This window comes from Mercenaria mercenaria, chromosome 17 (assembly GCF_021730395.1).
Source record: "Mercenaria mercenaria strain notata chromosome 17, MADL_Memer_1, whole genome shotgun sequence".
In the NCBI taxonomy this organism is placed as follows: Eukaryota; Metazoa; Mollusca; class Bivalvia; order Venerida; family Veneridae; genus Mercenaria; species Mercenaria mercenaria.
Window position 1 is genome coordinate 15,354,971 of NC_069377.1, and position 72,089 is coordinate 15,427,059.

General features: G+C 34.6%; 1 protein-coding gene across 3 annotated transcripts; it reads left to right on the forward strand.

Annotated features, from left to right (window-relative positions):
• The first annotated feature begins 29,307 nt into the window (after positions 1 to 29,307).
• LOC128550314 (E3 ubiquitin-protein ligase TRIM33-like) lies at positions 29,308 to 58,672 on the forward strand. 3 transcript variants are annotated; one of them, XM_053529133.1, is made up of 11 exons: positions 29,308 to 29,714; positions 34,564 to 36,003; positions 41,558 to 41,707; positions 43,044 to 43,149; positions 45,131 to 45,248; positions 46,097 to 46,252; positions 46,797 to 47,020; positions 48,153 to 48,215; positions 56,183 to 56,315; positions 57,082 to 57,156; positions 58,067 to 58,672. In XM_053529133.1, the coding sequence occupies exons 1-11, from the start codon at positions 29,474 to 29,476 to the stop codon at positions 58,442 to 58,444; spliced, it is 3,084 nt and encodes a 1,027-aa protein (XP_053385108.1). In that variant the 5' UTR covers positions 29,308 to 29,473; the 3' UTR covers positions 58,445 to 58,672. The 3 variants fall into 3 exon arrangements, with proteins under 3 accessions (XP_053385108.1, XP_053385109.1, XP_053385110.1); XM_053529134.1 differs by lacking the exon at positions 48,153 to 48,215 and having other exon boundaries at positions 29,309 to 29,714; XM_053529135.1 differs by lacking the exon at positions 41,558 to 41,707 and having other exon boundaries at positions 29,309 to 29,714.
• Positions 58,673 to 72,089: the final 13,417 nt, after the last annotated feature.

The following is a 72,089-nucleotide window of genomic DNA, read 5'->3' on the forward strand; positions in this document are numbered from 1 at the left end:
TGGGTGGGGGAGGAGGTTGAAGGGGAAAGTAGAACAAGGATGAAAATACAAAGGGAATGCTACGTTCCTTAATCACAGTTACACTACAACGTAAACCACAATAGCGCAGTCATTCATGTACCAAACATAAACATAAACCACACCCAACTAACTAACATAGAAAAACAGACAAGTAAGATACAACAACACCGTATGGCACCGCTTCAGACACACAACACACAAGCACACAAACGCACACCTATAAGCAGGAAAAAACAATCATGTACCGTTTTGGATTCCGGCAGCCAAAAAAGAAGGGGGCCACGTAAAAACTAACTAATAGTAAAGGGGGAGGGGATGCAAAAACACGGGGGAGCGCAAATGCAAGGGGAAAGGAATGGGTGATAGGGGGAGTGAAGAGAAGGAGGAAAAAACGCTTACAACAGACAAGACAACATACGCAACAGAAAATACAAGACAGACAGAAAACCAGTTGAAAATAGGGGCACCGCCTTGGAACGGTCAGTAACCTATATAAAGCAAACTGGGGCTTTAAACGCGTTTAGGGCATGCCAACCAAGTCTAGTTCGACAAGCTTTATTGAATCTTAAAAAAAAAAGAATAAAAATTGACTACTAAAAGTAAGCTAACATTTTCCTTTATTTATAGATAATTACCTTTTTTCTTGAATCATAACAAAACTTAGACAAAGAGAGATAACTCGTTCATGGATTTAGTCAATATTTGCTCACAATTTATCTTTCTTAAAATAGTGTGTGAAATACATTCCGTTAACAGAACCGTTTAAAAATTGGGAAATAGATTTTAGTTTTGCGTGCCAAAGGCCTGGGTGATTAATTACGACGCATTTGAACTAAAAACGTATTTTATTTGCCAACAAGGCACGCAAAAGTAAAATCTATTTCCATTCTAACACGGGAAGGAATACTAATCTGGAATCCTTTTTTAGCCAAAAGTAGGTTATTGTGTGAAACGTGTTTTAATCGACAAGACAATACACGGTAAAATCCTTCTTTGTTTGTATAAAAGAAAATTTTAAAAGTGTTAGAATGTAAGTTTAAGTTATGTCTTTAGTGGCGCACTGAATATTATTTCTATTCATAATAATTGTTGTCATTTAGCTATGCCATACAGACAAATAGAGCATATCATTTTATGAAACTGACTGAGTATATTCTAACCTCAACAGTGTTTGTGTGAAAAAAAATCAGGGTCAATATAAAAAAAAATCAGGACAAATGCCAACACAAGTTTAAGCACTTAAATTTGTTGGACTGAGGGAGATTAATAATAAAATTATCGGTCATCAAGTGATATCATTTAACCTCATATAGTCATAGATGGCCAGCAGCATTATATTATAAACAGGTTGACTGTGTAAAGTTCAGGAAAATGTAATGTGCAGAAATTTGTCAAAACAGCTGAATTTTCTTCTGGTTACTATGCTAGTATGTTTTGTTTCTTCTGAAATGTATACTAGTAATTAGTTAAACAATGTATCGTATTTAACTAAGAGTGCATTGATGTAACGTCTTACAAGACATGTTTGAATCTCTTTAACATGTCATACTATTTCTACATGTATAGCAAAGGGTATGATAAGAATGTCACCAATCCAACAGAAAATGTCAATGGGTGAGGAAATAGATTCTTGAGCTTATAATACAGGAAGGGGAATTTCAAAATTCAAACCTTACAAATTACTACATTGTACACTTGATTCAAAATTTGATACACTTTAGGCGGAGAAAGCAGTCTCATGTTGACACACACACACACATGATCGGGTTGTCCGAAAAAAGATGTGAAAGTCAATGAACACACCTGTTAAACATTTACCGTACGTGATATGGCATAAATGTTTTGTTGAAAACATTTTTTTATAAAAAATAATATTGTTGTAAATTTAGCAGTCTTATTAAAGCTGATTTATTAATTGATTGTACTGATGAGAAACTTTGGTCTCTGCTACTCGAGTTGTCATTCACCAGTTATCCTCATAAATTGCTTGGGACTGGAGTGTGAATCATTTTATCAGGGTATGTTGTCATCATGTACCATTGTAAACATGTCTGGTTTGTTAGAGTTAGAGGTGGTTCCGTATTTGGGATGGTACCATCAGTCAACGGTTATCCTCATAAATATTAGGGGTAATCTTTGTCTTTCATTACTATGATACACTCCAAATATGGGAGGGTACATACTTTTGTATATAAACCTAGGTCAGAACTTGGGAGGGGAATTCTTTACTTTTGGCTCGGACTTTGAAAATGACAGATCATAGAAACAAGAAATGAAATATTTTACAGTTATAATTATAAGTGACTTTAGACCAGAGGAATGAGAGAATTATAATTTTGATGACTTTATTTCCATCACTAGACAAAATCTCATAATAAACTAACATTGGAAATTTGAAATGAAGTGTATTTTATCAACGAAGTATAAACCCCCACACCCGAACCTACGTTTTTCAACAATATATACGCGAAATACAGTGAGGCAAAATAAGCCCTTTCATTTTGTATGATTGCCTGTGTTAACTTGATTTTTAAATGTCTACTGATAAATATAGAAAAAATAGAATATTATTCTAAGTAATCTATCAATAAAAAAGTTAAAATGACACTTATCTTATCTGCAGAGCTTTAAAAGACTTCCGCAAAAGCAGCAATTACCAAACTTTTCAGTTTTGTTTTTTAGCAAAAATGCTTCCTGCTTCATTCCATTCCTTATTCTATTTATAGTAATTTACTAGAAGTATGTTAAGAAATATCCATGACATAGAAAAAAACATATAGTATCAAGACCGCAATATGTAACTATATTTTATAACCAATAAACTTTTATATTACTTCTTGTCAGACCAAGATTTAAACCGCAAAACCCATTAGCACGTTTAAACTCAAAAAAGCAATCCGCAATAACATGTTTGTTAGTTTATTCGGTTCTGAAAAAAATAGAATATTTCTGGCCGGACTAAAACAGAGTAACTTAATATTTTCGGGAACGATAAATACCAATCGCGATGAGACTAAGAGGAGATGTTTTATTTACCAAGTTTAATAGGGCTTCCTTTAAGAAAGCAATTATGAAACTATTAAATCTTATTTGTACCAAACAAGCTTTCTTACGCAGAACGTAAATTTATTTATGGTTACTTTAGCAACAATATGCAGCGGAATGTTTATTATATGAAGTATGCAGCTCATTAAAATGTTTGCTTCTTCTTGTTTGGCTAAGGGGCTGCCAAAACTAAGTCCAATGAGAACGATCTTACCTAACGCGTATGGCAAGCCAATTGTCCAATAATTACATGAACTCTAGTTCACAGTCGAAAAACTAGGATTAACGATCGATAAACTAGGTTTTTCGAACGTAAAACTAGGTTTTTCGAATACTAACCTATATTTTCGAGCGAAAACATAGGATAACGCCGTGAACCATAGTTCACGCTCGTTAATGTAGGTTCACGATTGTAAACCCCAGTTCACGGTCGTAAACATAGGTTCACGTTCGTAAACTATGGTTTACGAGCGTGAACCGGGGTTTACGAGCGTAAACATAGGATAACGATCGTAAACATAGGATAACGACCGAAACTCATAGTTCAATCGAGAAACATAGTTTATCAAAAGTAAACCATAGTTTACGGTCGATATATTAGGATTATAGAATCAACAATGAATTTCGGGCGTGAACATGGGTTTACGGCCATGAACCTATGTTTACGACCGTGAACCTATGTTTACGGACCTGAACCTATATTTTCGAGCGTGAACCTATGTTTACGAACGTGAACTTGGGTTTACGAGCGTGAACTTAGGTTTACGTTCGATAAACCAGGTTTTTCAAACGTAAAACCAGGTTTTTCATATACTAACCTATTTTTTCGAGCGAAAACATAGGATAACGTCGTAAACCATAGTTCACGCTCGTAAACGTAGGTTCACGTTCGTAAACCCAAGTTTACGGTCGTAAACATAGGATAACGACCGAAATTCATAATTCAATCGAGAAACCTAATTTATCGAACGTAAACCATGGTTTACGATTGATATACTAGGATTATGAAATCAACTATCAATTTCGGCCGTAAACCTATGTTTACGGTCGTGAACCTATATTTACGAGCGTGAACCTAGGTTTACGGCCGTGAACTACAGTTTACCTTCGTAAAGCCGTGTTTATCGATTTGTAGCTATATGGCAAGCCAATTGTCCAATAATTACGTGAACCCTAGTTCACGGTCGAAAAACTAGGATTAACGATCGATAAACTAGGTTTTTCGAACGTAAAACTAGGTTTTTCGAATACTAACCTATATTTTCGAGCGAAAACATAGGATAACTCCGTGAACCATAGTTCACGCTCGTTAATGTAGGTTCATGATTGTAAACCCCAGTTCACGGTCGTTAACATAGGTTCACGTTCGTAAACTATGGTTTACGAGCGTAAACATAGGATAACGATCGTAAATATAGGATAATGACCGAAACTCATAGTTCAATCGAGAAACCTAGTTTATCGACCGTAAACCATGGTTTACGGTCGATATATTAGGATTATAGAATCAACAATGAATTTCGGGCGTGAACATGGGTTTACGGCCATGAACCTATGTTTACGGACGTGAACCTATGTTTACGACCGTGAACCATAGTTTACGGACCTGAACCTATATTTTCGAGCGTGAACCTATGTTTACGAACGTGAACTTGGATTTACGAGCGTGAACTTAGGTTTACGTTCGATAAACCAGGTTTTTCAAACGGGAAACCAGGTTTTTCAAATACTAACCTATTTTTTCGAGCGAAAACATAGGATAACGTCGTAAACCATAGTTCACGCTCGTAAACGTAGGTTCACGTTCGTAAACCCAGGTTACGGTCGTAAGCATAGGATAACGACCGAAATGCATAGTTCAATCGAGAAACCTAGTTTATCGAACGTAAACCTGGGTTCACGAGCGTAAACTATGGTTTACGCCCGGTATCTGATGTTTTCACTGGAAAATATAGGTTAATATTTGAAAAACCTAGTTTTACGTTCGGAAAACCTAGTTTATCGATCGTTAATCCTAGCTTTTCGACCGTGAACCGGGGTTCACGTAATTATTGGACAATTGGCTTGCCATAAACGCGAACATTTTATCACTACTCTAGCCCAAGTCTTTCGTAAACACACAATTACTACCCAGTTAAACGTTATTTATGCCTAAAACCAAATACGGATTCCCTGAACAGACCTTTATTAAATTGATGAGTAGAAATATGCAAAGGCGTGTCCTCAATTTGAAGCATGTAATTAAATGAATTTTCGCATTATATTTCTTGTTTGACCTAGTCATGTGTCTGAAAAACTAAAAACTAGTTGTTGAAGGCAAAACATCCGCTAGATATGCAACCTAACGTTTTTTTACCAAAACTATAACAATGCGAAGATGTAAATGTTATAAGCTCTTATCTACTTTCAAGAAAAGATCAAGCGGGCATATCGACACTTCCAAAAAGAAAGGGTGTTTACAACGATGCAAGATAGTTTGTTTATGGTGTTATAGCACATTTGTTATTTTCGCAACTTTTGTAAATGCTTGTTTTTTTTTTTTTTGGTTTTTTTTCAATATCTATTTCATTCTGTGCGTAATGGTTAATCATACCCATGTCTTTTTTATCTTTTTGAGAAATGGCAGCAAAGTCGTTTTGTACGCGCAATAATACAAGATGAAAACATCTAAGTTTTGAAATAATGGAACAACTTAAGCTGTAACATGGTACAGAACACTATCTTTATTACCCAGGTACTTTCATTTCACGTAAGGACCATTAGAAACTAAAATATTGCAAGAAATACCAATGACGGCAATAAGAGCAGTTGGGTACAAAGAACAAGATGAAAAACATATAAGGTACGCCGACAAGTGTAGAAAGTTAAGTTTACATTGTCAATCACAAGTGATACCAGTGATATAATACTGTCTAAAAGTATATTAAAAAAACAACAACAATTATATAACATTATTATCGTTATGAGTATATAAAGCAGCAATTTTATGTTACTATCATTACAAATATAAATTTCAAAAATATATAAATCATTAATTTGTTGATTTGCATGGTGAAGATTTTAATTCAGAAAACTAATGCCTCTGAGCACAGTTAGTACCTGTTGAAAACTTCTGCAGCAAAATAACATATGTAGATATAAATAATCTTACGCTAAAATTACAAAACTTGGATCTTGGCAGAAGGTGTAGAATGAAAATCATTTTTGAAACGGGTTCGTTATGATATTTAGACAAGGCACAAGATCTTTTTTGGTATAGATATTTGTTATTCCGTCCCGAGGTCCACTCATAAATTTCATATACTAAAACATGTCGAGAAAATAAATTGTAAAAGTCCATCAAAGTTTATCACTTTAGATCTAATTTATTAAGTTTTATTTAGAACATCACCACTCTCTGGTGACATTTTAGACTAATCATCAGCCTGTCATAAACGTCATACTTATATATAAACTGAACTCTGATAATATTTGTGAAGTTTAATTCAAGGAAATAATTAAATAATTGCTTGTCATATTTGTCATTAGCCTTGCTCATTTGGCTTATCGGGATGACTTATCTTATGATTTGATATTTTATAGTTGTCATCCCTCTAACGGGAAAGGACAGCGACAGTCAAACTTTTTGGACTAATCTTTATTGCGTAGTGCTCATGAAAGCCGCTTGATAAACAACTTGATACACTGTTGTTTATTTTCCGTCACCAACAGTTTAACTTCTAACTGACGAGCTAACAATTTCATCTCGCACAAATAAGCCTTTAAGCATTTTATACTTCTCTGCCTCCGTCTTCGTTCCTTCTCAGGCTCTGCACAGAGCAAGGCCTAAGCCCTGGCCGGCTTCCAAGCCACCACGTGGTTGCTGTATAAAGGTGCGTCCCTTTCAGCTTAGTCCGACAATACACAATTTGTCTTCATATCTATACAGATTGGTCAAATACATCGATTACGTAGGCAAAATTAATTAATTAATTAATTAATTAATTCTGGTACAAACCACAAGTAATAAACAATAAAAATATTTCTCTTAAAATATAGATAAATTGTCACTCAAGTTACACCCTATGTCAATCCGTTTACCGCAATACGACATCTATCGGACATGGCTAATTGTTTAGGAGCATTTTATGTGCACTTCGTGAAAAAAACAACTTTTTCCATAATTTCTTGCTTTAAAATATTAATTAACCTAAATTTGTCTCCGTTACTTAAAAGATTTTTTTTTAACAGAAAAAAGGTACACCATTTTTTTACTCTGGTTTCGAGTGTACTTTAATAATTAACAATAAACTAGAATTGATCTCTCGCATAGTGTACGGGCAAAAACTGGTAGTAAAAATATTATTCTCCCCTCTCTTAAATGAACAAAAAATACTCTTAAATATTTAAAATGTGTGACAAAACGTCCATGTACCCACATTTTTCCATATTCCCAATACAAGGTATTAGGACAGATTTGATGTGTATTATTAACTGATTTTATGTCGCTGCCTGACATGTCTTTATAATCAACAACAGAAGTTGTCAAACTTAAGAAATAGATCTAGTGTCTGACATCATAGTACTTTTACTGACGTGTTCTGTCTTGCGAAAAATACTGTATTATGTATTATTATGTATTATTGCATAATGCTAGTACAAGATTGCGAAATACAGTATTTTGAAATACCGCGACACATGTGTAAGATGAATGATATTGTGAAATACAACAATGTATGTTAACATGCCATGTTCTAAAGCTAGGCCATAGTAGTTTTAAATGTAAGCAAACGAACTGCGAGTTCATTGAACTTTTGTCAGCTTCATTTTACCGAAGGAGATGATTTTAGGAAATAATTCATATCTTTTTGCACATACACACAAACAGGAGCCAGCAAAATCGCTATAGTACAATTTGAAAATAACATGATTATGAAATCAAAACAAACTGTTTTGGTTATAAAGATACTGAAAACCTGATAAGCCCGATAAGACTTATGTTCCTGTGACAAACTTCACTTCCTTATCAATAGATCCAAAATTTTGATCTGTTTGACTTGACCTGACCAGGCTATAGTTGTTTATTCATCGACGGTATGACAAGCACATCGGTAGCCTAGCGGTAGAGCGTCCGCTTTGAGTGCGGGACGTCGTGGGTTCGATCCCCGGCCGCGTCATTCGAAAAACGTAAAAAAATGGTACAATTAAGTAGCTTCCTCGCTTGGCGCTCAGCATTAAGAGGATAGTGTTATGACTGGTCAGCCCGGTGTCAGTATAATGTGACTGGGTGGGGTATCATGCCACGTGTCTACGGCGTGATATTCCAGTGAGGCAGCACTATAACGTTGGGCATTGTGCTCACTGCTACAAGCAGACACCCTCGTTTATATGACTGAAAAATTATTGAAAAATACTTTAAACCCGAACACACACACACACTCATCGATGGTAAATGAATACAGTCTTAAAACTGCAGTTAGTTAACTAACAATAACTAAATTTTAGATCATAGTTCAATTTCTGATATATTTTTACGAAACTCGGAGCTCATGTCAACTTTTATCAGTGAGCCAACATGTCTGCGATTATATCAGATGTACCTACCATGTTCTTAAAATTATTTTAGAGGACTTCGTTTTTTTTCTATTTCTCAAATCCTTCAAAATATCATCGAGTTCATCATTTTCCCATTTTCTGTTTTCGGCACAGACATTATATAACTTGTCGTAAAATATCCTATTTGTTTACATTTTCATTTTAAATTGATTTGCTTAAGCGTGTACTTCCTGCTGTGTACTTTTATAAATCGTTTCATAATGAGATCACGTATGACATAAATTATGGTGGTGGTGTAACAAAGTTCGTAAGGTTTTGTATATCAAATCGTTGTTAATTGAACACTTTTTTGCATGAGAACTTCGTAGTTTACATATCTTGCGTTTTGTTACCATTGCGTGTTTGTCTATGTACTGTCAGTATTTAAAGGGAATTCCGATAATTTTTTATGCGCATCTTTCTGCGCAGCCGACACGTTCTATGGAAAACTGAACTGAAGTCAACATTTGTTGAAACATGTTACAGACAGTCTTAAATATGAGGAATCTTGAATGAAATAACATTTTTGATAAGTTTTATCAGTAATCAAATGTTGATACTGGTTAATGTTGTATTGACAAGTATCATGCCTGACAGGTATCTTGCTACTTTTGTGGTTGTGTTTTCACATCGCATTTTAGTACAAAGACAGTGTTGTTCATATAATGTAAGATATTTGACTTAGTACTGATAAGACAATATCACCTTTCAGATTATTTAGTATTCAATTATAGAAAGAATTAAGAATTTTTAAAACTTTTTTTAACTTCTAACAGACATACATGTAATCAATTTGGCCAGATTCGCGCCATTTTCTGTCCGAACAAGTGTTGTATTCTAGCGGTCTTAACATAAAAATTAGCCTGGTGACCCATACATTTTTTGCCATTTTTATGCTCACAATACAAGTATCTATACACAAGAAAAACAGGAAAAAATTCTATGAAAGAGTTTTTTCAAAATTTAAAAAAATATTCTTCACTATGGGTATTTTTCACTGAAAAAAAGTTAACAAAAGTAAATATGAAACAATTTTTTTTATTTGTACCCATTATTGTAAGGATAGAGTATTACAAATATGACTATGATATCAAATAAGTATATAATAAAATCTGTAAAAAGAAAAAACCCTTATTGTGCTGTCTTGATGTATATTTTGGTTGGTATTTATAAAAAAAAAGACAGAAAATTATGAAAATGTTGAAAAATCGCTAGCAGTTTCAGCAACAGTGGGTGTGTTCAAAACAATTTTTCACAAAAACAAGCCTGGTGACCTATTGTTTTTATCTGTTCATTGTTTTCAGCACAAATTTTCCTATCATATATGTAAATTTAAAAAATTTCTATGAAAGGAAAAAAACTATAGGAATTCTCTTTAAAGTATAAGTGAGATTTTGTGCACATTTGATAATAAAGAGACACTTAGATAATGTAATTAACATTAATTTTCAAAGTTAAATAACTAGTACTTCCTTAATAACTAGAGATGTTTTGCAGCAGATCTTCTAGCGTTATGTTAAATGGTTCCTTGATATAACCTGCTGCTTCATAATATTAGATTACGAAAATTCTACAGCTAACTCTAACTATTGTATGTTAATATTCTCATAACTTTTATTCAAAATCGCGGATATATTGATCCTTACTAGTATCACTAGTTCACTAGTACTTTTCCATGGCTATAATAATATGATATCTGTTTTCTTATAGTGTAAGCCACATGCGGTGTAAATATGGGGTTCACGAAATTTCCTTTTTTTCACGTATTTTCAATTGTTGCAAGAGCGGGCGCCCATTACGGACAATACGCATATGCCTAACATAAACAAATCCAGATATGGGTATTTCAAAAACAAGTTACTGTTTTTTAGTGTTTGTATGTGTTTAAAGAGCCACTACAACCTAGTTACCTATTTTTTTCTTTCCACACGAACAACGTGCAAATCATTCTGATAATACTGGTCTACAAGATGACATGGACAATTTAGGCTGTCCCTGAATTAATGTGTCTGCAAACTTATTCAGTCAGTCTTTTCGGTGTAGTTTTGAAAACACAGAATGATAACTATCTTACACTGTACAAACAAAATGAGGTCTAAACTCACCTAAATACATGTACATACTGCTACATAAATTTAGTAATATATTTAGACATTAAACATGTCGTTTTGACCTTATATATGTCACTTTCGAATGGTACATTCTCAAATTTTCCATGCAAATCATGTACTTTTACCGCCATGGAAATACAAAAGGATACAGTAAGTCATTTGGTTTGGGCTGTTCGGTTAAAATGTGTAGCAGATGTGTGCCGTATTTTGTGTAAAATGTTTGATAGCATATCTGGAGTATCTTGTGGTTCATTTCTTTTTTACTTCGTAGCACTAGTACTGAAAACGTCTTTGACTGTCTGGATTAATTCCGAAAATGTGACGACAGCCATAAATTCTCACAAAATTATCTCAATAATTTTAGAAAGACGGACCACTAAGTCAAAATTTGCCAAAAAGGAACAGAATATGAGTTTGGTTCAAAAGGAGCAATTGTTTTGCTTAACTGAAGTTTAATTTCAGATGCTGTTCAAGATTATTATGCGTCTGCTTCAAAACATGCAACTTACACGAGTCCTCAAATTCAAAATAATTCTTATTTCACTTTGTGGCTTACAAAATGCTCATTCAATGATTCACCGTTGAACTTACTCACATTTTGTATCCTTTTGGTAAGGGAGTAAAGCTGAGTCGTCAGCGTATTGTGTGCGGCATGTAGATCGGCCAAGTTCAGGTAAGCCTACGGCCCATGAAGAGTCTATGTTATGTCATTTGCAGCAACGGACAGTGTAACAAGCAAAGTACTGCATACCCTTCTAACAATCGAAATAAGAAAGCATAATTTAACTCAAAAGTGCATTGCTCATCATGGTTATGGCGGTGCTGGTAGTATATCTGACAGAATTTACGGGATAAAACACGATTTCCAGTAAGTATATAATCCAAATGCAAAATGTGTACACCATCGATACCATCACCTTAACCTAGGAATACGCCATTAGTGTTGAGTTTCCTTTATTTAGTCAACGGTCACCATTGAAGGAGACACCTTAATGCTCTTTACAAATTTCTTCAGGATCAGAAGTCTTCGATGGTCTGCAGGTTGACATGGACACAAAGACAATGTTCTGCGGATCTTATTCTCCTGTCACTGTGTCGTCAGCGGTCTATTAGAAATTTTATTCAATGCAAGACCCTATATGTACGATCTGGAAAAACTTTATAGGGACGTATTAGCGCTTTAATCTGTTCTACGTGAAAAGTTAGGCGGAGATGAGTATTTTGTTGAAATGTGGCAAAAAGCAGTAGATCTAACAGATCAACAGAATATGTCAGATTCCAGTCCAAGTATGGCTGCTAGATAAGGTCAAAGGAATTTGCCAGTACAGTTTAATGAGTATTGTAGGCTAATGAGAATGAAGGCCACAGTTTAAATGTAGTGAAAAGCAAGTGTGTATTGGTACTTTATAATTTTTGACCACAGTATGATGTTGCGGATACAACTTCTATTGCCATGTGAAAAATTGTGTTCAGACCTCCTGTGATAAACTTTTAACACGCGTGTAACAAAAATATGTAATTTAAGTTATAGATTTACTCAAGCCAAAATGTCAAGCCTGGGCGTCATTTCAATGGCATATATTTGTGGTCAAGATTTAATTCAAAACATCAATAATAGTGATATAACTATTGGTATCAGTAAATCAGACGTATATGTAATGTGTTGACTTAATTAAGAAAAGCTGTCAGTGTCCAGCAACACAGTACTCGTCACTAAACAAGAAAACCAAACGTCAAAAGTTGGCATAACATTCTGAAGATGTACAACAGAATCATGAATCCTGAGTTTTGCATATAATTATGATCATCCCAGCGTATAAGTTTGTCAAATTTCAATCTATTACCAGTTATGGTTTCTGAGATACCAGGTAAAATACAAAAACTTAACCAAAAATTGCCAAGTAAAAGCAGGTACATAACTTTGTAAAAAAAATGCAAAATAAAGTTTTAGAATCCGCGCATGTCACATCACCACAGTGAACAAGTATGTGAAGTTTCACTACATTCACAAAAGGTTCTGTGATATCACCTGACAATGATAACATCAACCAAACTGGGACGCGGACGAGTGCAAGCTCTACCTATTCTTCCTATATAGGTCGAGCTAAATATAGACTTTATCAACATGTGATATGACATCATCTTGCGAAATACAGCTAAATCAGAACATGTTCTGTCCTGTTGTTATTTCATAATAAATCCACTTATTGTAAAATACCTTGAGTGAATAATCTAATTGTTATTGAGAAATTTGTAGAAATTTAAATTAACTTTATTCTCATGCAATCTTTTCCTCAAATTTTGACTTAATTCTACTGGCCAGACGATTGTCCATAATTTAGCAGTTCTTAATGTGTACGGTAAACATCCGTTGGTGTATACAAATTGGCATGTGATTAAAAAGCCAAAAAGGTAATCTTCTTAAAATTAATGTATCATTACGAAAGTGGCACTAAGATCACCGCTTTTAGGTGAAACAAGCAAATGCTCATACTTATGCTGTTATTTTCAGTATCATTTATCAGTACTAAAGCACGTCATGATTAATAGCTACACATACAATTCAGTCCTGATTAATCTATGTTAATATGTATGCGGTTTATACTATGGTCTTTGCAACGAGCAATTGAATTTCACAATCTGATGAAACAACTTTAATGCAGTTGGTATACCACATGCCTCTTCTTGACATATTTTTGACGCCCTGCTCGCGAGTCCGTGTCCACCTTGCAATATACATTATACAACATGTTTAATGCGTTTTACCATATTATTCTATCATCCTATTGTATATAATAAGAGCAGTGTATATTGGATTAAAATATGTTTGAGCTACGCAATACAGCTGTAAAAATTTTAATGTCAAAATTTACCAAAGACCACGGATCCGGAGAATATGGAATATACCACGCGCAGAACAGTCGTATGATGAATATCGGTAATCAGCAACATCATTCATTTTATGTTCGAATGATCAGTCAGCATTATGTTTAAATTATATGTGTGCGTCCTATGCTCTGTCCTTGGCAACGAGCCATGTTCGTCATACGACTGTTACTGTGCATTTGTATTCCTTATTAAATTCTCCGGATCCGTGGTGTTTTAATAGTATATTTTATATTACGTTAACGCATTCAGCCATATGTGATCTTTCATTTCATAAATAATTCTAAACATCAAAGATAGAGCATAGTCACTTTAAGTATTAAATGGCAATATTTTCAAGGATTTCAAACATCTTTCGTATTCGTTTTGAAAAATGACCGTAGACGTTTTATGAATATGTACATGATTGTATAACATAACAAAACAAAATACAACACAACAAAATACACTACAATATAACTGAAATTCAATGTGACATGGTACATAATGCAATGCAATGCAATGCAATACAATACAATACAATACAATACAATACACAGCACAGCACAGCACAGCACAGCACAGCACAGCACAGCACAACACAACACAACACAATACAATTGAAATTCAATTGAATGTTACAAAATGCAATGCAATGATATGTAATGCAATGCAATGCAATGTAATGTAATGTAATACTTTACTAGAATTACAAATATTATATTGTATTTTAGTGTATATTGATATTTTACATTTCACTGTATTATGTTGCGTCGACACATCTTAAATTGTATTGTGTTGTGTTGCGTTACATTATGTTGCACTGCACTGAAAAGGTACTGCTGTGAACTCAGATATGCGTTGTTGATAACGAAAATCCTATTTCGATGCGTTCTATAGAAGCTAATCACGATTTAAACATAGTATCATCCTTAAGTAATATCTTGTAAGTGACGATTGTTCTCATCCTGGATAAAGTCTGAAGTCTGTTATGCAACTGCATTGACATGTAGTGGTATTTATTAAAATAAATTGTTAAGTATTAAGATACAATTTAAGAAAAAGCGACAGACTTCGTCTTGGAAAAGAGCATGTGCTTTTTGAAGATGTGTTCTGTTTCGGGAAATATACTGTCCTCGAGTATTATCGCAAAACGTTACAACAAGATTGCGAAATACAATATTACGTATGTTTAAGATTTCTGGTATTGTGAAATACAATAACCTATAGTAAACATGTGTGCAATGCAATGCAACATAAATAATGCAACGCAACACAATACAATACAATATAGAACGTGCTGACGCAACAAAATACGATGAAATGTAACATATCAATATATACTACAATACAATATTCTAAACTAAGGCATGGTCGGACACACTATTTTCGGCACACTATTTTCGCCTTAAATGTTCTGCATAAAAAAGAGTAAGGACTGCCAGTTCATTGATTTTCGTCAATGTGTTATTTTTATGAAACATTTTAAATTCCTTCGGCACATACAATTCTAATTCACAATAATTACGAAATATACATTAGATATTATAACAAACAGCTTTGTGTCATATTTTTGTAGACAGAAGAAAGCAAAGTCGATGTAACATAATGCGAGAATAGCATGAATATGACTGTTTTGGCTATTAAACTATCTTTGATAAATAGATTTGCAATACATTTTTGTCAATGTTCTTGAAAATACCATTGATTTTTATCCGAATTTGCATATGCTCCAATCTTTAGTGATTTAGGTTAATTGCTATTGCTTTGAGATACAATGGCTTGCTTTGTAACATCCCATTTGTTTACATTTTTTAGTTTGTAATAACAAACTTCATAGGATGCTGCACGTCTACTTCTGTCGGATACTCCTCTGCAATCCAGTATGTAGACATCATCGACATGGCGCTTTACATGAGTAATTGGTTTATTAGGTTTTCTTTGTTTAATGTATAGTTTTTACATGAGCACTTCTGTGTTTTACATATTTTGCGTTTTGTTACAATTACTTGTATTACAGGATAGTTTCCTTTACATTGTTTCTGTTTTAGAGACTTTACAAGTGGGATTTTGTGCACTTTTAACAGCTTTAATGGTATCTACCGAGATGAAATTTCATCAATAAGGAGATACATAAATAATATTATTACATAGGAAATACTTATTTTCTAAATAACTCGAGATATGTTTGAAGCAGATCATCTCAGCTACGTTAAATGGTTACTTAATACTATTTGCTGTGATGGCAATGATACCATGCTGTTTTTCACCAGAACATGAAATACCGTGGATCACTGCCAACAGACGGGTTTTAATATTGTTCGTTAAAATTCTCACAACTTTTATTCAAAATTGCTGATATACTGATGCTGACAAGAAATGAAAATATTTATTTGAACGGAATTCCCTACTAATTTTCCACTGCTATGGTGATTGGATAAAGAGGACATCTGTTTCTTATAGTGTAAGATCGAAATATATTTCATCGAGATAACATCAGCTGATGTAAAATTTACGTAGCCACCAGTTAGCTTATGAAATATGATGTTCACGAGTGAAATATATATCAGTCTTACAATGTAAAACAACCGCGTTTTCTTTTTATTTCATGTAGTTTCAGTGGTTTTCGATGACGTAGCGTTGTAACATCTCATGCCTCTCTGTAGGCTGCGTAGGTTAAGCAAGTCAGCAGTTTTTGTTTAAACAGAGAGAGGAGTTTATTTACAAGATGAACTACAGTAAGAATCGATCCTGGTATAAATACATCAGGTTCCCGCGTCAAACTTAAGAAAAAAAATACTCTTCTAAGCTGAAAGTTCTTTCTTACATTAACCTAATATCTCCAACCTCTTCCGGATATTTCATACTTCTTAACCCTCTAACAACCTCTCTCTAACTCGGTCTCGTGTTGTTCAGTTATCGTAGTCCATTTCTGCAAAACATTTTCTTTTCCTCTAATTCCATCCCCTACTTTGATTCAATCCGCTTTCTAAGCATTTTCCCATCGTATTTATACTGCAGAACTGTATCACAATAACATGTTTACAAATATTTCAAAGTATTCAAAGCAAATTGAAAAACAAGTCAATCAAAACGTCCATTATGTACACATATAACCATAAACAACAGATATAGAATCAGTCTATACATGGTAGTTTTGTGGATAAACGAAAAGTACTGAAACAAACAAAATAATTAAGGTCAAATTTAATAGACAAAACATTCGATTGTGAATCACTTTCCTTAAGTTTAAAATAACAATATGTTGATTACCATTTACACAAAGTACATTGTAATTAGCATTTCTGTGCAATTTATGAAAGTTCCATTAGAAACAATAACAAAATAATTAAGGTCAACAAAATCAACTTTTGTTGAAAATTTCGCAGTATCTGACCAGTTATAATAGAAAACAAAGTCATACAGACTAAAACTTAATGGATAAAACATTCCTCCGTTACGAAATGTGCTATGTAGTAAATATCAACAAACATCTAAACCTGGAAACCAAATGATTGGTATTTCTAAGAAATATTTGAAAACAATAACAGATAAAATAACATAGTGATAATTACTAGAGTAACTGCAAAGCTGACCTTTGCGCTGCACCTATCACAACCCATATTGGTATTTAAAGGTGGTCAGTCACATTTGAGCAACATTATCATTTTTCAGTTTTCATATATTCCGTTAGCGATTTATCTAAGGAACAAAAAGAGCCATAACATGTAGTTATGTCCCTATTGAAAATGTATATTTCATTACTTTTTATGATTTTTTTTTAATTACCTCCCCTTCTTATAAACATATTTAAAAGTGGACTATTTCTTGTGATTTCATTGTGGTTTCTAGTTTCATATTTGATAAATATTGGGATATTCAACTGCCTGAAACAAAAGGCAAGTTTTGAGTCAGAGTATAGCTTCGGAATTCTATCTTGGTTGCGCAACCGAGAAAGACAAAGGGGAGGTAATAATAATTTTATAAACTTGCATTTCTAATTAGTTTTGGCAAGATATGTACTCGTCAATGCAAATTTTGACAACTAAAGCAATAGTTTTATATTCATATTAACTAAAAAAAATAACCGATTCTGTAAGTTACTCGCATTCTACACATTTTTGATTACCAGAATAATATATTTACTAATGATGCTGTATTCAATGACATCATCCGCTGCTAAGAAGATCATTTGAATAAAGCTGGTCAGGCGTGCATGCATACTCGACGTCACTTAAAGTGATGCCATTTTTATAAATCTTTCAGTTCAACAAAATTATTAATCAGTATCAGAACATGCTGTCTGGATATATCAAATTCAGTCAAATAAAATTATATGTGTTCTTTCATTTTTAACGCATTGTCAAACACCTTTAGTGATGTGTAGAACAATCGTTTAAACATTTTTCACGTTTCTTGTTTAAAATATGTTTTAGGAGTATGTACATGTACATCACAACACAACACAACACAACATAAGACCATACAATACAATGCAGCAAAGTGCGATACAATGACATTATGTAATAGAATGCAATGCAATGCAATACAGCAAAGTATAATAAGGCTTGCTACCCTTTTTGTATTCTTCGTTTCGTTTCGGAAGGATGCATGTCGGGATGTCTCAACCATACACCTCTTGTATTCTGCAGTACAGTGCAGTGTAATGCAATACATTTATTGTATCTTAATGCATATAATTATGTTATATTGAAACATGTTGTATACCATTACATTGTATTGTACTGCATTGCATCATATCGTATATTATGTATTGCATTGTATTATTTTATTGTATTCATTGTATTTTGTATTATGCATGGTATGGTATGGTATGGTATGGTATTGGTATTGGTGAACAATACCAACAAATACATGCATCGACCAAAGAATCGATCATTTCCCATCAAACTTATTTAAGATTTTAAAGAAATGAACGCCTTGTAGTTTGGTTAGTTTTATGTCCTATTTTCGCTCTATAATCCAGCTTTCAGTAACTGTAACGTTAACAGTGTGTTGTGAAGGAAAAAAGGGTCTAGCACGCATAATGTGCATTCGATTATATTTACACATGGGTATACATTTACACTACATTGTATTTTACATCCGTTTTTTATATCTCTAGGAGTCTAACATCCTGTTCTACTGCTATCATTAGCGGACCTCGTTCTTTATTCATATAATGTAGAAAAGTGAGGTTAAGCTTAAGACAATTGGGTGCTTTATATATATTTATTAATATTGATTAACCAAATAAATTCACAATTTTTGTTCTATGAAAGCATGACTTTTGTAAAATTCAGACATATATTTGCAACAAATGAACGAATATGTCCAAAGAAATAAAGTAAAGACAGCCGAATTATACTTGTTGACAATAGTGTTTCACAAAATAAGGTCTTACAATACAATATGATCCATAGCGTTAGTCAGAACAAGCTTTCCTGTGTTAAACTCTGAAGCTTCAGAGATTTTGGTAAGATCTGTTCTTAGATATAAACAGCCGATTTACACTTGTTGAGGATATATTTTTCACACTATAAGCAATATGATCTATACCGTCGGTCATATCATTTTCTTCTGTATAAAACTCTTCCAAGACTTCATAAAAATGTTCTTAAAGAAATGCAAGAGTCCATTCAGTTATTAGTCTTCTCCTCTTCTGATCGCGTCACTCACTTCACTGGCAATTACCTGGTACACATACGTCATTCTAAGTGCTCTAGGTAACAGTGAATGGCATCGCAATAACAAATTCTTTTTTCTCCGACGGTTGACTCGACTCGCAGCTAGCGTTCTGATGAGCTGTCTTTCATTCTCGAACGTAGGAACGTCTCGCGGTAATATAGTGATAGAACGTTGTCTTAATCTTTTGAAGACTTCAGAAACAGCTTGTATTTGTCTTAAAGTTATTGACTGTATTAACTGTCGTCTTGTACCTGGCCCAGCGTTATTCAAGGCTCTCAGAAAGTTTAATTCTCGAAATACTCGCGACCGTTCCATTTCAGATGTGTAGCTTTGTGCAGTTGATAATCCGCGGTCGCCACTGAAGTGGCAGAACTTGAATGGTCCAATCAACTAGCCCTTTCGACAACTTTAAAGTCTTTAGTGCCCCAGTTTTGTTTCTAGACTGTGTTTTATATGGTTTATAAACGTCCTACGTTCATGGAACGTATGAGCAAAACATACACATGTGTTGAGGTAATAATCCGTCGTATGCCATACTCGTAAATGATGTCAAAGGTTTCTCCAGGCAAAGAAGAAATAGCGACATTTTACACATTGAAATATAACCTTGTCTTCCCCTTGCTTCATTTTTATGTTGAGTTGAAAAGAACAACCTTTGCTCATTTATGATCTATCACTAAAGTACCGACAGTCGTATGGTAACACTCTCAGTTAGTATCGTCTGTGCTTCAGTATCTTCGTCTTCGTCTCCGTCAACGCCGGGAATGTCAAACCTGGCCAGCACTTTATCAAAAAGATATCTTCGCCTCAGAATGGCGTATTTCAAAGCCTCCTCCGGTTCGTAGTGTTCTGTTGAAATGAGACGATTAACTGTTTTCTTTATCGCTTTATAGATAAGATCTTTCTTCATAGCGTCGAACCAGACCAGTTTTCTACCAAAAATATTCATCATGGCTTTTCTGTAGGTGGACTTCATATCCTCGTAGACATTTTCCCTCACTTCGCTTTCACTGATTTCTGCATCTTCCTCTATTTGTTCGTTGACTTCCGCTTCATAATGCGATTCATTTTTCTTGAATGTTTCTTCCAAAATCTCTTGCCAAGGATCAATATGTAGAGAGTCCTCAGAGGTTACAGACATACCATCATCGCTGAAATCGGATTCAGTTTTGTTTATAGGTCCAAAAATATCTTCTTGTAAATCATTGTCCGGCATTGCATCGTCATCCGAGTCGACGTCCGAATGCACTGACTTTTTATGTCGTAACATATTATCCAGTCTTCCAAAAGCTTTGAAGCAAATATCGCATTCAAACGTCGCCTTTAACGTCCAAACACTTAATGAGGAGGAGTCAGGTAGGCAATCAGTTAAATACCTGACCAACCGTAGTGATGTTTTCAGGTTCTAACACATTCTGCTTCTTTGGCTTTTTTCCTGTAGAAAACGTTTCCTGCTTTGGTTTCTTACAACTCTTGTTGATACTACCGTCTAACTTTACTCTGGAAATTTTGCGCTTTCTTTTTTCATTGGTGTCTTTTATTCGCTTGGAATCAAGATCGATGGCTGTCGGATTAGTTTTTCAGCTTTTCATTAAATAATGTTACTCCATATAGACTGAAGATGTTAAATGCGGATGTCATGCGTAACTGAATGCGAATTATAAGTAAATTATAACCGAACCTCTCTTACACGAAATGCCAAGCCGTTAACCCGAATGTAATTCGTTCGTACTCCATTTCTCTCAATTCTCCCATATCCTCTCATCTCCTCAGTGATCAGTGACAGATAGACCATAAACTTATTTAGATGGGAGAGCGTGTTAATTGCAGTTTTTATGTCGCAGCAGCTCATCAGACGCGTCTCAGGGTATGCTGGAGATGACATTTGCGGATAGGATGTATAATTGCCGTCACCCAACACAAGCTACATGTTATTTTTAACACAGAGGGCTCATTTGCAGTGTATGGCCATTAACGCAACAGTTTCTTCTCCAAAGTCCTCATCTGTAAATATATTTGTACTCCTCTATACTCATTTTCAACTCCTCCGTACTTTTTTTCCACTCCTCTTTACTCCTCTCACCTCCTGAATGATAAAATGTAGTCCATATGTCAAACAACATTAGCGCAAGTATGACCAGTAAGTGCGATTTAGTGATAGATAAATGTGATTTTTCGAGTGTTCCGCTACGATCTGACAAAGAAGATCAGAAATGTTAACTATACTATTAGTATATCTCACCGCCGATATGCAGTGTCTTTGTTATTCAATAAAGTTATAAAGCTTTCTTTCCAGCTGGCTTGAGTATCTGAAATTAAGTGTCATAGAGTGTATACGTCTCTACACAGTATAATAGATATTCCTTTGGAATGAATAAAAATCTTTGCTCTTTATGCTAGATTTCAAAATCATCATGACGCAAAATTTAGATTTCAACAGGCATCAAGACCTTGTGAATGGCATATTACAAATTACGGGCTTTGAACTTTATCACTTAATAAGAATCACTCGTATTCGTTATTTATTATTAGAGAGTTTGAGATTTCAACCTTCGCATTCCCCTTCAACGTCTCTTGCGAAGTTAACGTATGAAGTTGAAGTTCGATTAAAATTCCTTGAGATTTCAAACATTATAATGAACCTTACTTCTTTTAATCCGCCCATTCAATTTATCCGTAATTATGATCGTATTTTTCGTGCATTTTGATATTAATTGTCCGAAAGGGCAGGAATTTTACAAGAGGTTTTAAAAATGAAAAGAATGAAAATTAAATGAAAAAAAAACATTTCAATTAATATAAGCATCGCATTGATATTAGAGCGATTACCTAAAAAACAACAAAAAAACAAAAACAACAACAACAACAACAAAACACGATAAAACAATGTGAACAATGTAAAAACTCGTTAGTGTTGCTCCAAACATTTAGGTTTTATATAAAATTATGTCAGTATAGTCAGTATACAATGCACGATTGTAAATCATACACGAGAGGAAATAAAAATGATTATTACATACCTAAAATTATTTTCCATTGGGTTTCAATGGACCGCGATCGTGCAATATTTTTCCATATCATGACGTTGAACGCTTTCATATCGGACTAGTCCCAATCCGTGACTCTAGTTACCTCCCCTGACGGTCCGTCCATTGCGAATCTCGTTTCTTTAGATTTTTGTTGCTATTGTGTATTTGTTTAATTTGTAATTTATGCAACATTTTGTTTACTTTTACACTTTGATAGGGTAGGGGTAGGGTAGGGTCACACCGAGTTTCAAGACTGACTTTCTTTGTAAAATGTAAGAATCAAAGGGGGAATTAACCCACAATGTCTCTCTGCCAGGCTCTGGTTCCATGCATTTAAAAAATAGAGTTATCCCATACGGCTAACAGGAAAAGTCTCTCATCATGATATCATAAATCTGAAATTGTCTGATACTTCAAAAGAATTTTCCGTCTTACTAGTACCATTTTATGTTTATAATTAAAACGCAATTGTCGTATTAAGTGTCCGACAGAAACAGATTGATTTTATTTGGATGTGAAAATAAAATGTTCCACCAAATGATAATCGCGCGTAATTATTTATTTTTCAAGTAAAATGACTGTCATGCCATGTGCCTCCATCCAGATTTCAGTCTTTGATGCCGAGTATGTGGATAGAGTAGATGTAAAAAGAATGAAGTTTCGACTTTCGTGATATCACATCTTCGGACGTTCAAAACTTCACTTCATACGACAAAAAGGCCCATCTGGTGTAATCGATACCGCCTGGGGACACAAATATGCCGTAGAAGTTAAAGTTTGAACAAAATCTCAAAGTTTCTCAAAATCAGTTGATAACTTTATACTTCCAGGTTCAATTCAATGTGTTTAGTTAAAATCATTAGCCATACAAAACTTCATTATTCTTATACCTATTGATAGTGTTTCGCATCAAATTTAGTCTAATTATAAATATGGATAATCAAATAACTTAATAAGCAGAAATCCTGAAACTAAGCTTTTTATTTCGCATAGTAATAAAGCGAAGTCTTAGGCTTACGAGATATTACATGGAAAACTTTAGTAGCAACGTGTGATTTAAATAAAATACACGCATATCGGTGACGTTTTACCCAAAATATATATGAGAGACGTTGAAGGGGAAGGCGAAGTTTGAAATCTCAAACTCTCTATTATCTCTAACTCTACCAACGTTATATTGATAAAATTTCTTTACATATAAGGAAATACGTTTACTACGGGTTACTCTACTGGAAAAAATTTAACTTTGTTGAGAATTAAACGGGTATTTTTTTCCAAATTTGCTACGTATTTATAGTTATTTAGTTTTTAATATATGTAATGATTTTATTCACGGTATTCCGTTTTTTTACGACATTCTTTCAGTTCCAATCTGATAATTTACGCAGTCTATAAAATTCTCAAGTCTGGAAGTCTAATACAACCTGACACCCCTCCTTTTTTACTACAATTTAGACTCGCCTCTTTTTAACCTTTACTCTGCTAAATTTGTATAATGGACTGGTCTATCATTCAAATTGAGCAATACCATTTACTATTTGAAGGGGTGTTTACTGAAAATATACTAGCCGAATAGCGAACAACGCAGACCATGATCAGACTGCACGGATGCGAGCCTGATCTTAGTCTGCACTGGTTGCAAAGGCAAAATCGCTTGCCTTCAGCATGCTAAAGGCTAAGTATAAGCTAAATAGCTATAGTGACCTCGTATATAATACCACGGCCTTGTAATGAATGACGAAGATATATATAATTATGATACTTTCCACGTCACTTACAGCGCATGACTTGACTCTTTCAAGGCGGGTATTTGATACACAAGTGATGAATAATATATAGGTTAAAACTGTATTCATTCTTTTCATTAACTTCGGTTGGGAGAGATCTAAAATTATCAAATGTCTGTAGAGTATTTAATCAATTTCTTTTTTTCTAATCGTTGTTCAGGGCAAAATAGAAATTTTTCTTCAAGCTCTCTGTTTCGTGTATGAAGTTAAACTAACTCGTCCCTTAATTTCTTGTGACTTTTTGAAAGATTGAAGCTCAGCCTTTAGAGTAGACTTACAAAGTCTGTTGAGATCAAATAATCTGTAATAATATTAATTTCTTCATACTGACACTGATATTTTCTCAGAAAAAAAAACAAACAAAAAACAAACAAAAAAACATTTCCTCTCTAGGCTCATCTCGACAGAGGCAAGAGATATTGTAAATTTTTTCAGAAGGTGGTATCAGAGAGGATTGATTTTATGGCCAAGTGCTTTACATTTTATGACTCTAACGACTGATGTCAGTCTACCTTTAGATGTCTATTTTCACCTACAATGTATTCAATAAAACTTGCATTTGAGGATTGACCCCATTTTGAAGACGCTCCGTTCTCCATTCTGAGTATATAAATAGTTATAAAATATAACGTTGTTTAGTGACATCAAAACATGTGTGAATATGTTCTCAAAGACATATGCTGATAAAGGTACCTAGTTTGAATTAGTGTGGTCTCTAGTTAACCTAACAATGTAATTATTTAATTAGTTAATTGATTTTTAATTACTCCAGTGGTGAGAAAATAGCATCACAGCCAATTAAATCTTGTAATCTGCCGGACTTAGATACAATTTTCTAACCTTATCAACAAAAATTATGATATGTGAGCCAAACACTAGACAAAGTTCGGACATTACGGCAGCTTTCACAACAATAAGAGCAGAACAAAAATAGAACAGAACATAATTCTATTTTAGTAACTTATACATATAAAGTATCTCGCTACATACATACATTTTAAATTATAGTCAAAAATAAATCAGACAGCTGGTATAATTATTGACAGGAAACATATCACTTTTGAAAAGGTGTCAGTTTATGTGTGAAACTTTTGATATTTGATCCTTGCAGGTATACCGCATTACAAAATTTAAAAAAGTAAAGAAATGAAACGGTGTTTCCTTTTTTGAACTCCCGCACACTTGCATTCTTAGAGAAAACACACCTGCTTTTCATAGACCGAAATAATATCGCTGTAAAAGTTGGTATTTAAAAAATCTCAGTACAAAAGTATGCGTGGGTAAAAAGTAAAACATTATTTTTATCATACCTTTGTTTGTTCATGGATCATGAAACACAGATAATGTTAACATGATTTTTTATCAATAAGAAGCGTCCCAGTTTTTTTAAAGGTTGAAAGGATATGGTTACCGTGTCATCAACTTTGAGAGGCGAGAGCATATTTGATTTTTTTATCATACCTCGTTAAACACCTTAAATGGGTATTTTACTCACAGCGTTATAACTAAAAATATGGATTAATAGTGTGTTGTTGATGTCTGTATTTTCTTATTTGCTATTATCATTTTCAATAAAATATTTGAATGTCTAATATCATTATGTATATATTTTGTAACCACGGCAATCCTAACCCTAACGTTTTATATAGTCAGTATATTATACACTAAGTGCGTGCGGACATGCAAAAATTTGCGTGTGCTCCGATGATAATGATTTTATGACATGCGCAGTCCGACTGCACCAAATCTGTAATAAGAAACATCGGAAAATATTTGGCGGATGATGTCAAGGATTTTGATATCAATCCTTGATATCGTGTTATAGAATGGAAATAATGTAAGAATAACGCATGTTTTTTCGTGTTGTAACATCTGCAGAATCCTGAAGGATTGGTTGGGGCCCGAGTCCGGTAGGGCGAGAGTACCAACGTATCCCGATGGATTCTGAAGATGTTATAACACGAAATGAACATGCGCTAACGCCATTCTAGCATATAATATGTAAAAACGAAATAACTGAATATATTGTCTCCCAACGTCACTGGGGCCGCAATAAGTTTACGCTTTACCACGGAACGCGCATATATAAAAAAATGTTATAATAGCACGTGAGCGCAAGAACCTCCCAGCCTAGGTATAGAAGGGAGGTAATGGCTGATGGGTGGTTTCCCTTGATTTAACTCTCCTGTAAAAACACCCCCGAAAAGTGACAAGAACAACAGTTTTATTCTAGAATAATATGGAAACTTGAATGACATTACTGTTTGCCGTTCAGATAGTAATAGCAGTCTGGCTACCGACTAGATAATCATTCTTTTAGAAAAAATAATTCTATTATATATTTTGACTTCATCTGTCTTGGCTGTTTTGAGAAGAAAAGGGACATAATTATACAAAATTTGAATAGCCTCAGGAGTTATCTCCTTTGAACAAAACACAGTGTCTAGTAATATGTGTATAGGTTATACCACACTAAATAGTTGTTGTTCTTTATTCTATATGAAATTGACCCATTTCCAATGACCGCAGCACACATCAGGACCCGTTTTAAATTTCTGTAACTTACATTTTCTTGAAGAATATTGTCAGTGCTAACTAAAAATCAAAAGAAAAGTGGGGGTAATGTTTGATGCAAGAAAAATAATTTCAGTGAAACACACAAACTGCAAAATCAGCTAAAAAATGAGACCCCAAATTATACTGGTGGTGTATGATCTAAGTTTCCATGAAAAATTTTGTCATGTTGTTATTTCATTATGAAAATGCTACCTACATGTCAAGCATAGATCTGTCATGTGATTTTAGCAACAACAAAAAATGCAAAGAAAATAAGGAAAATAGCTCTACAGAGCAAAAAACTGAGGACTATTTGTGTCCGCCAAAAAACTGAGGACTATTTGTGTCCGCCATTATGCGACTACCATTTTTTTTTTCGCGCCATTTTTCTATTTAGTGTCTGTATAGCCTATACTGTCATGGCTCAACATTTTACTACTGCACTGTGCTGATTAATTGCTATTTATAAGTGTATGAGCAAATCATACCTGATTAAAGAATCAATATAGCTAAATGCATTAAACTGCTGAAACTTTTACAGTGCTGATGTTCATTATTTGATTTAAGTTGGTAGCACCATAAAATATTGACGTTTACCTGTAAATGCGATAGGAAAGAAAATGCTGTGGTAAACTTGTGAAGGTGGCATAATAACAACAGCAGCTCAGTTACCTAATCCAGATATCTTATCAGTAGACTTAGCTAATGTGACATAATAAGGCTGAAAGTTATCTTATCATTGATTATGAAATCCTATGGCTCATTGCCAAAGTATAAAGACTAATGCCGTAAATTATGAAATTCTATGGCTCGTTGCCAAACTGTCAACTAATGCAGAGTATGCCAAAATGAGATCTGTAGTACATTATAGCTTTTCCATCAAGTTGTGTTATAAAAATTTAATTAGCAAGATTATATATCATAAACATGCTGCTCACTGAGCTGGAATGTGTGATCTACATATACAGTAAAACAGGAACATAATTATATACATTATTCCTGCACAGGATCATAAATTACTTGCATTTCAACAAAACATTTGCCAGATAATCGGGCATTTTTATTTTTATAAAAATATGCCAATTTGCAGTTTCTTTTATTCATTTGAAATACGTGTACAATGAACACTGATATCTAACATAAAATAAATACCAATATCAGTATTACTATGAAACACGTATAAAGTAAACTCTGATATTTGACATAAAATGAATACCAATACCAGTATTTATATGATATGCGTATACAATCAACACTGATATTTGATGTAAAATGAATACCGATATCAGTATTTATACGATATAGGCCTACGTATAAAATGAACACTGATATTTGACATAAAATGAATACCAATACCAGTATTTATATGATATGCGTATACAATCAACACTGATATTTGATGTAAAATGAATACCGATATCAGTATTTATACAATATAGGCCTACGTATAAAATGAACACTGATACTTGACATAAAATGAATACCAATATCAATTGTAAGTAAAAATTTACAGGTTTAACTAATAACATAAAGAGGTATCACAATATAGGCACATTATACTAATCCCACACAACACATAGACATCAGCCTTGTTCCGTTCTAGAAAACAGGTGCAGAATTTAAACACAGTGTTGAACTGGTGTGCACGGGTGGCGCCCGTGTCGTTGGTCTGTTCCCGTGTCTTTTGTCCGGGTGTGTTTTTGAATCATTTTTACTGGGTTAGGTTCTTCTGTGGACCAGTTATATCTAAGTGCATGTACTTAACACGATACGACTTTCGTATTGTTTGAAAGACGGTTATGTCACTCTAGAAATTTGACCGACCAACGTTTCTTTCTTTAGAACACCCCCGAAGAAACATGTTTATGACAGAACTGTGTTGGTTTATGAATTTACAACATCACAATGTTTCTTTACGACAGTCGAAAGCAGTCCTTTTGCTTGATTTACGGAGATAGGCCTACAATGTTTTATTAGTGTAAATCGTGTTTTTCAGGACAGATCTCATTAAATCAATTAAAATTATAGACAGTCGATTCTGTCGGGCAATAAATTAATTTTGATAAAGAGATCTAGTGTGAAGTGTCCTAAAAGCACGATCTACACGACTGAAACTATGTCAGACAGAGATGCGTCGTAGCAGGGACATAAATGTATGTGTGTTGTTTGTTTGTTTGTTTTGGGTTTAACGCCGTTTTGTACTGGCAAAGAATCCAGGAACACTGGTTAGGTTAACTGCCCGCCGTTTTTCAACAGTATTTCAGTTATGTAACGGCGGGCAGTTAACCTAACCAGTGTTCCTGGATTCTTTGCCAGTACAAAACGGCGTTAAACCCAAAACAAACAAACAAACAACACACATCTATCTATGTCCCTGCTACGACGCATCTCTGTCTGACATTTATATCAGATGTGATCAATTCTCTGTCTGACATGTAGTTAGTTATTCGCCTGAAGCTAAATGCGTCATTCCCACTAGACAATTTATTGCCCTACAACACAATGTTATCAGCAAGTTTGGTTGTCGTCCAAATGATTGATAAGCCTGGCTGACAAGAAAAACCGGTTTGAGAGCGGTCGCAGCCGGTTCAATCCAGTTCTAGCCAGTTGTAAACTGGATTTATCGGAAAACTGTCAGTGGATTTTGTCAGTTTGCGACCAATCGCCAGCAAGTGTAGAACACTTTATGCGCGCTTTACTGTTACTATTTTTAGACTGCATTTCAATTGTAATGGCGAAAGGTTAACTTCCGTGTCTCGTGTTGAAGCATTTATATAAAAAAAAAAGTAAACAAAAAATGGCAGAAATACCGGACAAGGAAAGTGGTAAGGAAGTGAAACTGGATAGTACAACTTGTGCGAAGTGTCAAGAGGAATTAACAATAGAAAAGCAGGCGAAATTACTTCATTGTTTACACTCTTTCTGCCAAGCTTGTCTTGAAAATTACTCTACATCGAAGTCGAAAAATGAGCCGAAATGTGTTACAAATAGTGACAGCACAAACTCACAGAACGCAGCGAAATCTTCTGATGGAGAAGGTATGGTTTTCAAATTTTAATGACACTAGATCTATATCTAGTCGTCATTAGTGTTAAATTACGAATGCATTTAAAGCCAATTTGTTGTCATTTATAAATTCCGCGACAAATGTCCATGATATATTAGTGACTCTTATTAAACTGATTTACAGACCAGTGCCATTGATTAGGATTACATGTCCTTAATTTCCTTGCAGCCTTGCTATAGCACTTCCTTTTTTATCAAATTGCAGTTTTTATTTGATAGAAATCTAGCAGATAGGTTTACTTTTATTATAGTCATAGGTAAGATAATTTCCGATATTGAACTAATGTGCCATGAAGGAGCGGGTGTGAGACAGCATCCGCCTCTTGATAGAAATCTAGACAGGTTTTGGAGATCCACCACAACACAAGGAAACTAAATTTGTGTGACATTCTCAGTATAATTAGTAAATTACACATTTTTGTAAATTTTTAACATGTTTAATTAAATTAATGTTCCAGCACATCAGAACATTTCTTGGGTTATATATTTGGAAACGGGATGTATTATAAATAATATATAATCTAACACGACCCGATATGTTTTCCTATTAAACAAGGAATGCTGTTATTCAGCAATTCATTTTTGTGACGTCACAATTATTACTTCATAGCATTATATGGCATAGCGGCACACTGGAAAAGAAATCAACAAAAATCAGTGCCATATTTGATGGATATAGTCAAGGATGTACATAATAATCCTCGATAACATATTGAAATAATATCTCAAACAGCGGGTTGCTCATGAATAATATCATTGTTTGGGGTTTTAAAATGGATGCATATAATTATATATAATTCCTTCACATCTAAACTCCACATAATGATTTTATTCAATGACAAATCACTGTTTGGGATATATTATTTCTTAATCAAATGAGTCAGAAAGGGGTACTTTGCATCACAACAGTTGTGCATCTGGGGTTTTGTTGGAGATATCACTCAGTCAGACCAGAGTTATGGCCCTTGACCTAGTAAAAATGGACATAAAAAGGCATAAAAGTTGTGTAGCACATATCTCAAGAAGTAATGACTTAGGGTCATGAAACAACATAGGAATATTATTAAACATACGAAATTGTGCACCTGGGATTTTGTTCCAGATTTTTATCAGTCAAACCAGTTATGGCCCTTGACTGTCAAAAATATGCATACATGTGATACAAGTTTGTGTCACATTGATCTCAAAAAGTATAAATTTCACTTAGAGTCATAAAGCATTAGGGGATAATTTTTGTTTCAGCATACAAGTGAAGCACACATGGAGTTCTGTTTGGGATTTTAGTCAGCCAGATTGGAGTTATGGTCTTTCACTAAGTGAAAAATACACTTACATGTAAAGTGCTTGTGTTGCATATATCTTTAAAAAATTCACATAGAGTCCTGAAACCATGTAGGCATGTGAATTTGTACACCCGAGTTTTTTTGTTTTCACTTTGCAAGACCAAAGTTATACCTTATGGCCTTTGACCTAGTCAAAAAATAAAAGTTTGTACCGCATGTGTGTCAGAATGTACTTGACCTAGAGTCATAAAGCATAAGAGGCAGGGTTGGCAAAGTATTTGCTGGCCGGTATTTATCGATGGTATTTAGTGGTAAATAATGGCATGACAAATACCCCTAAAATCAGTCTAAGCAACAACCACTGGCATTTACTTCAAAAAGCAATCAGATATAATGGAACCTAAGTTTAGTTCTCAGAAAATCACGAGACAGTAGAACATACTTAAAATATTTATACAATACTGGACATAGTGCTTACTCGGAGTCATACAATTACATTACATAATCACATTCAGTAAATCACCACTCCAACTTCCCCTTCAGTAGCAAAACACTTGTAAGTTTTGCTGCCTTGCCTACACCAAGAACTTTGAAAATATCCTGCTTGATATTTATATTATTTGCTTTTTTATGATGAACAGTTGTCAATCACTCATTGACATAATGGAAAGGTTTCTTGTCCTACCTTTTACCAAAAAAAAAAAAAAAAAAAAAACGAAACTGTTTATTTGGGAATTTAAGTGGACTTACAGTAGTATGTAAAAACTTGAACATGTTTAAACTTCAACTGATCACTGTTTTCTGTAGACATAATTGCAGAGCTACTTTGCATATTTTAGTGTTTGCACAATAGTGAAATTGTGGTCTTAGGCAATTTCATACATTTAGACCACGATAATCCGTAAATAGCCAATCGCAAAGCAGACTTGTATCCGTCTATATTTCATATACAACAGTAGAGTTGTATATATATTGGGGAAACTTGGGCAAAAAACGCGTGAATTTCGTGTCAATTTACCATCTAACAATACAGGCTAACGCCGGAGTTAAATGACCTTGCAATATTCTCACCAATTATCAATGGGATAAAAAATAAGATTGACTTGGAGGTAAATTCAGTTGACAACGTTTAAATACTAATATCGTAAAATGACCCCATGTTATTGGATATCAATAAAAGGGTTCACTTGACTGAAAATACAAGACTGGAATAACTATACATATAAAAATCAAATTGAATTACAAAAAACTCCACATTTGTAGTGTAGAACCAACTGGGTAAATACGTAATTTACACATTCACTGAAACGTTTCCAACAGTTGTAACTTTTTATGTTCACTTATTATAAAATAGACATGTCAGCACGATCCTTACATTTGCAACAACTGGATCCAGTTGTTCGAAACTTTAACAGTCGACTGAGCTAACGGTCGATTAACTTTATTAGTATATTTCGACAGTTTAGAAAACTTAGAAAAACAAATATACTTGTTAAGTATTATAAACACTAAATCATCTTTACAGTCAAATTAAAACATCATACTAGTGTTTCCCACCCACCAAGACTAGTATCTTGAATAGAAATTTAACAGGCAGTTAGTTTAACAGCTTACTGCAGGGGTCGTGGGTTCAAGCACCATTGGGGTCACGACCATGACCTCATATGGACGAGTAGTGGTTTTCCCAGGAAACGGATTCGAGTGTGGTTACAATTAGCTTGAAGCTTTCATCACAATCGAGCTAAAACAAATTAGTATAAACTAAACTAAACTAACAGCCCGTTAAAGTTTCTAACAACTGGGCCCTGTTAGAAAGTCGAACAACTACATCATTCTTACAAGAAAGGCACGATATAGTTAAAAGTGTTCGTAGTCCTAAAAGCATCTACGCACTAACTATATCCTGATAAACAAAATAAATAAATAAATAAACACCGACACTGGTTCCTGTTTTTATAAGAACAAAAATGAATATAACCATAATTATTTTGTCACTTTATACCGATTGTTGAAAAGTGATTTCTAATAGTCTGATAATTTGTATGTGATTATGTATATTACCAGTAAGCACTAGTCCATACTTAAAATACCAGATTACTTCAAACAGTATTTTTTTTATCCAACATGTTTATCTCCGATTTGCTGTCAGCCTTTTTTGTAGTTTCGGAACCTGGCTATCTTCTTGGATCAACGTATCTGTCATCGTGTTTCGCCAACATGCAAACTCCTCACAAAAACTAATCGTTCAGTAGTTCAATTTTGAGTATTTTTGAGAAATCCATATTTAACTGTTTAGCGATTGCAAATGACTCAAAGTGTTAATGAACGTCAAATTTTAGTAAATCCGGTATTCGAGTAAAACTGAATTTATACAAAGTAACCTGCATTCTTTCACATGCCCAACTGACAAAAAGCGCTAACGGTACAAAGATAATATCACTCTTATAAAAACACGTTAATCCTAATTTCTATAGAACGCGTGGGACAGTTTTCAATAATTGCAGTTTTTATGTCACGTGGTCTAAGTCGTTGATAGACAACTCGGCACTCGTTGTCTATCCTATACGTATAGATAATCAAGTGTCACTTATTAATTACACAATAACCAAACAATTAAATACACAGTCATGTTGATATCACCTACTGCTTGACACAACTAGATATGAACTCTATTTCAAGTTACATTATAGTGCCTCTAAGGAAGGTTACTGGTTATGCTGCAATATAGTAACATTAGTTAGAAATGATTGAAAACAGTATAATTAATAAGTGTGAACAGTAGTAACATATATAAAAGCTAAATACTTCCCCGTTTTGTCTTAAAACGTCGAAAAATTCCCCTTCATGAGGGTATGGGTACCTGTCCCCAAAAGTTGTCTAGTGCCCTGAATGATATCTAATATTGATGAGGGGTAAGGGAATAGCTTAAAGGCCCTCTGTAATCTGAATATGTCAGTAAATACCAGTTAATGCCCCCGATGTGTCAAATACTCTTAAATGCCGGCATTTCGACAACCCTGATTAGAGGATTGTTTTATAGCCCATAAAGTTTGGCACTGTTGATGTCAAAATGAAATGAAAATAATATACATGTATCTCAAACAGTTTTTTTTGTCTTTCACATGCATATTTTTATATTAAGTGGTTTTAGCAGTTTTTGGGCTTGAAATTTGGCCCCGATTCCACTCTCAAAAAGTATGTTTTTCCCCATTTCTAAAAAAGTTTCCCCTAATATTTTATTACATATACCAACCAAAACTCTTTGTACATTTACATAATAATGTAAACTCAATGCCACAGTACCATAACAACATGAGACATTGTGCTTTTAAATCATTTTATTTGCTTTTAAATCATTTTATTTTTGAGTGTAACATAATTATATGAAAAGTATTGATTTTGTTACAGCGCAATTGCCCCCCTATTTAAGTCATTACGACACAGTTTTCTCCTCCTGATGGGCCCCGCCATCATTCCCCTATAACTTAATGGTATCACTTGATCTGTGTCCTCAATTTAATTTAATTTTTTTTTTCAGTAACATCAACTGATGATAGCAAAACAAGGTGCCCTGTTTGCAATTTAGAATATACAGAGAGCAATGTGCTGCCTAATCCATTTGTACATACGTCAAAGAAGACTGAAGCTCGTGCTGAAGATGGCTCTCCATCAGACGGAGAGAAATATCCAATATGTACGTCATGCGAAGATAATCAAAAAGCCACATCATTTTGTATGGAATGTCAAGAGTGGCTGTGTGACCCTTGTGTTGTTGCACACAAACGTGTTAAACTTACGAAGGATCACAGCGTTTCAAACAAAGTCAAACCCGATGAGGTAAAGGAAGGCGTAGTTGGTGAAAACAAGCAGAGACATGTTTACTGTCAGACTCATAAAACTGAAATGCTTAAGCTCTTCTGTTTAACATGTGAAACATTGACCTGCCGTGACTGTCAGCTGAACGAACACAAAGATCACAAGTACCAGTTTATTGAAGAGACAATGGAACAGCAGAAGAAATTGCTTCTGGACGGCGTTGCCGAACTGAAATCTCGATTGAAAACTAATCAAGAAATGGCAGAAAAGATCACTCAAAAGGAGAAAGACATTAAAGACCAGCAAGTTGAAGTGTTCAAAGAAGTTAGAAAAGTTGCTGATTTAATAACCAATGAATTGATCAGCTGGTGCAAGCAGCTCCTGAATTTTCTTCAAGGCGTCTGCCATGGGAGAATAAAAGATCTGACATTTAAGAAAAAAGAGGTAGATACATTTGCTAAACGGGCACAGCATACAATAGAATTTGTGGAAGCTGCTCTTCAGTCTGGTGATGATTTATCAGTTCTGCATACAAAAAGCTTTATGGCAAAAAATATAAAGAATTTAAAAGAGCAGACCATCAACTTTCAGAACACGCTGCTAGATTTAAATATCAAGTATGAAAACGATGCCAAGTTCTTGACAAAGAATGTGAGCAAAATGGGCTTTATCAATGTAAATGGTAAGTCATACCCACAACAAGCTGCTGCAGAACCACAGAAGCAGAATCCACTGACTAATTTAACCAAAGAAAACTTCTCTCAGCAAATAGCAGAATTAATGAATCAACAGCCACTGGCAACTAGAGAACAGTATAAGAATTTGCCAGTAGACAGGAAAAAACAATTCTTGGCACAGTTAATGGAAAGCCGAGGACGTCAGACTCAGAGACAGGCTGTAGCTCAACAGTTAAATGTTCAACAACAGCAGCTGCAGCAGCAGCAACAGTTACAAAACCAAAATCGTTTCGGACAGTTTAACACTGACAGTGGTGCAGTGCAGGATTTGTATAAAGTTAGACAGGGGCAACCCATGAGAGCTCAAGGGCAGTATTTTCCCCAGAACACATTTCAACAAAATATGCCGTTTACAAGACATCCACTACAACAGCAGCCTTTCAGGCCAGGACCAAGCCTTTCAGCCAACCTACAGCAGTGGCGTGGTGAGTTTTTATATATATTGTCTTTGTTGTTTTTTGTTTCATACTGGTTTGTTTATTGGCACTCATTAACTGTTTTGTTTTTTGCATGTTAATTTTACTTACATGTTGAACATTATCTTGCTTTAGTCTTCTGCTGTAAAATCAGATATTTTCGCATGGCTAGATCATGTAAATGTTTGCTTTTTTTTTTTTTTTGTAAAATTCTAGTTTTTATGTTTAAAAGGTAGATCTTATAAAGAGGCCCGGTTGATAGTGAGTGCCTGATTGAAATACATCGAAAAATGAGAAAAATTTGTGTACTATAATTTTATTATGTGCATTCAAAATTGCCTTGCTACATTAAGTACTCACAAAAAGATGTTTCTTAAATTATGATCTTATGCTATCAGCTCAGTGATGAAATTCAAAGAAATAAATGTATAACAAACATATATCATTCACATTGGATTATTTTTCCAAAAAAACATGGTGTACTTTTTTAGCCATATATGGCAGACATACAGGACTCTTTGTATCTATAAAAGCACATTTGTAATATGAGCCGTGCCTTGGGAAAACCAACATAGTGGGTGTGCGACCAGCATGGATCCAGACCAGCCTGCGCATCCGCGCAGTCTGGTCAGAATCCATGCTGTTCGCTAACAGTTTCTCCAGTTCCAGTAGGCTTTAAAAGCGAACAGCATGGATCCTGACCAGACTGCGCGGATGCGCAGGCTGGTCTGGATCCATGCTGGTCGCAAACCCACTATGTTGGTTTTCCCATGGCACGGCTCATATGTATTTTAGATTTTACAAATTCAGTAAAAACAGATCCCTCATGAAAATGTCTGATTTTGAAAAGCAGTAAAACACCACTTGCTTGAGTAAAGCAGGACCCACTTGAGCAGTTTATATGGTCCCCACACTATTATTTATGTTTTCTATGTCTTGGATCACTCAAAAGCCTTACATTTCTTGAACTTGTAAGTGATTGGTGTGTGACTGTACTCTGTAGCTTCTATTTCATGGCAGTTTTGTTGCATAATTAAACCCAGTATCTAATAAAAAGGGAAAGATTCAAGAGACAAATTTCAGAGAGATCAATATTTTATTGCAGTTTAATTGATAGTTTAATGAAAAATTTAAGAGTCCACATAATTGCCCAGTCACTTTGAAAAACTAAGTTGCAGCTTGGCACAATATATTTAAGACACTTTTGTTAGTTTGACATATTTGATGCAGTTTTACAGTTGTCAGAATGAATTCCCTTTTTGTCCAAAAAAATCGTTCAGTTCATAAGTTTATTTGGCAGAAGCATAATTATACAATGTTTATTGCAATATGTCAAACACTTAATTGAAAATGTCGACAAACTGACACAAATCAGTGTTTCAAAAATTGTGGTGCAATGATGAACAACAACTGGTCTTAAATTACTTTTGACATTAAAGGTGGTCAATCATATTTAAACAACATTTTATGACATTTTTTACTGTTTGTATATTCTGGTAGAGTTTTATTTAAGGATCAAAAGACCCATTACATAGAGATAGATTCCTGTTGGAAATGTATATTTTATTAATTTTTATAAAATTTTGTAATTACTCCCCTTTAATATGAAAGTATTTAAAAAGCTGGATATTTCTTCTTATTTCGATACAATTTCTAGTTTTACATTTGCATTTGATAGACACATTAAGTATTTAACAATCCTAACCAAAAGGCAAGCTTTAAAGCTGTGTGTATGTTCTGAATTCATTTATTTCCAATCTATCTCGGTTGCGCAACCAAGATAGACAAAGGGAGATAATAATATTTTTTCAAACTTGCGTTTCTAATGAATAACAACTAAATACATAATTGTTAATGCAAATATTTTACAAATATATTACAATATGTCTACTATTTATACCTTTCCTTAGGCAAAGTATGTTTATCAAATTTATACTTATGATAAATTAACTCCATCTTGGTTGGGCAACCAGGATAGGAAAATTAAATTTTAAAAATACCTCCAGTGAAAATCTAACTTGTATTAAGGGTTAAGAGAACATAATTGAGTGTAAATGATCAGACATTAAAGTTTCAAACAAATCCGTTACATGGCCAAAATCTGATTATCCACCTTTAATGAAATGTACCCTGTCCATGGAAAATAATGTATTAATACACAATTATTATGTTAACTGACATTAGAGATTAATATACAATACATACATGTATGTGATCATTCAGAATTATATTTATTATTGTCTGTGAATGTCCACATCGCCTGAATTGGTTGTGGCATGGAACATTGTAATCACAAAAGAACATAAATGTTAGCAACACAAACTATCATTTGAAATTTTTGCATGTATCTGTTTTTTCTGCCCCTGGCATCTACTGATGCGGGAGGCATATATAATGATTGTCCTGTCTGTTCGTATGTTCGTCTGTACATATGAGGTTAACCAAATGGGACTGTTTCGTCTAGCATCAATACCCCTTACTAGAATGACTTCAGATACTAATGCAGATGTAACCTGTGCCCATTCCTCATCTTCAGACATCACCTAACCTCAGTTTGACCTTGAACTTGACCTCGTTTTGGACTTAGGTTGCTTTGTATAGACAAGGATGCCACCAGGGGCATCAAGCGTTTATTGAATGCAGCTTCTTGTTTTTTCCATTTTTACTGTCATTCTGTTGTTACTCGTCTTGGTATGCAGTTGAATATATTGGAGTCAAGCACATATAAAATGTAACTGCGTTCATCTGGCTGTAATTCCTTCTTTAGCTGCCTAATTGTCATTAGTTAGACTGAGACAATCAGGGTAGACAACTATGGACTGATTTTATGTCAAATTACCTCCGTTTGTTTCAAACTAAAATGGGTAATGAAGATACTGTTTTGAAATGTCATTTATGCCATCAGATGGACTCGGACAATCAGGGTAGATAAATTTTGACTGAATTTATGACAAATTACCTCCCTTTATTTTATGTAAATGAATATTTATTAGAACTCAGTAGCATCTAATGAGATTAGTTTTAAATTTTATTTAAGTCTTCCAGGGTAAGGAATAGTCATGCTCATGCTAGTACAAATATGCAGTATTTGAGCCTCAAACTTGGTATGGCAATTGGCTATGACTAGTATGTGACCCATAGGTCAAAAGGGACTGTTACAAGAAAATATTTATCCTGATTCTATTTAAAGTGTATGCCTATGTGATCTGTGCCAAAACTTGATCTTATCATTAAGAGCAATGGTACTCAGATGAGCGATATAGGGCCATCATGGCCCTCCTGTTATTGTATTACTGTGTGCTCTTAAATTTTCTTTCCTGTATTATTCTAGACTTCCATTTTATTTTCTATACATTTTAAATTTAAGTAAAATGCAAAAAAAAAAAGATAAAAGTTCATATTCATGACAGTCATATAGTGTTAGTGAATACATTTATAAAACTTTTTAAAAAGAAAATTTCAATTCATACTGAACTTCAAAGAATGGTAACCAATCAGCATCTGGAGAATGCTCAAGTCTTTCACTGGCAAACTTTATATGATGATTTTCTGAGTTTGGTCAATAACAGTTACACATATTTGTTGGTGTCAAGGTCAGAATGGTGAGTCTTTTTCCTGAGCATATTTAAACTGATTTACAATCTGACTAAAGTACATCTCCTATTACCTACGCATAGGATCTGAGAACGACCTATTCATAGCCTCGTTCTGACGACCCTTTCGCTAGCCAATCAGAGCTTAACTTACAAAATTTAGCAAATTACCTGTAGCCTTGTCTTTTGATATTTACAATTCTTATGTTGGAATATGTCAAATAGCCGGTTAGCTCAGTCGGTAGGCCACTTGCTTAGTAATCGAGGGGTCCCGAGTTCGAGCCCTGGAATAACTGCACATTTTTCTTACTCTTTGACATTCTAACAAGTCGTCTCATTGGTTAAAATAAAAATAGCAATGCTGGAAATCCAAAATATACAGAAGACGTATGTGAATGGGTCGTTCTCAGATCTTCGTTTAGAAGATCAAGTACTTAAGTCAGATTGAACTGATTTATACTTGAAAAAATACAGCTGCAAACTTCATATTACAGAATAAGATGATACCATCTGGTCATTGGATTACTTCTGCTGTTGGCCATATGGTCAAAGGTCACAATCATGCCTGTATTTTAGACTACATAACTAATTATCTCTGACAGGCCACAATCCGGTGTATGTTATGTGCTAAAAAAAAAAAACAGCCCTGGTATTATTTAGTTCTGATTTTATTGGGAACCTGCCCACTTAGCTTAGTAGGTAGAGCGTTGGTCGATCCCCAGGCAGGGATTATGTTCAGACATTGTGTCTGAAACCTGTCAAACTCTGATTCATGTTGGGAAGTTCAGTTGGCAGTAGGTTTGTACTGGTACAGAATTCAGGAACACTGGTTATGTGAACTGCCCACCGTTACATGACTGAAATAAAATATTGTTGACAACGATTTTTTTCCTTCTTTTATATAGTACCCCTAAAAGGACCTTTTCCCAATTGAAAAATGCAATCTTTTTTCCCAATTATCACCCAAAAATTCCACAAATGACCAAATTAAGTTTGCATTTGATGATTGCAGAAGGAAAACTTAGTTACATTGACATTGACCATGATTTAACCATTTAAACAGTTTGTTTACATGGAATTAAAGGAAGAAGCATTCTAAATGATGTTATTAATTAACTATAAAAATTCCCAATCTGAGTAAAAACCCCGCTATTTTTCCCAATTTATCCAGTACCGGACATTTTCCCAAAAGGGAAAAAAATCACTGGAACTTGAAAAAACGGCGTTGAACCAATAAAAAAGTAATTTAATTGGTGTCAATATATCTTTGACTTATTCATATTGAAAAAAGCAACACTGACTGTATAATCTGATGGACATGACTGTATAATCTGATGGACATTACAGTATTACCTTTACAGAGTATTGTAATCTTTCTTCTCTTTATTGAGACTTGTTATCTCAGAGTTGACTGATAAGAAGCCAGTAGGAAACCAATATCAATTTCCCTTCAAACTTTATCTCTACTCGGAGATAATGTGCCCTGGGAACTGCTTGATTTGGCTTGTTCAACCATGTTCAGTTTGTTATGAAAGTGAGCTATTTCCATCTATTAGTCTCTGGCGACTGTCCATTACATCTTTTAAAAACTTTTAGTAGAAGCTGATGACACTTGCCATATATGTTTCATACCATCCCCTCCCAAGAGGGGACGGCTTACCTCAGCAGTTTTCTGGAGAAAAATTGAAAGTCTCATCTGAATGACAGAAATGTCTTTCAAAAATGTTTTGATTGTTACCTATAGGGTTGGAGCTCTTTTTCTTTATGACAGAGCTAGTTTTCAGTGTTTGATTCCTGTTTGAGCTGGGAAACTTGGTGAGCAATTTGAGTTAATTTCAGGGCGTACATTTCATTTGTTACCTAAATTTTGAAAAACTGGCCCGTTTGCATGGCAGAAAAAAGCTCCCATTTAGCTGCTACTGTTTTTACTGCTAAGTTAGATTTGGTAATGTGTCTTTGTTTCTATTCAGGAACAAGACCTGCACAGCCAGGTTACTCTAGTGCTGACCTCGGTTTTGGTGTATCTTCTACGCAAAATTGGCAGGAAGCTTCATACAATTCTCTCCAAAATCTGATGTCTTTTAGCAATGGAAACATTCCTCCTTCGTCTCTACCTCAAGGTTGGTCCAGCATTCCGTGTCATGTTGTACATGTATATATATGTCATAACCCGGCTTAGTTCCCTAGCCTGTAGCTTAGAAATTGAGAGGAAAATTACAACAGTTATAGTAAGACACAAGTCATGCTGTACATTTAAACCATTTTACTCAATTAAATAAAGTGAATGATCAGTACTTAATTTTGTGGAAATAGTTTTTACAGACCATCTATAAAAGATAATAAAAAGTTAAGTGACTTGGTTGGTGGTGTTAATAGGGGAAGAAAGTCGAAATTTATTTACCATTTACCCCCCATAAACATCTAAGAGGTCATTGCATTTTACAAAAGTGGGTGTTTATGTAGGAGCCCAGTTTCAAAAAAAAATAAAGTTGCATGAAATTGTTTTTGTCCATTGTTTGACCTTTATCTTAACAAGATGTTTAGTAACATAAATGACAATTAGCAACATGTGTTTTCTCTGATAAAATGATAACCAGGATTTGACATTTTGCTGGAAAAAATCACAGTAACTTTGCAAGATCTCTCAATCACTTTGCATGCTTTATGTACCGTCTGGCTGTCTGCATCCCTCCAAAAATAATGCGAATTTATCCTGTACCAGCATGTTCTCAAGCTACATAACATAGCCTGTTGTAAGGTAAAACTAGATTGGCAAGCTGTAAAACATGATCTTGGCAAGATGTTGACAAAATAATTACCAGGTCAGAATGTGTCACATGTACTAATGGTTAATGTGTCACACCTTGATTTATGGTCAAGTTTCAGTTTCACCTGAGGATACCTTAGCTTGAGGAAATTGTGTTTGAGATCATGAAAGCTTTTACTTAAAAAAAAGCACATAATCTGTTTCAGCTTTCAGTCTTATCTATAATCACTTCCTCCAGTGACATTATAGACTTTCTCTCATAAATGCCCATAGCTAATCATCCTCAAGAAAAGATGATCATACATGTATTATATCTTATCAATTTAATCCTTTGTTGACTTTAGGTAGAGAATCATTTGCAGTAAGTTCTTACACAGACTTTGATTTGAAGTGATATCACATTATAAATATATCTTTTCTTAAACTTCTTAGCTCTTTGTATTTTAATCTGATGTTGACAGTGATATCTTGTAAAACAAACTTTTAAGTAATTTGAATGATAAAATTTCACCTTCATCCTTCTTTTCCATTGTTATTTTCAGTTTTAAGTAATTTGGGTGGAATTAGTAATACAACCAGATTCTTGTAAATATCAAAAAAGTAAACCTGTTAAAAATTGTAAAAAATTGCAGTTAGATCTAGAACTTTGTTTGTATAAATGTAATTATTTATTTGTTATTTTTTTGCAGGAAATGGGGGTCCTACAAGTTCAACAGTGTCCTCAAGCCTACCTAGACCTCCTAGTGGCAATCCTAACCTCATTCCAGGCAACAAACTACCACCTGGAAGAATTGAGTAATTATTTCTTATCTTTGTGTTTTAATTTTAAATATTACTGAACTGATTTCTTCTTATTGTAAAATTTTAATCAAAGTGCCACTTTTAGCATTACCAAATTTGGATGTTTTAAGGTGCAATTTTCCCAGTTGTATAGACCCTGGCCCCTTTTCCCAAATAAGTGGAAAAAACTCCTTTAGAAGACAATAGTTATGCCCTTTATGTTTTGAATGGCTTAGGAAAGGTTGGTGGTCCTACCCAGGTGCCCTCTTTTGAAATGATTCCCTCGGCCATGCAAAGCTTGAAAATTACCATATGTATGACCTGTAATCGTGTCAGTATTACATTAAACTATGGTGGCTGATTTCTGCCATTTCGTGTGTGTGTCGTCGAGGCGAAATATCGAAGTAACGAAAGGTCGAAATAATGCATATTTGTTCATGTCGGCGGGTCGAAATAACGAAACTTCAGAGGCGAACAAACAAACTTTTGTATTAATCACTTTTCGTGTCGGTGGGTATCAAAACTTCGTGTTGTCGCCCTTCTTTTGTCGTGTCTTCGTGTATTCGCCTCGAAAGTCAAAAGGCGAACACACGACAAATAAGTAGTTTTCGACCTTTCGTTACTTCAACCCGCCAACACGAACACACGACAAATGTGCAGTTTCGTCCTTTTGTGTATTCGCCTTCCGATAGGCATGCGCATAACAATTACACATATGCTGCTGAAATTAATATGCTATCTAAATAATGTGTTTTACCATTTATAAAATAATATTTGTCCTAAAACGAAATATAATGATTTATATTCCATAAAAGATGTCATTGTGTCGATATTTTATCACTAGTATTAAATTTGTACATTTATTAAGCTTCTGCACATGTCAGTACTACGGGGCATAATATTACGCCGACCTGAACTTTGAATGCTATCTAGATAGTGTTTTACCATTTATACAACAAATCTTCTCAATTTATGATAGAAAATGCTTCATATGCAATAAAACATGTCACTCTTCAAGTATTTCAGTTCTGGTATTAAATTCATATATACATTACGCCCCATTTTGCGCCATTATTATAGTGTATTAAGGCAGACCCTACATGAAATATTTGTCGTGTGTTCGTGTCGGCGGGTCGAAGTAACGAAAGGTCGAAAATAGCTCAATTTTCGTGTGTTCGCCTTTCGCCTTCCGAGGCGAATACACGAAGTAACGAAACATTGAAGGCGAAATAACGAAGTTTTAATACCCGCCAATATGAAAAGTGATTAATACAAAAGTTTGTGTGTGTTCGCCTCTGAAATTTCATTATTTCTCCTTCAGTGTTTCGTTACTTGGTATATTCGCCTCGAAAGTCATAAGGCAAACGCACGACAAATAAGCATTATTCCGACCTTTCGTGTTTTCGTTACTTCTACATTTTGCCTCGCTGACACGAAATGGCAGAAATCAGCCACCATATTAAACCCAATCTGACTAAAGTACATCTCCTATTACGCTACGCATAGGATCTGACAACGAGCTATTGACGGCCTCATTCTGACAACCCTTCCGCTAGCCAATCAAAAGCTACCTTACAGCATTCTGTAAGCTTTATAAAGCCTTGAGTTTCGATATCAACAAGTTTTATGTCGAAAGATTTCAGATAGCCGGTTAGCTCAGTCGGTAGGGCACTTGCGCTGTAAACAAGAGGTCCCAGGTTCGAGCCCTGGATTAATTAAAACTTTTTCTTACTCTTTGACATTCGAACAAGTTGTCTGATTGGTTCAAACAAAAATAGATTTGCGAAAATAAAAATAGCAATATTGGAAATCCAAAATATACAGAAGACGAATGTGAATGTGTCGTTTTCAGATCTTCGTTTAGAAGATCAAGTACTTCAGTCAGATTGTATTAAACCCAACAAAGTCATGCAGTTGTACACAGATGACTGACAGAACAAAACTTTTAAAACAGTTTGGGTCAGATTATAACTGTCTTTATCAAATGTATTTTCAGCATAGATCCCTTAAATCTTCGTGGGGGCAGTGTAGAAACAGTGAGGGTTAAACAGGAACCAAGGGATAAAGATTTCAGTTCCTCTTGCCAGTTCAGTAACAGACCACCAACACAAACGGTATGACATTTTGTTTCAGTTTTCAATTAAACAGATCTTGTTCATATGTGGGCACTGTGACTGAGTAGTTATGGTCCCTCGCTCCTATCTGTTTCGTGTTAAAAACCTTACCTGAGGTATAGAATTCTTTCATGGGAGGAAGCCATCAAACTGGTTTATAGAAGGTTAGTTGCTCAGCTCAGGCGCCCACCAGTGCTTGAAATAACGCCTGGAAGGTTACCTGGGGTCTTCCTCCACTATCAGTTGGCTGAAAGACATCATATGACCTGTAATTGTGTTAATGTTTAACCTAACAGGTACAGGAAGAATAGCAACATTGTAGATGTACAGATATATAGATGATGGCCATTTCCTAGTATAAAGATGAATGTTAGTGAAACAGGTGCATAGTTTTCTGTTTTAAGTCAAGAAATTTATCTCTGCTTTTTGGAAGAGTTATGTCAAGACTCTTAAACATTATTGTTGGATAAAGTTCTTTAAGGCCTCCTACTCCAACATTACTGGCTTCCTGATATTGATCACTACAAGGAATATTTGCCCTTCGAAAGGGAGAAAGGGATTGTGTTGAATGAAGAGGTGTAATTGTTTGAACAGCCTTTGAAATCTCAAAAGTATGTAAATAGATTGTACCTTTAGCTCCTCTCTTAATTGTCCGAACACTGCTTTGTCTGGTCTCTTAACATTATGTGTCTTTGTACAGTGGCCAGGTATTGCATATCTGACCATCCTTTCATCCAGTTTTAAATGCTTTTGTAAAACAAAACACTTCTTTTATTATTATATATATTGATATCTTTTATTATTGTATTGATATAGAATATGAATAAAATTTGTATAACTTTTTTCAGACACCCAAACCAACAGATAACAACCCAAGATTGCAGTCTCCATCAACCAGTACTAACCTCCATTCCCCGGGCCATACACCAAGTCCGAGTCATTCCGACGGAGGTCCAGGGGCTGCTCATGGTTCCTCAGTATCTCCAGCCATGCCTGATATTAATGTAAGCACAGAAAAGTTTTATTCGCTGGTATTATGGACAATGGTGAACGCAAACGATATAAATTAGCATTTATATGCTTTCATTTACCTTCCTATGGAGCATGTATGTTTATTTAAGCATATATTTTTTGTTGAAAATTAAATGTCTAGGAATTTTATAGCAGATAATTTGTCATGAACTGTACTGTAAAAGCAGAAATTTTCACAAGGGATTAAGTTTCACTATATTCATGAGTTCCTACATCTTGCAAAAATTAATCCCCACGTTAATATTCACCATTAGTATAATTCGAATTCAAGTATGATACTATTTTTCACGAATATTTAACCTCGCGAACATACTCAAAATATCAAATGCACAAAATTTTGACCCAGTGAAAATATGCGCTTTTACAGTAGTACAGAAATATTCTGATCAAGTCTTACTTTTTTCCCCACTTTCGTCTTAGATTTCAGGGTTGTAGGGTTGTATCTTTTATGATTAAATATCAACAGGTAATGGATTCAGACATAGAATTGTATCTTTTATTATCAAATTTCAACAGGTAATGGATTCAGACAGGAATGAACTCCTGCAGGGACTGGTCAATCCCAGCGGCCAGAGGTTGAGTGCGTATCACCTTCAACCAAAGCACGACCCATCAGATCCTTCAGAGGATTACTGTGCTGTGTGTCACAATGGTGGGGACCTACTTTGCTGTGACAAATGCCCAAAAGTATTCCATTTACAATGCCATGTGCCAGCTATCAGCACCAATTTTTCCTCAAAGTAAGAATTTTTTATGAGTTTCTTTTTTCTTAAATGGATAAAAAAGTAATTAGAGATTCATTTTGTCCTCCGGTTTGCCTCCTACTAAGCATGTAGAAGTGGATCTTGTTTCATGTCGTGTTAAATTTTGTGAGATATAGGTTTCAGACTCGTAAATTTTGTTTGAAGGTATGGTAATAATGTATATAGTTGATGAAGACACATTGCTATAGAAAATGAGCAGTTTGTGTTTACACAGTGTATGTACACTTGTCTGATTATGGTGAAAGTTGGAGATTATGAAAAAAGTCTCTGTAGACTGATCTTTTGTATGTAACATATTTCACATGATGAACATTTTCTATTAAGATATGCCTCAAACTGAACGATTTCGATGAAAATATACCACGAAAAGTAGTAAAATATGGGGTAATTTGACTACAACTCATTTTGACAGTGTGGCTCTGCAGAAAAAGAAGAAATTCTTTCAGGCTTGAGATTAACAGTTAAACTCTGGGCCATAGAGAACTTTTCAGGATCAAGCAGATTTGGTACATTTTCCAAGAGGAATAAATGATATACACAAATGTCAAAATTTTCTCAAAATGACTCAAATTAACCAGTATTATATGAACACGATAGCTATTTATTTGACAGCAATATTATGTATTTCAGAAAGGTACTGATTATAATCGGTACTATACGATTTTCAGAAGATTTCAAATAATCAAACTGTACACAAGTCTTCATTATCATGATATAACTGATCTGAGCCCGGTTTCATAACTATGACTTTATTTTATGAAAAAAAATCCCTTAGAAAACTTTGATGAAGTTTTTGTATGGAAGCTGGTATTATGTGGTGGGGTTTTCAGGTACAAGTACTTTATATAGTTATATTTCACAGACTTGAGTATTACGGACTTGTCACAATTAAATTAGTTGCCTGTGTTTGGTTAACTTACTTTTAAGAAAAAGATGACTCAATGTTTTGATACTTTTTTGTTCAATACTGATTTGAGGTGTGTTAACCCATTTTCCATTTAGCTTTGCAAATAGTAGGATATGTAAAAATAGAAGAAGAAAAAAATGTATTTGGTCTACAAATAATTGTTTCTAAATCTAAATTTCATGCCACCATTTTCATCTTCAGAAGAGGGATCAAACAAAAGAGTTACACATTTGCGTTGTTACACCCACTAGCCGAAGCTAAATGGTAGCTATTATATATGTTTTAGTACCGTGTTTTCCTCGTAGTAGCATTGTCTCAGTATTTTGCTCAACCATTTATACCTTTCATGGGCACCTACTTTGGTTTGTTATAACTGATTGTAAAAAGTTACTATATTTCTTTTGTACCGTAAACGTACTTGTTTTGAGCGCTCCGAAAAGTAGCGCTTTGGATGTAAGGCAGAGACAAGAATTTGGTAGGTGGCTATTTTTGTCTGCCTTTTAATACAAGTATGTACATAGAAGCGGTGATGATTATATTAATAAAATAGTTCCTCTACAACATGTGTTAATTGTTAAAAAGTATAAAATCTTACATTTATGTGGAACAGACATTTCAAGAGTAGGAATTATTTTTGTAATCATAAAGCATATTTGTAAAATTTTGTCTGGTGAAACTTTCTTGTTTCACTGTGAAAACTAATGAAAGTGGTTGTATTACAATTTGAGAGATGTCTTGTTTTTCAGTAAAAAAAAACGCCCCCATATAAACCAAAGTACGTTTACTGTATATTTATCAGTGATTTCCATGCACGAATAGTAATAGCTTTTCTAGAAGATTTATTTTCGATTGAGGCTTTATCTTTTATTCATATCTTTGCTTTAAAATATAAGTTTTTAAATTAAAGCTAATGGGTGGAGAAAAAATTCCTTCATTGCTATACTTTAAAAAGACCTTCCGGAGTAAGTTTGCTTTTTAATGAAAGGCAATGGACCGAGTAGAATATAACTTTACCATTTAAAATGAATATAAATAAACCGGAAATTGAAGAGAATTCCAAATTTTTTTTAAGAAATACTGAAATGCAATCTGACTAAAGTACTTGATCTTCTAAACGAAGATCTGAGAACGACCCATTCACATTCGTCTTCTGTATATTTTGGATTTCCATTATTGCTATTTTTATGTTGTCCAATCAGACGACGATTGTCAAAGGATAAGAAAAATATGCGGTTATTCCAGGACTCGAACCCGGGACCCCTCGCTTACAAAGCAAGTGGCCTACCGACTGAGCTAGCCGGCTATCTGATACATAACGACATAAGAATTGTAAATATCAAAAGTCAATGCTACATGTAGATTTGCAAGATGTTGTAAGCTAGGCTCTGATTGGCTAGCGAAAGAGCCGTCAGAACGAGGCAATGAATAGGTCGTTTTCAGATCCTATGCGTAGCGTAATATAGGAGATGTACTTTAGTCAGATTGTACTGAAATGTTTCGAGACAACTCCTTGCACACAGTTGAATAATTTGTATGAAATTTGATAATGGACTCTATGGCTCTCAGACAGGATTTTGTTATACATTTTGTTGGAGACAGTACAGGCAGTTACTAAGTCACTGAAACAGAAGGTTTGAGAAAGCATAGCTCAGCACAGAAATTTGTGTAATGCTGATGCTAAATATACCATTGGACTGGTACCCATACAGCTTAATGGGAAATTTCTCATTATTAGACAAAATGGGAAACTTTATACCCACAAATACATGGTGTGTACCTGTAAAACCTATTAATACTTACAACTTCTCATATTGAACAATTATTTCCAGCAATAACCTTTATTTAATGACAATATATCTAACTGGAGCATTTCTATTTATTTGGTTATAATCAGTATTATACATGTTCAGTTTAGGCAATGACTAGGTGGCTTTAAGTCTTGTCAGAGTTATTCTCCTTTCTTTTTTGATGTTGTCAGTCCTTACAACTCTGTGGTATTTTGCTTACTTAGTTTGGGTGATGTTGTCAGTCCTTTTTGCAAACATTTTACAACTCGGTGTATTTTTCATACTAAGTTTGGGGAATAGAACAACGTTTTTGTATTTCTAGGGGCTTCTTTTTGTTGGTCTATGCCACTTTATCACTAAAAACTGATGTCCTGTAAAGGATTTGCCTATCAATCTATGCATGTGCATACTTCTCCAGAATAGACCAATGATTACCTCCATTGACAGTGCTTTGGCTTTTTGTATACAAAATGCATGAACAGATACTGCCAGTAAAGTCAGACTTTTAGAATGCTGCATATCTGGATCTTGCAAAACAAAGCTGCAATTCCTGTAAAAAAAACGTATTTGTTTGATCAAACAGTTTCAACAGTTAAATATGTAAAATATTGCCTGTCCTATAAAGATATATATTTGGTTAGAAGATTGACCCCCCCCCCCCCCCACTATGGTATGCAAATGATCTGGAATTTATCTTTTCTTGAAAAGTCATGGAATTTGAAAACTGCTGATTTTTTTGTGGGGAAAGTCATGGAAATTCTCAAAAACAGCTTTAAATTTTTGAATGCCTCCGTGAAAGTGTACATGTTACGAATTTTGAAGTTAACAAATTTATGCCCCAGGTAATTTTCAAGGACAAATCTTTTGACGAAACTGATTGGCACCTTTTTCTGGTAGCCAGAAGCGTTATGGTTTTTAGCTTGACTAAAGCTTTTCATAAAGTCAAATATCTCTGTTACTATCAAAGCTATTGACTTGAAACTTAAAAAAGTTATTTATTATCAAAGTCAAAAGTCTACACCAGGAGAAACAATCCCCATAACTCTGTTTAAATTTTGACAGAATTATGCCCCTTTTTAACTTAGAATGTTTTGTTAAAAGTCAAATATCTCTGTTACTGTTAAAGCTTTTGACTTGAAACTCAAAATAGTTATTTACTATCAAGTCTACACCAGGAGACACAATTCTGATAACTCTGATTGAATTTTGACAGAGTTATGTCCCTTTTTAACTTAGAATTGTTTTTTCTGGCAAAGCTCTAATTCAGAGTCAAGCACTGAGAAAAGTCAAGCACGCTCTCTTACGGACAGCTCTTGTTGGTTTTTAGCTGTTGGCAGAGGTAAACTGTCATGGGAAACTGGGCAAAGGTCATTGAATTCCTTCAGCTTAAGTCTGTGCAAACCATGTGTAAAAAAACAAAACATAATTGAAAAGGAATTTTTTGCTTTTAAATAAGAGCAGAATTTCATTGCAGATTTAAGTGCTATTTATTTATTGATTGTAGCGCTGACATTAAATCCCTCTCGAAGACATTTCAGGCAGTAATGAGTGATTTCCAGCTTTCAAATGATGGCACAATCTCAGGCTTGCTGTATTGATTTGTAGCAGCCAGTGACTGTGGCAGTAACACTGGCTGTATTTATTGTAGCAGTGACTGTGGCATTAACTCTAGTTGTATCAGATGTGTAATTCTCTTGTTTCTGCAAGCATTAAGGCATCAGCAATCTGGGTCAGTCACAACACTTGCTGTTATGGTTATTGATTATTGGAGTCTCTGTTAGTCTGGAATCACAGAGGAATTTTTGATTTCTTGGAAAAGTGATTTATATATACCGATACATTCTGTATGAAATGATTAATGTTAAACCTCTTGTACTGGTCTTTCAGTCATGAATCCAGTCAATTTTTCATTTTCATTTGGTGAAATGATTTATGTGGGCAATTGATCCTGTTGCTACAGCTACTAAGACAGTTCAGATATGAACCATTTTCAATAAAGGCAAACATGATTTGAGCCACGCCATGAGAAAACCAACATAGTGCATTTGCAACCAGCATGGATCCAGACCATGGGTCTGCGCAGTTTGGTCAGGATCCATGCTGTTCGCTAACGGTTTCTCTAATTGCAATAGGCTTTGAAAGCGAACAGCATGGATCCTGACCAGACTGCGCAAATGCACAACGTTGGTATTCTCATGGGGCAGCTAAGATCGTTTCCAATAAAGGCAAACATGATTTATCTTGTTGTTACTAAATATTCATTTAGCCTTGAATCGGATCAATTTTCATGTTTGAAATGATCAATGATAACTGTCATCCTATTACAATATATTGACAGCATATATAAGGACTAGAAATTAATCAATTTTCTTTGATGTAAAATGTCAGTCTTGTTGCAGTTTTTTGACAGTTTGACAGTTAATAGAAATAATGTTCCTTTTGTGAAAAGAAGTATCAGCTATAGGTCCTGTTGCTACAAAATGTACAATCATTTGACATCAAGGATAAAAGAATGTCATTTTCATTGTGAGAGTTGTGTCAAATCTGTTGCTAGACATCATTTTTGTGACAGATAAATATCAAAACTTGAATCAGTTAAGTTTTCATTGTAACAAAAGGTAACAGCATTACAAGATGTTTACACAATATGTTGGGAGACAAAACAGAAACCATGCAAAAGTAAACGTCAGATAAATGCTATATAGTGAAGTAAAGATCATAATACTGTTGAAACTCTCTATCTGGAACTTGCTTATCTCAAAATTCAGGCTAGGACATTATCAAGTCCTGCCCAAAAACAGGTGCACAAAATATAACTTAGTGGAATTTTGGTTATCTTCAAGTAAAATGTTTGATCCTACCAGGTTTCAAATCAACTGGTATATAGTGAAATAAAGTTCAGTGCCCTAAAGAAGTAGCAACTGAATACTTATTACAGAGATAGGGTTATCTGTTTATGTCAGTGTCTTGATAAATTGCCTATTAACCTTTGACCCAGGTTAAGATCATACTTGTTAGGCAGCTGCCTGTTTGAGCTGTTAGGTCAGTTTTTCTCCTGAATACAATATTATTCAGGTATTCTACAAAATGTCACTCACTCTTCCAAGATGCCACCCAGTGCTCAAAACAGGCTAAGATCTCTTTGGGAGAATTGTATGAAAGGTCACTCAGTCTTACCCTTCTAAGATTCCATCTGGTGCTTTAAAGTTTTATTGTGAATATCTTTTTTTGACTTGTTCATTAACCTTTAGCCTGTTGGCGGTGAATATTTCAGCCTTTGCGACCAGTGCAGACCAAGATCAGCCTGCACATCCGTGCAGTCTGATCATTGTCTGCACTGTTCGCTGTTCAGTCAGTAAATTTTTAGTAAACACCCCTTCAAATGATAAATGGTACTGCCCATATTGGAAGATGGACCATTCCATTATAGAAATTTAGCATGGTAAGGGTTAATATAATATTGTCATCGCGGCACAAACAGTGAGTAACAGAATTGAGATAAGGGAGCATTTAACGACTTCGTGCTGAAATGATTTATATTTGTTTCACTTACCATTGTACTTTTACCAGAAAATGTTTTTGCTTGAAGTGCTAAGGAAAGGCAAAAATACTAGATTTAGCTCTTGCTCATGTATGTTATTGACATAGTTTTATGTATATTTAAATGTCATTGGACATAAGAATTACTAGTGGTATATTTTCATTTGATAGTTCCGTTTCTTGCATGTTTATTTATTGTGGTTGTAAATCTTTTTTCATCCAGCATTTTTTTATCGCCTTGTTTGTTAATGCCAATAGTGTGTGCGTTTGTGTTACCCAAGTTGATTTGAAATGAATAGATGTCAAAAATATGCTACTTGTCAGGTGTGAATTATATTTTTAGCTCACCTGTCACAAAGTGACAAGGTGAGCTTTTGTGATCGCGCGGTGTCCGTCGTCCGTCCGTCCGTGCGTGCGTCCGTAAACTTTTGCTTGTGACCACTCTAGAGGTCACATTTTTCATTGGATCTTTATGAAAGTTGGTCAGAATGTTCATCTTGATGATATCTAGGTCAAGTTCGAAACTTGGTCACGTGCCTTCAAAAACTAGGTCAGTAGGTCTAAAAATAGAAAAACCTTGTGACCTCTCTAGAGGCCATATATTTCACAAGATCTTCATGAAAATTGGTCAGAATGTTCACCTTGATGATATCTAGGTCAAGTTCGAAACTGGGTCACGTGCCGTCAAAAACTAGGTCAGTAGGTCAAATAATACAAAAACCTTGTGACCTCTCTAGAGGCCATATATTTCACAAGATCTTCATGAAAATTATGGTATGAATGTTCACCTTGATGATATCTAGGTCAAGTTCGAAACTGGGTCACGTGCCTTCAAAAACTAGGTCAGTAGGTCAAATAATAGAAAAACCTTGTGACCTCTCTAAAGGCCATATTTTTCATGGGATCTGTATGAAAGTTGGTCTGAATGTTTATCTTGATGATATCTAGGTCAAGTTCGAAACTGGGTCATGTGCTATCATAAACTAGGTCAGTAGGTCTAAAAATAGAAAAACCTTGTGACCTCTCTAGAGGCTGTATATTTCACAAGATCTTCATGAAAATTGGTCAGAACGTTCACCTTGATGAAATCTAGGTCAAGTTCGAAACTGGGTCACGTGCCATCAAAAACTAGGTCAGTAGGTCAAATAATAGAAAAACCTTGTGACCTCTCTAAAGGCCATATTTTTCATGGGATCTGTATGAAAGTTGGTCTGAATGTTCATCTTGATGATATCTAGGTCAAGTTCGAAACTGGGTGACGTGTGGTCAAAAACTAGGTCAGTAGGTCTAAAAATAGAAAAACCTTGTGACCTCTCTAGAGGCAATATTTTTCATGGGATCTTCATGAAAGTTGGTCTGAATGTTCATCTTGATGATATCTAGGTCAAGTTCAAAAGTGGATCACATGCCTTCAAAAACTAGGTCAGTAGGTCAAATAATAGAAAAACCTTGTGACCTCTCTAAAGGCCATATTTTTCATGGGATCTGTATGAAAATTGGTCTGAATGTTTATCTTGATGATATCTAGGTCAAGTTCGAAACAGGGTCATGTGTGGACAAAAACTAGGTCAGCAGGTCTAAAAATAGAAAAACCATGTGACCTCTCTAGAGGCCATACTTGTGAATGGATCTCCATTAAAATTGGTCAGAATGTTCACCTTGATGATATCTAGGTCAAGTTTGAAACTGGGTCACGTGCCTTAAAAAACTAGGTCAGTAGGTCAAATAATAAAAAAACCTTGTGACCTCTCTAGAGGCCATACTTTTCATGGGATCTGTATGAAAGTTGGTCTGAATGTTCATCTTGATGATATCTAGGTCAAGTTTGAAACTGGGTCAACTGCGGTCAAAAACTAGGTCAGTAGGTCTAAAAATAGAAAAACCTTGTGACCTCTCTAGAGGCCATATTTTTCAATGGATCTTCATGAAAATTGATCAGAATGTTCACCTTGATGATATCTAGGTCAGTTTCGAAACTGGGTCATGTGCGGTCAAAAACTAGGCCAGTAGGTATAAAAATAGAAAAACCTTGTGACCTCTCTAGAGGCCATATTTTTCATGAGATCTTCTTGAAAGTAAGTGAGAATGTTCGCCTTGATGATATCTAGGTCAAGTTCAAAACAGGGTCACATATTTTCGAAAACTAGGTCAATAGGTCAAATAATAGAAAAACCTTGTGACCTCTGTAGAGACCATATTTTTCAATGGATCTTCATGAAAATTGGTCAGAATTTTTATCTTGATAATATCTAGGTCAAGTTCAAAACTGGGTCACATGAGCTCAAAAACTAGGTCACTATGTCAAATAATGATGTCATACTCAAAACTGGGTCATGTGGGAAGAGGTGAGCGATTCAGGACCATCATGGTCCTCTTGTTGTAAAATGTTGCTTTTCAATTTTCCTCTCTTCAGTCAGTATTTTTAACTGTCTTGTGATTTTCCCGGAATCATTAGCTTTGAAACATTTGAATATACATCTGTAGTTGTTTTTAGGCGTATCAAGTCAGTAAGTTTTTCACAATGTTTGGTTGATCTTGAAACTGCCTGTTCAGGTTCCACTGGATCAATACAGGGGTACCCCTCAGTGCTACTGCATATGTACTATTATGCCTTAAGAGTAAAATCTACAGCCATTTGTCCTTCACTTTGGATTTTAGCAATTGATTAGTGTTTATTGCCAACCAAGTTAGCCCAAATAGAAACTCTAGAAACTGTGGTAGTTTGACAGACTGTGATGCATAACAGAAATGCTGTTGAAAATAATGCGTTACAGTACTGATATATTGTATGTGAGTAATCATTGCACAATATCTTGACACGTATAATTTCGAGCATGTTGTATTGTATGAATTCCTTGTTACAGAAATAGGCAAATAACTCAAAATGATTTTATATTATTTCAGTGAGGTGTGGACATGTACTCTGTGTACACCAGATGAAGAATGCAAAATTACGTCCCCGATACCGCGAGAGTATGAGGTGACAAGCACTGGCAAACGTAAAGCTCCCAACGGTCTGGTTGACAAAGAAATAAAGGTAGTTAAAATATAAATGAAAATAGAGAAGAGGTTGATAGGGTCTCAGTAGGTGTATGCCTGCTGTGTTAAGTTGCTATCGGCTCTAAATTTGATATATTGTTTTAGTATCTCTACTAAATATTTCTGTTTTTGAAGTACAAATAATTTGATATTATAAATACATCTAAATTCAATTAAAATTGCATTGTTCAGGAACTTAACTTTAAAGGTTCTTGTTGAAATACATATAGTATAATAAACGCCCCATATATCTGTGTAAAAGTATGAAATCAAAACTTCTGTAGATAAATTTTTATGCCCCAAGGGGATTGAACTGTTAGTCTGTATAAGTGGATTGCTCCATGTAATGTTGCTTTTGTTTATCAACTCCATTAGGTCCATCATTATACAGCTGATTGTTTTGGCAAGTCACAAAACTTCAGCGCCAGATTGCTTGTTTCTGATCACATTGTTGAAATTGACCAATTACAAACTTTTATGCAAACTCCATTCTATAATAAGCCCCAAATCCGTTCTAATATGTTGCATCATTTCTTATTTCTTTAAATCACATGATAAAGTTTTTAATTGTCAAATTATCAAGGACTTTGCATAGTTTTATGTCCGATTTACCATGGTACTGTGTTCAGATGCACGCAATAAAAGTATATTGATTATCTTATGAATATATCTTGACAAGCCTTTCATTTCATAATTTTCATATGTACTTGGTTTGAATTTTGCACAAAATGAAAGTAAATATTATGATTTTGTTTCGATTGTAGATTTGTGAGCGGGTTATATTGGAATTGTTCTGTTTGGAGATTAGCACAGTATTTCATGAACCTGTTTCAAAATCGGTAAGGCTTAGAATTGTATACTATTGTAAACTAAAATTAATACTGTAAAGTCGTTAACTGTCTTGGGTCTGATTGACATAGATTTCTTTGCTGAATGATCCATGAAGTTGAAATACAAACAAGTTACCAAAATTTTAGAAAGAAGGTAGAGATAACTATCCAGCTGTGTAGTGAAAAAGTCTAGGTTCTGCTAAGGTGCTCTGTGCCCAGTATATGAAATACTACTTGGAAGGGCACCTATGATCTTTCTCCCCTACAATAAAAGGTTGGAAAGGGGTCAAATGACCTATACTTACGTTTTTGTGACATTAAACAGTATAAAAATATACACACAATAATTGCTGCACCGTACTGCTTAGTTTCAAATAATTTCAATAAAAATATACTGTTTATACCGTGAAGCATAAATTTTGTTAGTTTAAGCAAAAATTTCCTGTTGTGTGGGAATATGAAAATTTGTGGCTTTCCAGTTGTAATAATTAATTGAAGGGAATTTAATTTGTTCATTGGAGTTGTGTTTTAGGAAAATACACAAAAGTAGTTCACTTGAATATTAAAGATAACACAGTAGATTAACCAGTTAATATTTGAATTTATTGAGTCGATTGAACAGTTTTAGATACAAAAGTTTTACAATTCAATTATTGCATAGTGCAACCTGGGAGTGCAACACCCTTTTGGAGATACAAAAATTGACTGTTATGTAGAGGTTGTTGTTCTAGAAAGGTAAATTTGATGATGTTGTTATAGAGAGGTTTTGCTTAAGAGAGGGAAGCTCTGGAGAGGTTGTACTGTAATATGCAATAATTGCATTAAAAAAATAAACTGTGATCGGTTGCGCTATAATTGTTTAAAGATCTTTTGAACAATTTTTGTTGCTTCACATCTTAAGGTCTTGTTTTATTTGCAGGTTCCAAATTACCACAAGATAATCAAGGATCCAATGGACTTTGGAACCATCAAGTGCAAACTTCGTCGAGGGCATTTTGCCCATTACAATTCTGTGGAAGAATTCCTGTCAGATGTCAAGCTTGTTTTCAAGAACTGTTTTAAATACAACTCTGAAACATCTGATGTATATGCCGTCGGAAAATCAGTTCAGAATTATTTTGAATCTCTAGTGAAACATTTCTTGCCATGTTACGTAGACTACCTCAACCGAAACACACCAAGCCCAGTTAATATGTTGGAGACCAATGGAGCAGATGGTCCCAGCAGACACAAGAAGCGAAAAAGTCCTGCTCCCGATTCAACAAGGGATAATAATAGTCCGGTCCATTTTTCCTGAAAATGACTTGTATTGTTAGGCATGATAATAGTTGTTATCGTGCACATTTTATACCACTTGACATTCCAGAAAACTGCATAAACAATGCAACAATTGTCAGTTAATGTCGGATCACAAAGAAAAGACTCCAATACTTGATTTTCTATGGACATGAAAGAAACAGTATGCAGACAAGATGAGATTCCTTCTTTCTGAATTAAAATTGTCAGAAGTTGCAAGTTTGTTGGTGGAAAATTTATTTTTGGATTCTGTTATGAAATTTAATGCAAATTTTAAGCATTCATTTTGTTCCTATGAATATATATGTAACCCATGTCGTCGTACAGAATTGACAGAAAGGGGTATTGTAAAAATTTTCTCAGTATTGAATTTGAATTAAACTTTAATAACTAGAATTCTTTCATGTGAGTAGGCTAATCAGCTTTCTTGTGAAAGATTGTAGTTTTCACCCAGGTGCCTGATATAATTTTGACTGCACCTGTGGAGTTTCCCCGGCTTTCTCTGGCCTAATTAAGCTTGAAAGTCACCATAGACATTTATCATGGTTAAACAAATTCATTGACTGTTACTCTACACTTCTAGTCTGTCTGTCTTAGTCTTATTTATCATTACTGTTGAATTAGTATTAGCAATAAAAGGGGATTTATTAGGACTTCATTAAACTCATTTATATATTGTATTTTAAATTTGTAATATACTGAAAGGAGATGACACTGTTTAACCTTCAGCCTGCTGGTGGCAAGTGATTTTGCACTTGCTGCCAGTGCAGACCAAGGTCAGCCTGAACATCCATGCAGGTTAATCATGGTCTACACTGTTTGCTCTTCAGTCTGTCAATTTTCTGTAAACACCCCTTTGAATAATAAATGGAGCTGTCCAAATTGAATGATGGACCAGTCCATTTTAGAAATTTAGCAGGGTAAAAGTTGAATGTGTTACACTTATTAAAATTGTTGAGTTTATAGAAATGTCAAATCTATATACAGCAGATAGTTAGAATCTGTTTCGTGTGGAATGGTGCAGTAAAAAATCAAATGTAGCTATTGCCATAAGTTATTTTAGTAAACTTTGTCAGTTTTTGTAGTTTTTTTTGTATGTTATTGTTACATGTATTTATGTCAAAAAAGTATTACTACACAATTTTTTGTGTTTATTAGAAGTTAATATTGTGTTTTTTTAAATAAATTATGCAAAAAAGTGTATAGTTTAAATATGTTTTAAATTGATTGTCCAGAAGTTGTTAAAGCTACTTTTTCGCAGTTAGGGTCAAAATTTCCAGTTTGTTCATTTCCACTAAGTTTTGCAAAGAATGTGCATTTGACATTGAAAAATGACTGAAATTCCTGAAATCTGATGCTTACAAGTGCACTTCTCCTGATTATAAATCATGGAATTTTAACAAAGAATATTTTCCGGAGAACCTGTACATGTGAATAGAACATAAAGCTCAATAGTGGGGATCTCTAGAATATTCAAACCACCACGAGACAAAGTATCCCAGTGGTGTTAGCCTAACACTCTTGACCTTTCATGTTTTTTTTTCGTTTGATCTGATGTCATCCTCAGAACTGACAATATTTCCCCCAAACAATTTCAGGCTGAATTAGTTGTGCATATTATCCATGGGGGCTTACTCTAATGGGTATGTTCTGTTTTTCTGTTTGCAAGTGTCAGATTGTTTGTCATAACATTGCTCTAGAACTTCCAAATACAACATTTTTGATTGGATAATCAAATAGCCAGGTAAGGACCGAAGCCACCTACTGTTGGAATTAGTTTGTTGTCATATGGCTTTGCTCGAGTGAAGATTCGAGTTTGAGCAAAAGTTTGCTTAACAGTGATTTTAGTTTTCAAAACTGGGATAATATGATGCCTGAGAATTATAGGGTTATAATTATGCTATATAATTTCTATAGACTTATGACCTTATACTTCTAACCAGCGGAATTGTGTAACAAGTCTTGTAAGTTCATTATCCAGTTGTATATGTTCACATGTTTGGACATTTGGTGTGATGATATTCAGGGTTGTGCCTGATTATTTTATATAATATTTAAGTAATTACAATTATTTTGGCAATCTTCCCAATTAAATTACAATTAATTACTTGGTTTTGGGGAAAATGTTTTATTAATTACAATTACTCGGGACAAGTAATTGAAAATAATTAATTAATGAGTAGTTGCATTAATAAGCACAAATATATACATATCCAGAATAATGGCAGAGAGCATTGTCACTTAATGTAATGTTTATTTAGGTTTTATGTATACATGTATTTAAAGTAGTTTCATACTTAAGAATCAATTTCAGTCATAGACTCATAGTCATAATAAAAATATAGACCAGAAATGCACCTTAAAGCTATAAATGATGAAAGAATACAAAAAGGGGTAACTTGCTATTTACAGCATATGACTTCCCTACAGTGAGAAATTTCACCTGAGGCACAATGATAAAGACTAATTAGATTTAATTGACACTAATTGGTCAAATCTGAGTCATTAATTAATTAATTAATTACAGTTGCTTAAATTGACTTTTATGGCGATTAATAATTACTTTCAGTTATTTAAATTTTGTTAATAACTTACAATTAAACTAGAATTATAATTAGGCACAACCCTGATGATATTATATACAATGTAGCAAAATGATTTTACAAATTGTAACTTCTGTCAAGTAAGATCTTCAAATAGAATGAGAAACACTAGAATGTAAAATAATGCATGTATTGTACTATACAGGATTTATTCTTGAATAAGTTGTAACATATCTTGTTTTTCACACACACTTTTTTCTAACTTGAATGATTTTTTTTATGTCTCCTGTTGAGAGATAATTGTGTTGTGAAAATTTGTCCAAGAAATGAAATTAGTAGTGGATTGGAAATAGAAAAGGTTTAATATGAAATTATCTATTGACCCCACATTTATTGGATATTTGAATCAGGCCTCTATTTTATTGTTGATTTGTTTTACACAAATGTTCAGATTTAGCAAAATTTATACATGTTAGCCTTGTTAAATTTTATAAGCTTAAACTATGAAGACTTTCAAGAAAAAAAGTATTTGCTATCAAAAACTTAAATAGAATGGATTTGCAACTAAAGATAATCAGTAATCTGCAGGGTGAATGTAGGTATATTGTTCACTGAGTCTGACAACTGTTACGGCATTGTGTCTGAGATTGTTCATCCTTCACCTCTGATTCATGCGGGGAAGTTGAAAGTTACTTGCGGAGAATATTTTAGTACTGGTACATAATCCAGGAAATCTGGTTAGAATAACTGCCCCCGTTACGTAACCATAATACGGTTGAAAAATGGCGCTAAATCCCCAACAAGCAAGATTACCTATCTTTCGAAATAGAACCATACTGATAACCTTGCTTAAACAGCAAGCCTTTACTGAGCTTGACATGATTACCAACAAATAACACCTTGGCAGAATTATGTCAGGTTTTGCCAGTTTCTTTCAGACCAAATTTACATTGTTTGAATCATGCTGCAAAATAGAAACAGAAGTAGAATTTTCTGATAAGATTTTTGCATATAAATATGGCCAATTATTTGCAGCTGTCATTATAATTGAGATATCATAATCTCGTGAAATCTTGCTTGAAATGATCATTTGCTTGACTTTACATTAGACATGCAAGGAGTTGTGAATCCTTTCTGTTTCTTTGTCTTTGCTGCAATATTCAAATTTATAGAAATACAATGTATTTTTATAATGTATTCCATACAAAGAAATGTAAAAAATTTTGAAAGTGCTATTTGAGCAATAAATTTCAATTCTTGCAAATTTGTTGTGTTTTTGACTTCCTGTCTGTATCACAGTCTGCTTTTGTACTGCAAGATAAAAGTATATCCAGCATATTTTGGAGATTTCAGAGTCAGTCTGTCTTTCTTTCATTCTTTGGAGACTCCCTGAAACTGTTTTATGGATTTTGAGCTCATCTTAGCCAAAGGCTCATGGTGAGCTTTTGTGACTGCTCAATGTCCGTCATCCGTCGTGCGTCCGTCAACATTTTCTAAAAAAATCTTCTTGTAAACTACTGGGCAGAATTGCACCAAACTTCACAGGAATGATCCTTGGGTGGCCCCCTTTCAAAATTGTTCAAAGAATTGAATTCCATTCAGAACTCTGGTTGCCATGGCAACCAAAAGGAAAAACTTTAAAGAATCTTCTTGTTCAAAACCGCAATGCGTAAAGCCTTGATATTTGGCATGTGACATTATGTAATGGTCCTCTATGAAGATTGTTCAAATTATGCACCTGGGGTGGAAAGAAGCCCCGGCCCAGGGGTCCCAAGTTTACATAGACTTGCATAGGAAAAAACTTCGAAAATCTTCTTGTCTGAAACAGCAAGACCTAGGCTTGGATATTTTGTATAAAGCATTGCCTTGTGGTCCTCTACCAAGATTGTTCAAATTATGCCCCTGGGGTGAATAGAGGCCCTGCCATGGGTGGTCTCAAGTTTTACATAGACTTATATAGGAAAAAACGATTAAGGGTCATCCTGACACTTGTCTATTAACTACAATCAAATGTTCATCTTCATAACATGCACAACCTAGGTCAAGGGTCAAATTATCACTTTATGGCCACTAGCGTTCTATAGATATTTAGATCACCTGAGCTATTGTTGATCGCTCACCGTCCGGCGTCTGTCCGTCCATCCATCCACACTTTCCTTTAAACAACATCTACTCCTAAACCGTTGGGCAAATTTTGATGAAACTTCACAGGGATGTTCCTTGGATGGTCTTCTTTAAAAAAATGTTCAAAAAATTGAATTCCATACAGAACTTTAAAAATCTTGTTCAAAACCACAAAGCGTAGAGCCTCAATATTTGCCATGTATGCTCATCTAATGGTCCTCTTAGAAGTTTGTTCAAATTATGCCCCTTGGGTGGAAAGAGGCCCGCTCTAGGGTCCCAAATTTTGCATTGAGTTACGTAGGAAAAAAACTTCAAAAATCTTGTCTGAAACCACAAGATCTAGGCCTTTGATATTTGGCATGTAGCATTGCCTTGTGGTCCTCTACCAAGATTGTTCGAATTATTACCGTGGGGTGAAAAGAGGCTCTACCCCGGGGGTCCCAAGTTTTACATAGACTTGAATAGGGAAAAAAATCTTCTTGTCTGAAAGTTCAAGGCTTAAGCCTTTGATATTTGGTATGTAGCATTGCCTGGTGGTTTTCTAACAAGATTGTTCAAATTATGTCCCTGGGGTGAAAAGAGCCCCCCCCCCCCCACCCACCCCCGACCCCAGGGGTCACTTGTATGAGTTATATAGGAAAAAATACTTAAAAAATTATTTCCTAGTCTGTTTAATTATAATTCCCTTATGACCCCAAGTAATTATATATAGTTTTACATAGACTTATATAAGAAAAAACTTCAAAAATCTTCTTTGGTGAAACTGCAGGGCCTATGCTTTTGATATTTGGTATGTTGCATTGCCTTGTGGTCCTCTACAAAAAAATTTCAAATTATGCCCCTGGGTTGGAAAGAGGCCCTGCCTTCGGGGCCCCAAATTTAACATAGACTTATATAGGGAAAACAATATAAAAATCTTCTTGTCTGAAAGTTCAAGGCCAAGGAATTTGTTATTTGTTATGTAGCATTGCCTAGTGGATCTCCAACAAGATTGTTCAAATTATGCCCCTGGGGTGAAAAGATTTGTAACCTGTAGCCAGGGTCAAGCGGTACCCTGGTACACGTACTTTCCTGAGGCAACCTGAGACGGAGTCTCTCTGTAGAAGCGCCTCGAACATCGCGGGGTCTACTTTCAGATGGATGTATTGAAAAATTAAGGACTCATGATGTTATTTTGACGATGCGAAATTCCGATGTAAAACTGAGACTATCGTAACAACGTGAGAAATGCACGGGGATTAAAAAGAAACTAATAATGATAAAAAAATGTATCTCCGAGTAAATTATAAACTATCAATGACTCTCAAAAGCATGTCCCAACAGTGCACTAGAAGAAAATGCATAGAAATTTTCGGTGACAGTATTTGGTACCGCATATACTGTAACTTTTCTAACTTTACTTTTTTAATTAAAGTAAGAGTTCAGCACTTCATGGTTTTAATGTATTGTCACATTGGAATAAAGTTTCTTTTTACAGTAACTTCGTAATTCCTCAGAAAATGTATCATGTACCCCACCCACCTAATTCATAATTTCAAAAATGCATAGTCCTTAACATAATGACATATTGAAGGTTAATTCTGTTGAAATTTTGATATATTCAAAAATAATCTTATTTTACCGTCTACGTCCCCGCAAGGGGTTTGACGGTTACGGAAGATAGATAAAGACCGACTATATTCCTGTAGAAGCCTTACTCTTCTTTGGTAGTCTTAATTGGTCGTTCCAAAACAGTTCAAATTAGTATCAAGATCGTATAAAATCCTAATTATACCCGTAGTTAACTCTATACTATTATGTCAGTAAGACCACGCGAATACAATGCGAACACTATACATGTAGGTCTAATACGGATTAATCAGGATAAATACGGACCAATATACTGTTATTTTAAGGAATTTTTATCCGTTGATAAATTTTTAGCATGAACAAAACGGGTCTGCAGATAGAAAAATGTCCGTACACGGATGTTTCCCATATCAAGACGGACTTTTCCTGACTGATACGGATGAACCCGGATGTCCATCGGTCGCATCAGTGCGTAATTTGGAAGCCCAGTCCATGAATGTGTGACACAGGCATAAAACCATGTGTTTTCAAAGTACTGATTCGTTGTCTGTCTCATATCACGTCACATGTGAAAACGTTTGTAGGTAACACAGATATCTCTGTGTACATGGTATCACATATATCGAGAATTATTAACAAGCCGAAAGAATTCCTGCGGCCAGAAGTTAAACAGACCAGATTTTTTTTTTGGATGTTTGAGTGACCACTCGGCCTAAAAAGTAACTTATTGGTGAATAAGGTGCTTTTTTATTATACCATTACGCTTTAGTGTGGCAAGTAGATCTATAAAATATGTATTTCTTAATTCTGAAAGTTTTTGTTTTTAGCAAAATAACTATATTCCCCTTTCATGTATAACATAACTTTTAGCTCAACTGGTCCTTGACTATTGAAACACTTTACTAAAGCTATCACAAATGTGATTCATGCTTTCACCCGGACTTCGTTGACATATAGAGCATTGAAGACAACACAGGACCATAATCCAAGAAATTAAAGAGCAATGCAAAAAAATCCCTTCTGTACAACAAGGTATCAATATTGATCATTGCTGAAAGTTTGAATATAGTATATGAAATAATTAATGAGGAATTCAGGTCACAAACATTTCTCTATATATCATATATAGTGCAAGCTATATTGCAAAAACGGCGTTCCATAAATGCGATTAGCCAATCGCATATCGGTAAAAAGTCACGTGAAATCACCCAGTCCCCATGTGCTACACTACTTGTTGCATTCCAATATACCTGCGGCCTCCAGGCCAGGCCGCAGGTAATGAATCCGTTGTATACACGTCATTTACCTTGTGACTGATCTTTGATCGACGAGTTGAATTCTTCATGTGAGGAAGCCATCAAGCTGGCTTACGATTGGTCGGTGGTCCTATCCAGGTGTCCGCTCGTGATGAAATAATACACGAAGCGGCACCTGAGGTCTTCCTCCACCATCAGACCTGGAAAGTCATCATACTTCTTCTAAATATCTTGACAATTTAAAAACAGTTCCGAAAATCTGATCAAGCTTAAACTCGCCAGAGCAAAAAGCGTTCAAGACAAGCTATAATAATGATAATAATAACTTTATTTTAAGGTAGTTCTGCACGTTTGGATCGAAATTGTTTCTACAATGTAGAATTTGATTAAACTCTGGTTTTTCAAAACTTCAGAATATACCCAGAAAATTCAGCAAATAAAAAAGATAGGGTCGTGTGCTTGATTTTTTGCTAGACTGATTTGAAAAATTTGGATCTCAGGCAATATTTTATAATGGGAGTCTACGGGAAAATCATTACTTTCATAACATTTTCGCGAATAGAAATTGTTCTACAATGTAGATTCTGGTGAAACTTCTTACAGTTATAAATAAACATATGGCATATAATTTGGTGAAATAAAATGTATAGGTCCGTGTGCTTATTTTTGAGATATTTGACCATAATTAAAGCGAACCGGACATTTCACTCTAATTTTAAGACATGATTTTGAAAATTTTAACGTGTCATATATTTTAATATCATATTTTGACCTAAGAAATATAGCAACAGTGCCATTGCAATAAATGTACTCACAGGTTTCGATTAATTCATCAAATGATTTTCATTTCCGTACACCGTATTCAGAATTTATTCTACGTTTTCCGGATAAATGACGTTACGCCATCACTTCCGGTATATCAAACGTGCAGAACTACCTTAAGAAGGTGACATATTAAGAGTACATAGTAACATACAACTTATTTCCAATATAGCCATCTACATAAATGCTAAAACACAGTATCTACAACAATAAGAGTATCAGTAGCACAATTTTAACGACAAACACACACAACCACAGTCAGTTGGCTGTTCGCCCATTTCCCAAACGAGAGTCACATAAGCAGTAGTGTTACAGAAAAAAAGAGAAATTCTCTCGCCTGTTTCAACAGGCAATAAATATAAATAAGCTTTTTACTGCCATAAATTTAATCGGGAATAATGTTGATTACGACGAACGTCGGTTTTCTTTTAATTTTGAAGTTGAATTTCATCCGACGACTGTAACCCGCCTCCAGTATTTAGTATAGCCATTGGCAAATAAAGGTGCAATTCACCCGAAAATATAATAGAAAGGCGACATTGTACGAACTACATTTGTGTCCTTGTAAAACATATGCAAAATGGAAGTTCCTGTTTGAAAGTGTTATCAATTTGGTAAGAATTGTAAAGACAAATTGTGTCCTGTATAAGACATTGCTTGATTAACGGGGGTGTTTTCTTTCTTATCAATGTTGGTCTATATAAATGAATTATCTGTGATATCATATTGTCTCTTATAACTCTGCTAAGAGTGGCAATGTACTTATTTTATTTTGAATATTGATTTATTATATTGTATTTGAGTGATTCGGACAGTTTTAAGTCTCTCGTGTGCACATCTTTCATGAACAGGCGTTTTCAAGATCGCTGCAATTCGTAATACTTGCATGCGCATCAATTTGCGATTGATTCTTTCAAAATATAGAGGTTCAGTCCGTCGATTGAATAACCGAATAACCTTTTTATGTCGCATATAGCATACACTATCCTGTTTCAAAAATATACGTTGCAGCAGGCTGGGCTTGGCTGGTTTGACCTATGACTTTGACACAAGGTCATTCGTATCGTGTGGGGAAGTTGTCGACAATTCTCACAATAACAAAGTTGCATTTTAGTTTTAAGACACTTGCATAAAAGAACATGTAACGCATTTTCGAACTTATATAGAACAATTTTCAGCGATTGTTCAAAACCTGTTTCAAATAGAAAGGCGACATTTGTTCGAACCACATTTGTGTGCTGGTAAAAAGTATGCAAAATGGTAGTTCCTGGTTGAAAGTGTTATCAATTTGGTAACAATTGTAAAGAAAAGTTGTGTCCTGTATAAGACATTTCTTGATTAATAGCGGTGTTTCTTTCTTATCTATGTTGGTGTATGTAAATGAATTGTCTGTGATATCATATTGTCTCTTATAACTGTGCCTACAGTGGCAGTGTACATATTAATTTATTATATTGTAGGCATTGTTATTTGCCGCATTTATTTCATATGAAAGAAGGGTATAGGCCTTTTATTCCAACCGAAATTCCGGATACTGCTTTGTAAAGTTAATTTATGTTAATTTTTAAACCTACTTTATTGCGTTACTTTTATTGGTATGTATATCGGTAAGTATACCACTAATTCTGTATAAGTATTTGTAAAGGATTGTTGCGCATTTGTTAAGGATTGTGTTGTTACTATGTCGTTGTTTCTAAGTTTGTAACTCACTCTGCATCTCATTAAAGGTACTTAAATTAAAAGTAGGCATGGCTATGCCCATTCCTCCTTTGGTAATCAACACCAAACTTATTACACAGTACGTACATCTGGACAAAAAATCCATAAACAGTGTCTTATATTTTTAGATTTATACTTCCATTATTTTTTTTTTAAGTTTGTATTTATGTGCTTAATGTTTGACATGCATAATTATAGTCAAACTTTTTACAAATGTCACCTAATAATAAGGCAAAAAATGGCCTTTGAACCAATGTGACTTGTATTTTAAAGTATCCCTGCTCTTTTATCTCGATGTAGTTTCTTACATGCTGACCTTTAGCAATATCAGAACAATGGTCTTTCTTGAGAGGTGGCTGATTGCACAACATTGCCTGTTTGTCCTTCCAAAATACCAGTTGATCAGTATATGACTGTATATAGCGGTAAAGGTGTTTATAGTAGTGAACTGTTCAGTCAATATTCATTGCTGCGTATTCAGAAGCTTTTCTCCCGAGGAGGAGGTGAAGAAAACAACAACAGCAACAATACCCTTTAAGTAAATACACCAACGTAATCGTCAACATATATGACTTGGGTTATAATTTTTTTCTTGTTCCTTTTAAACTGAGTTCCATGTCCCTAGGTGGGATAAAATGCTGCTTGTTGTGTTTCATTCATTGTACATCTTAGTCCTTCCTCATCATTTAGCATGTGAGCCTACATTCCGGATTAGACATTTATCAGAATAATGGTCTTGATAACTACGTAAGTCTGAATTTAAGAACAACCTTGTGTAAGCAATATATACATTTCATTTCATATACCGAAACTTAGAGGTCACTTTCGCATATGACTGATTAGGTCAATAAATACAACAATGAAAATCCTGCTCACACTATAAAGGCAATGCTTTTTCTCCAACACCAGACTATATGATTGCCTAGGGTCTACAACAAAGATACCTGTGTCTTTTCTATCAGTATTAAGTATATTGCTTTGTTTGACGGGGAGTTTTCCCGTTGCTGCATCTCGGCGTCTGTTTGTAGGTGTGTGCACACGGTCCAACTGGAATATCACAATGAAGACACGTGATATGAGACCCAGCCTCTCAAATTATACTGATACCTGGCTGACCAGTCCTAGAACTATCCTCTTAATGCTGAGCGCTAAGTGAGGAAACTACTGGTATCATGTTTCATGGTATGACATGGCCAGGGATCGAACCACACGGCCTCCCGCACTAGAAGCGGGAGCTCTACCACTAGGCCGGTAAGCGCAAAGTAAGACTGAATTTATTTCTATGCTGATTAACTAGACTGGATCACGTCCCTGTGCTTGTTCTGTCATATTTCTCATTTTAAGTTTTCTTCATTAACAGTAGAAGTTACTCTAGCAGGTTGCTTATGTATTAAGATTTTGATTGCCCCTGATTCCAAATATAGGTTAAGCTGTCAAATAAAATGTGCTATTTTAGGTGCTAAAAGTTACTTATGAAATGTTTCCTATACATTTCTTTTTAAATAACCATGGAGCCATGGAGCTAAGATACTGATTTATTTACGACATCATGTTTTTAGACTGGTCGTTATAACAATCTTTATATAACAATTATCAGGAAACGTTGCACAAAGTACAAGATCAAGTATCTGCTGTTACTGTTAAAAATCAAATAACAAAATCAAGATTTTTTGTCGTTTAATAAAGCTTCAGAAGTATTATTACAACGTTCATGCTTAACAGGCAAATGTAATATATAATGATTTAAACTGTCTACACATATAATTATGATATGTCTTTAATTATTCAAAATATTAAACATTTCAATACAAATGCATACACACGCACACGCGCACACAAACACACACATTTAATCTTATCTCTTGTACAAAATTTATGTTTGATATATCTAAGTTGAAAAGACTGTTGAATTTACCTTTTTCTCCTTTTGTTGTGCAACGTTTGTACAAATTCATGCGACATACAGTACAGTGTTAAAGGTGTGATATATAATAGCATATAATTCTGCTACACTTAGCGGCGGTTGCGACAATTAATGTTAACCTTGCGACATACAGTGATAAAAGTGTGATATATAGCAGCATATAATTCTGCGACACTTAGCGGTGGTTGCGACATCAAACTGGTGCGTAATTTAACGTAGTCACAGAAAGTATTGAAAACTACTTTCTTCTACATTGCAATAACAAAAAGCTCTACCGTAGCATCGAGTAATCTGTGAAAAAAAGTTTTGTTTTTTTTTATAATTAAAAAAGTGACATTTGACGACATTATGCCTACTTATTTCATGACTCAGTAATGTAAATTATGGCGACCGATGCCTGCCATCTTCTCTCTGCCTCACTGTCAACCCGACCATAACGAAGAAACAGTATCTTGTCTATTTTCGTTTTGTCTTCCTTTTGCTCTGCTCCAAGGATACGTTTGCTGCCTTTTTTTTGTATTTTTTGTTGTTGTTGTTTTTTTTTTTTTTTTTGTTTATGCTGTTGTTGTTGATGATGGTGATGATTTTCGTTCTATCGGTCCTGTGATAAACTACTGAGCGAGAAAAGCGGCGCGAGAAAAGCAGCGCGAGACGATTGTTAACACTCATCAACGAGGACTTCTATGACGACCGATTAGTATTTTTCGCTTTATCACCCACGTCAAAGTTATAGTTTCATTTATCGTTTTCACCTACATGTACTTGTCTTTGAGGCGGGCAGACAGAACAAAATTTTCTGATGGCACGGTTTTCGGATTGTGCATCAGTTTCTGTTCTAAGTTCTCTCACGTAGCATTTCTACTGAAATAAACGAGTGTAAGAGAAACTTGTAGATATTAGCTACAAAACTAGTTCGTCATTTTCAGCAATATTTCGTGATAATGTAAGTAACGGACCACCAATAAAACGTTGGTTGACAGACATGAAAATTTAAAATTTTAATGAAATATCAAAACTCGAGTTCCAGCCCCTGATTAGTCGAAAGTTTATAAATCGGATTTATAATTAAACTTTTGACACTGTTTGACTGTTTGAACATATATTTTCGCATACTCTATAATTTCATCTTTATGTTCTTGTATCCTTCCGGGATCCAGTGTGTTTGAAAGGCATTTCGTTGATGTTTTTTCTTTAATATCTCACTTACATATATATGCCTAATACAGTTTGGAATTAATTTGCTAGAGGATCATGCCAGTATACACAAAATGCATTAATCTTTTGCATTTTTATACTTTTAATGTCTTTCATTGAAGTTTGTTTGTTTATGTTGCAAATTCCAAGCTACTCCCCACTTGCCCACCATATACATAGTCTACCTGGGTAGAGTAGCATCCTTCCGTACAGGTGAATGGTTTCCGGGCATGAAAAAGATGAAACTAAAGATCTGATCTCATCTTATTTCATTTCTACATTTGCTTTGGTGTATAAGAATGATAAATTCTAAGCTTTATCAGGTAACTTAATTTACATACAAGTAGTTTCATCGCTGTTGTTATTTTTCAAGAAAAATACATAATGCTACACTACAGAAGATGAATGTACACTATAGATTTCTGAATGTTTCCAGACGTAAATTTACTTATATAGCTAGCTGCTGTTCATGCAAATAATTAATATGATTCACGT

What these genes read in the sequence shown, in the direction of transcription:
- LOC128550314 (XM_053529133.1), top strand. Translation starts at nt 29,474, where the DNA reads ATGGCAGAAATACCGGACAAGGAAAGTGGTAAGGAAGTGAAACTGGAT. An exon ending in CAGCCATGCCTGATATTAAT is followed by an intron (nt 46,253 to 46,796) that starts GTAAGCACAGAA and finishes AAATTTCAACAG; the next exon opens with GTAATGGATTCAGACAGGAA. An exon ending in AGCACCAATTTTTCCTCAAA is followed by an intron (nt 47,021 to 48,152) that starts GTAAGAATTTTT and finishes TTTCATCTTCAG; the next exon opens with AAGAGGGATCAAACAAAAGA.